This window comes from Mus musculus, chromosome 6, assembly GCF_000001635.26.
Source record: "Mus musculus strain C57BL/6J chromosome 6, GRCm38.p6 C57BL/6J".
NCBI lineage: Eukaryota > Metazoa > Chordata > Mammalia > Rodentia > Muridae > Mus > Mus musculus.
Genome location: NC_000072.6, coordinates 121622059 through 121694147, shown reverse-complemented (window position 1 = coordinate 121694147; position 72089 = coordinate 121622059). Strand labels below are relative to the sequence as shown.

General features: G+C 40.9%; 1 protein-coding gene and 1 pseudogene across 2 annotated transcripts; both read right to left on the bottom strand.

Moving 5' to 3' along the window:
• Window positions 1-14909: 14909 nt before the first annotated feature.
• A2m (alpha-2-macroglobulin) lies at window positions 14910-57983 on the bottom strand. Of its 2 annotated transcripts, NM_175628.3 has the most exons (36): window positions 57753-57975; window positions 55689-55872; window positions 54786-54942; window positions 54581-54633; window positions 53143-53163; window positions 52708-52876; window positions 52075-52159; window positions 49913-50033; window positions 49140-49254; window positions 48887-48996; window positions 47188-47349; window positions 45972-46199; window positions 45480-45543; window positions 44239-44381; window positions 39534-39683; window positions 36601-36768; window positions 36140-36215; window positions 34735-34861; window positions 34000-34228; window positions 33179-33305; window positions 32600-32721; window positions 31704-31755; window positions 26950-27033; window positions 25926-26102; window positions 25532-25619; window positions 24480-24636; window positions 24138-24212; window positions 23066-23246; window positions 20458-20681; window positions 19199-19417; window positions 18902-19029; window positions 18007-18097; window positions 17176-17244; window positions 16064-16166; window positions 15588-15629; window positions 14910-15056 (listed from the first exon to the last, which is right to left on the bottom strand). In NM_175628.3, the coding sequence occupies exons 1-36, from the start codon at window positions 57857-57859 to the stop codon at window positions 15040-15042; spliced, it is 4425 nt and encodes a 1474-aa protein (NP_783327.2). In that variant the 5' UTR covers window positions 57860-57975; the 3' UTR covers window positions 14910-15039. The 2 variants fall into 2 exon arrangements, with proteins under 2 accessions (NP_783327.2, XP_011239624.1); XM_011241322.2 differs by lacking the exons at window positions 14910-15056; window positions 15588-15629; window positions 16064-16166; ... (9 more) ...; window positions 25926-26102; window positions 26950-27033 and adding an exon at window positions 29450-31020 and having other exon boundaries at window positions 57753-57983.
• Window positions 57984-67672: 9689 nt separating this feature from the next.
• On the bottom strand, window positions 67673-68552 carry Gm43945 (annotated as a pseudogene).
• Window positions 68553-72089: the final 3537 nt, after the last annotated feature.

Here is a 72089-nt window from a genome sequence, read left to right as displayed (position 1 = left end):
GCACCAAATGCAAGGGCAGCCACATTCATTAGAGACACTTTAGTAAAGCTCAAAGCATACATTGCACCTCACACAATAATAGTGGGAGACTTCAACACACCACTTTCTTCAAAGGACAGATCGTGGAAACAGAAACTAAACAGGGACACAGTGAAACTAACAGAAGTTATGAAACAAATGGACCTGACAGATATCTACAGAACATTTTATCCTAAAACAAAAGGATATACCTTCTTCTCAGCACCTCACGGGACCTTCTCCAAAATTGACCATATAATTGGCCACAAAACAGGCCTCAATAGATACAAAAATATTGAAATTGTCCCATGTATCCTATCAGACCACCATGGCCTAAGACTGATCTTCAATAACAACATAAATAATGGAAAGCCAACATTCACGTGGAAACTGAATAACACTCTTCTCAATGATAGCTTGGTCAAGGAAGGAATAAAGAAAGAAATTAAAGACTTTTTAGAGTTTAATGAAAATGAAGCCACAACGTACCCAAACCTATGGGACACAATGAAAGCATTTCTAAGAGGGAAACTCATAGCGCTGAGTGCCTCCAAGAAGAAACGGGAGACAGCACATACTAGCAGCTTGACAACACATCTAAAAGCCCTAGAAAAAAAGGAAGCAAATTCATCCAAGAGGAGTAGACGGCAGGAAATAATCAAACTCAGGGGTGAAATCAACCAAGTGGAAACAAGAAGAACTATTCAAAGAATTAACCAAACGAGGAGTTGGTTCTTTGAGAAAATCAACACGATTGCTAGCAATCTTAGCTAGACTCACTAAAGGGCACAGGGACAAAATCCTAATTAACAAAATCAGAAATGAAAAGGGAGACATAACAACAGATCCTGAAGAAATCCAAAACACCATCAGATCCTTCTACAAAAGGCTATACTCAACAAAACTGGAAAACCTGGACGAAATGGACAAATTTCTGGACAGATACCAGGTACCAAAGTTGAATCAGGATCAAGTTGATCATCTAAACTGTCCCATATCACCTAAAGAAATAGAAGCAGTTATCAATAGTCTCCCAGCCAAAAAAAGCCCAGGACCAGACGGGTTTAGTGCAGAGTTCTATCAGACCTTCAAAGAAGATCTAATTCCAGTTCTGCACAAACTATTTCACAAAATAGAAGTAGAAGGTACTCTACCCAACTCATTTTATGAAGCCACTATTACTCTGATACCTAAACCACAGAAAGATCCAACAAAGATAGAGAACTTCAGACCAATTTCTCTTATGAATATCGATGCAAAAATCCTCAATAAAATTCTCGCTAACCGAATCCAAGAACACATTAAAGCAATCATCCATCCTGACCAAGTAGGTTTTATTCCAGGGATGCAGGGATGGTTTAATATACGAAAATCCATCAATGTAATCCATTATATAAACAAACTCAAAGACAAAAACCACATGATCATCTCGTTAGATGCAGAAAAAGCATTTGACAAGATCCAACACCCATTCATGATAAAAGTTTTGGAAAGATCAGGAATTCAAGGCCCATACCTAAACATGATAAAAGCAATCTACAGCAAACCAGTAGCCAACATCAAAGTAAATGGAGAGAAGCTGGAAGCAATCCCACTAAAATCAGGGACTAGACAAGGCTGCCCACTTTCTCCCTACCTTTTCAACATAGTACTTGAAGTATTAGCCAGAGCAATTCGACAACAAAAGGAGATCAAGGGGATACAAATTGGAAAAGAGGAAGTCAAAATATCACTTTTTGCAGATGATATGATAGTATATATAAGTGACCCTAAAAATTCTACCAGAGAACTCCTAAACCTGATAAACAGCTTCGGTGAAGTAGCTGGATATAAAATAAACTCAAACAAGTCAATGGCCTTTCTCTATACAAAGAATAAACAGGCTGAGAAAGAAATTAGGGAAACAACACCCTTCTCAATAGTCACAAATAATATAAAATATCTTGGCGTGACTCTAACTAAGGAGGTGAAAGATCTGTATGATAAAAACTTCAAATCTCTGAAGAAAGAAATTAAAGAAGATCTCAGAAGATGGAAAGATCTCCCATGCTCATGGATTGGCAGGATCAACATTGTAAAAATGGCTATCTTGCCAAAAGCAATCTACAGATTCAATGCAATCCCCATCAAAATTCCAACTCAATTCTTCAACGAATTGGAAGGAGCAATTTGCAAATTTGTCTGGAATAACAAAAAACCTAGGATAGCAAAAAGTCTTCTCAAGGATAAAAGAACTTCTGGCGGAATCACCATGCCAGACCTAAAGCTTTACTACAGAGCAATTGTAATAAAAACTGCATGGTACTGGTATAGAGACAGACAAGTAGACCAATGGAATAGAATTGAAGATCCAGAAATGAACCCACACACCTATGGTCACTTGATCTTCGACAAGGGAGCTAAAACCATCCAGTGGAAGAAAGACAGCATTTTCAACAATTGGTGCTGGCACAACTGGTTGTTATCGTGTAGAAGAATGCGAATCGATCCATACTTATCTCCTTGTACTAAGGTCAAATCTAAGTGGATCAAGGAACTTCACATAAAACCAGAGACACTGAAACTTATAGAGGAGAAAGTGGGGAAAAGCCTTGAAGATATGGGCACAGGGGAAAAATTCCTGAACAGAACAGCAATGGCTTGTGCTGTAAGATCGAGAATCGACAAATGGGACCTAATGAAACTCCAAAGTTTCTGCAAGGCAAAAGACACCGTCAATAAGACAAAAAGACCACCAACAGATTGGGAAAGGATCTTTACCTATCCTAAATCAGATAGGGGACTAATATCCAACATATATAAAGAACTCAAGAAGGTGGACTTCAGAAAATCAAATAACCCCATTAAAAAATGGGGCTCAGAACTGAACAAAGAATTCTCACCTGAGGAATACCGAATGGCAGAGAAGCACTTGAAAAAATGTTCAACATCCTTAATCATCAGGGAAATGCAAATCAAAACAACCCTGAGATTCCACCTCACACCAGTCAGAATGGCTAAGATCAAAAATTCAGGTGACAGCAGATGCTGGCGAGGATGTGGAGAAAGAGGAACACTCCTCCATTGTTGGTGGGAGTGCAGGCTTGTACAACCACTCTGGAAATCAGTCTGGCGGTTCCTCAGAAAACTGGACATAGTACTACCGGAGGATCCAGCAATACCTCTCCTGGGCATATATCCAGAAGATGCCCCAACAGGTAAGAAGGACACATGCTCCACTATGTTCATAGCAGCCTTATTTATAATAGCCAGAAGCTGGAAAGAACCTAGATGCCCCTCAACAGAGGAATGGATACAGAAAATGTGGTACATCTACACAATGGAGTACTACTCAGCTATTAAAAAGAATGAATTTATGAAATTCCTAGCCAAATGGATGGACCTGGAGGGCATCATCCTGAGTGAGGTAACACATTCACAAAGAAACTCACACAATATGTATTCACTGATAAGTGGATATTAGCCCCAAACCTAGGATACCCAAGATATAAGATATAATTTGCTAAACACATGAAACTCAAGGAGAATGAAGACTGAAGTGTGGACACTATGCCCCTCCTTAGATTTGGGAACAAAACACCCATGGAAGGAGTTACAGAGACGGAGTTTGGAGCTGAGATGAAAGGATGGACCATGTAGAGACTGCCATAGCCAGGGATCCACCCCATAATCAGCATCCAAACGCTGGCACCATTGCATACACTAGCAAGATTTTATTGAAAGGACGCAGATGTAGCTGTCTCTTGTGAGACTATGCCGGGGCCCAGCAAACACAGAAGTGGATGCTCACAGTCAGCTAATGGATGGATCATAGGGCTCCCAATGGAGGAGCTAGAGAAAGTAGCCAAGGAGCTAAAGGGATCTGCAACCCTATAGGTGGAACAACATTATGAGCTAACCAGTACCCCGGAGCTCTTGACTCTAGCTGCATATATATCAAAAGATGGCCTAGTCGGCCATCACTGGAAAGAGAGGCCCATTGGACTTGCAAACTTTATATGCCCCAGTACAGGGGAATTCCAGGGCCAAAAAGGGGGAGTGGGTGGGCAGGGGAGTGGGGGTGGGTGGATATGGGGGACTTTTGGTATAGCATTGGAAATGTAAATGAGTTAAATACCTAATAAAAAATGGAAAAAAAAATAAAAGAGGCAGCCTTCGTTAAAAGCTTAAAGATAGCTCTCATGGAAGGAAGAGTTAGAGTTAAAATTTGATAAACTTTTTTATTTTCATAGACCAGGCATGACCAAGGTTTATTATAGATGGAGCAGAGATACACTGTAAAAAATGGTAAAAGGTAGATAGAGATTTAAATGACAAACTAGCTAATGAGGGTCCCAATGCAGTCCCTGAAACCATCTTTTCTTATTGAGGAGTAACTATCAGAAGCTGCCACTGTGACTCCTCTCCCTTCTCTGGCAGAATTACCAGAAGAAGGAGATAAAGAAATATAGTCTGAACATGAGAGAGAGAAAATAAGTTTCAGAAAAGCAGTTATCCTCTGTTTGGGACCTTTTAGCAAAAAAGAGGGAAAATGAAAATAAGCTATTTCAGAGCTCTCTTAGGGACAGAAAGAAAATGGGAGATGTCCTGCTTCCTCTCTGACTCCTATGGAGATATTCTTAGTTCCGGTTAGGATATCTGGGTCCCTTTGAGACATTAAGTTCTATTCCCTCTCTGTCTATTGTCTCTCCTTGGTGCACCATTTGTCCATATGTCTGTCTATTTATGTTTCCTTTTGTTTTGTTGTTTGAATGATTGTTGTTCTGTGTTTCATGTGGAAAAAAATGGTTAAAGCTTTATCTGCTGGCTGTTCGTCCTTTGATTTAGTTTAACTTGTTTAAAAAGCAGTCTCTTTTTTTTAGAGCTTGTAATATGTATTCAATTTATTTAAATGTATACATTGTACACTTATATACTATACATATATGTATAAATATTTTAAAACTAATAGTAGGTCACTGGTATATAATTTATAATTGCACATTTTTAGCCTTATATTTTCTTTTTTTTAATTAGGTATTTTCCTCGTTTACATTTTCAATGCTATCCCAAAGGTCCCCCATACCCACCCCCCCCCGTCCCCTACCCACCCACTCCCCCTTTTTGGCCCTGGCGTTCCCCTGTACTGGAGCATATAAAGTTTGCAAGTCCAATGGGCCTCTCTTTGCAGTGATGGCCAACTAGGCCATCTTTTGATACATATGCAGCTAAAGACAAGAGCTCCCGGGTACTGGTTAGTTCATATTGTTGTTCCACCTATAGGGTTGCAGTTCCCTTTAGCTCCTTGGGTAATTTCTCTAGCTCCTCCATTGGGGGCCGTGTGACCCATCCAATAGCTGACTGTGATCATCCACTTCTGTGTTTGCTAGGCCCCGGCATAGTCTCACAAGAGAGAGCTATATCTGGGTCCTTTCAGCAAAATCTTGCTAGTGTATGCAATGGTGTCAGCATTTGGAAGCTGATTATGGGATGGATCCCTGCATATGGCAATCACTAGATGGCCCATCCTTTTGTCACAGCTCCAAATTTTGTCTCTGTAACTCCTTCCATGGGTGTTTTGTTCCCATTTCTTAAAAAGCAGTCTCAATTTGCACAGCAGAAACTGATAAGTTATACTGCACTGTGGCTGGGAGTCAAATACAGCTGGAAAAGCCCTGCTGAGAGCCAATTGCAAACGGAGTTCTTAAAGGGGCAGGCAGCCTTTTGCTTGTAACAGAAAATTAGCTTAAAATTGGGAACTCAGGTTTGGAATCATTCTAAACAACATTAACAAACCCAGGAAAACAGGTCTTTAAGGATACTTCATAATAGGGATAATCTCTGGGCCAGGACTCTGGCAGAGTACTCAGATTGAGAAAAGTTTGCTTTTGGGTTGAGGCTGAGCTCAGAGGGGAGGAGCCTCAGCAAGGCTTGTGTGGCACTACTTTTGTTTTGCAAAGGGTGACTAGGGAAATTCCTGGGACTTCAGCTCTCCCTCCCTTCCTTTTAGCTAAAAGAGCCTTGTTGCAGACCTAGCCAGATGTTGTTCTAAATAAAGTTTAAATTCAAAGTTTATAAAAGGTCAATCAGGCTGTGGAATTTATCAAGACATTGCAATGTGACTTGCCTACTTTATATAAAGTTATAGTGTACAGAGTTTGCTTATATTTATATTGTTTCCTATGTGAAAAGTATTTTAGTTACTAATGCTTTTAAGGGGACATTAACTTTAAATCCTTGCTCTCACACAATGAGCTTTTAAGTTCTGGGGAGTATCTATAGCTCCAGATAAGATTCAGAGGCAATATCTTTTAATACTTAGGGGTTTTAGCTATATTAGAAAATCGTGGTACAGAAAATCTAAGAAGGAAAATTTGATTTGCTTCAAAATTTTATTTTCAAAAGCTTCCAGGAGATGGTAATGGGCTAAGACCTCACCTTGAGGCCTTAAAGCGACTTAAACCTTTGTTAGGTGTTATCTAGTGAGATTCAAAATTACTGGTGAGAAACAAAAAGTTTTCACAGAAAGCAGAGGGAACTTCTGTGATCAATTGTTATCAGTTATAATCAATGGTAATTAAATATTACCTGCTCACTTTATTTATGTGCCCACAACAAACCTTTGGCAAGAGAAAATGTTGTTGTAAAATCATTCTTCTTCACCTCAAAGTAAAGTATTAACACCCTATAAAGCCATGGTGGTGCTAATAAAGAATTGTAAGATAAATTCATATATTTTTTAAAAACTATAACAAAAATTGGGTCTTAAAAGCCTGACTAAATGTCTGTTCCTTGTTCCAAACAGCTATTGATTTGGTTATTACAGAATATTAATGTTTGATCTATTGCATACCATCATTTTAAATAAAATTGATCATCCTTATCCTAAAATAGTTAAAAATTGTTTTTATGAATGCTTCTATATCTTCTATAAATTCATGCATGCATGCATGCATCCCATTTCTGTGTTTAAAAACAGCCTTTCTATGGGAGAAAAGTATATGTGAATTGGGTCACACACCTATTCTTTTGAGTTTTCTCCTGTTTCAGCACAGATAATTAAATTGTGTGCTGTAGATGGTGTTTTAAAATTTTGAGCAATCAAACTTTAAGTTGTATATTAAGTCAATATTATATCTCAGAGCTTATGATTGCTTAAAATTGTTCATCCCTCAAATGCTATTAATTCTCAAGCTTGCAATTGCTTATGCAACTTATAAGAAAAAAATGCTGTTCCTTTAAGAAGACTGTTTTTGGACAGTTAAGAAATTGTCCTGGTTTGCCTGGAAAAGACCCCCAGGATTTGCTTTTGTGTTATAGAGGTTTACATAAAACTTTAACTGGTAAGGATTACAGATAGCTCCTGAAAGGATACAAACTCAGGATCCTTATAATTATTTGGGTTTTAGACTTACTAAATCAAGCTGTTCTTCCCTAGAAGATAGTTATTTGCAGAGACAACTTAAGGACTTTGAATGATTTTCAAAAATTGTTACATGATATTAATTGGTTTTGCCCCTATTTAAAGTGTACTACAAGGGAGTTAAAACCTTTGTTTGATAGTCTTAAAGGGAGTTCTGATCCAACCTCCCCTAGATCTTTAACCTCAGAAGGATTGCTGACCTTACAACAAGTGGAAAAAAGCTATTGAAGAACAATTTGTCACTTACATAGATTACTCTTTACATAGATTTACATCTGCTAATTTTTAGTACGATTCATATGTCTATAGGATTGTTATGGCAAAAGTCTCCTCTAATGTGGATAAATTCTAGGATTTCTCCTAAACATAATATCTTGCCATATTATGAAGCAGTAGCTCAGACGGTTATCCTTGGAAAGAAGCAGGCACTAACTTATTTTGGCAGAGCCAGATATTGTAAAACAATGTCCTAAATGTATTACATTATCTCCAGTGCCACATTTAGGAGTTAATCCATGAGGGCTTATGCCTAATCATATTTGGCAAATGGATGTAACTCATTATGCAGAGTCTGGAAAATTAGAGTATATACATGTTTGTATTGACACGTGTTCAGGATTTCCTTTTGCTTCTCTGCATACAGGAGAGGCCTCTAAAAATGTAACTGATCATTGCCTACAAGTCTTTAGTGCCATGGGATTGCCTAAACTTATTAAGACAGATAACGGGGCATCCTATTCTAGCAAGAATTTTACTTCATTTTGTAAAGAATTTAGCATCAGTTATAAAACTGGAATTCCTTATAATACCATGGGACAAGAAATAGTTGAACGTGTTCATCATACTTTAAAAAATTAGCTATATAGTCTCGTTCTTTTTATATTCAAATAGTAATAGTTTAAGATAATATTTTGGTATTTTTAGAGAATGTGCATGTCAAATTGTAAATATATATATTTGCACTGGTGTCCTCAGTTCCTACCTGTTTCCACATAATGGTATTAATTCTTGAGAACCTATACTTAATCAATTGCTGCAAATGAATGCTCTTATTTCTGATTAATAAATAAATAAATTATACACATGACTATAATAACTTTTCAAGCATTCTAGTTACAACCACTCTTCAAGAGAAACAATTGAAAGTGTAATTAGTCACTGCCCATGTTATATTAAAACTGACTATAACAGTCAAGTATTTGAGATGTTTTGTCAACAATTTAATAATTCTCAAAGACAAGGTATTGTGGAACTTTAAAAACTCTATCTTTTTAAAAACAAAAAGGGAGAAATTATACCCCCCTGTGCACATTATTTAAATCATACTTTTATTTTTAAGAATTTTGAAATTTGGATGTCAAAGAATTTAATAAATGCCTTATAGTATCTTACAACTAGACATAATCATGTCTAGGTGAGATGAAAATGATCCACTTATTGACACATGGCATGATCCTGAACAGAAAGTTAATATGGGGAAAAGGGGGCAGTGTTTCTGTTTTTTCCACAGAATGCTATAGAAGCATGCTAGCTTCCAGAATGATTCGTGTGACAGACAGATCTGTGAGTTCATGAGTGCCCTGGCAGTGATGACAAGAAAACTGTGTTGAGTGCACAGAGAAAGAGGAATCAGGGAGAGCAGCCACTTGCAAACGAGATGAAGAAACTTCCTATCTCTGCCATGGGCAAGTAGAGCCGACCTGGTGTCAATTTGAGGACAACTATAAATGATGACCCATGAGGCAGATGGACTGCTACAGTGTATTTAACAAGATTTCATCAGAGACACTGTTTTTGGACATTCAGGCCAACTCCACTATAGCTGTGAAAGCTTTTATACCTTACCTATAAGCTATATTGTTAGATAATTTTAAGAGTTAAGATCACCAATCTTGACAAGTCTTTTCATATTCATTGTAATTGTTGTCAATTAACTAATTGTATAGATCCTAATTTAGATAAGGAATTTGCTGTTATGATTTTGTTAAAGAGACCTACTTATGTTTTGCTGCCTGATAGAGTTAGGAAATGATCCTTGGTTTAAAAATCTGGGAATGCAAACTTGGAAAAAGTCAAATGAGCAATTTTAAGACTTACTGCTTTAATTACAATTTTAACTTCAATATCAACCACAGCTTTAGATCAACAGCTGCATACTGCTCATTTTGTTAATGATATGCATAAGAATATTAGCAACTTATTGTAGATAAAAAATTGGAGGCAAAGGTTAATGTCTTAGAAGTAATAGTCTCAACAATAAGGCAGAATATAACAAATATTAAGGCTACAAAGACAGAAATTTCAGATATTAGAAGAATGTTGTTTCTATTCTGATAAGACTGGCTTAGTTCAAGATAGCATAGACAAAGATAGAACTAGTTTAGAAGAGAGAAAACACAACAGAGAGAAACAAGAATATTGGTATAAAAATTGGTTTTCTACTTCTCCTTGGCTCACTACCCTACTTCCCAGCCTTTTGGGACCTTTCGTGGGTATTTTACTGCTTTTTTTTCCCCTCACACCCACGAGTAACTGAGTCCTGCTGGACAGGACAGATCAGATTCTTTCTAGCCTTGTGGGACAGGGTAATTGTTAGTTCCAAATAAGTGACTCGAGGGGTGGAAGTTGAACTTTCGAAGGTGAGACCTTGTAGCCTCGACTGGAGAGGAAATTTAGAAGAGCAGGCAGAGGTGTCAGCTTGGCTAATTTCTAGAGAGTGGCTTCAGAGAAGGACATCATCTACATATAGTATGATATTAGATTTAGGGAGAGGCAGAATTAATAAGTCAGAAGCCAGGGTCTGACCAAAAGGTGTGGGCTGTCCCAGAATCCCTGAAGTAGAAAAGTCTAGGTTAGTTGGGTAAAAAAGTGGGTATCAGGATCTTTCCAGGTAAAGGCAAATATGTTCTGTGTCTGGGCATCTAGAAGGATAGAGAAAAATGCATCCTTGAGATCTAGAACTGAGAAATGTGAAGTCCCCAAGGGGATAGTGGAAAGAAGTGTGTAAGGGTTAGCCACAAAAGGATGGAGAGGTACCACTGCAGAATTAATGTGCCTGAGATCTTGAACTAAGAGACAGATACCATTAGGTTTCTTAATTGCTAGTATGGGGTGTTAAAGAGGGAAGAGGTAGGGCAAAGAATTTTTTCCCAAGGGGTCAGAAATGATAGGCTTAAGTTCCCTGAGGCTCTGGAGAGAGAGAGGGTATTGAACTTGGGTTATGTACCTGGTAGAGTGCTGTGGACTGGCTCCAGTCGGCTTCCCTCAATCCATGGAAGAAATTAGGGTTCTGGACAGGCGGGCAAGGAGTTGGCACGTATGACAAACAAATATGGACACAAGGGAGTGTGGTATCTGAATGTATTTTTGTCAAAGTGAGCAACAGTCTTTTATATTATAGGAAACAAAGAAATTAAGTGATACATTAAGGCCATTCAAGGTACGTTGAAGTTATCTGATGCAAAATTACTTTTACAACAAAGCAGGAATGTGTACTTAAAAGCTAATAAGAACCAACTGGGATAAAATCAATGTTAACAATTGGGATCAAAAGCAGCCCCACCTAAGGTCAACTTAATCTTGCTCTTGCCACAGTTCCAATTCTAGTCTATTGTATAGTCTACCTTCCCCCTAGGCCATTGTAAGTTCCTGTGTATAGATGTAACTCAGCTATCTATAGGTTTTTGGGTTTTTTTGTTTGTTTTGTTTTGTTTTGTTTTGTTTTGTTTTGTTTTGTTTTGTTTTTCGAGACAGGGATTCTCTGTGTAGCTTTGGCTGTCCTGGAACTCACTTTGTAGACCAGGCTGGCCTCAAACTCAGAAATACGCCTGCCTCTGTCTCCCAGGTGCTGGGATTAAAGGCGTGCACCACCACACCCAGCATTATCTATACTTCTAAGTATCTACTCTGGTTCCTCCTTAGACCACAACTGCTACATCCACTCCAGTATTGACCCACGTGACAGGCCTAGAAACCTGGACACAGTCCTGAGGCAAAAAGTTCACTTATAAGACTAGTGCTCACTTTGAGACAAATTACATTCAGATACCACACTCCCTTGTGTCCATATTTGTTTGTCATCTATGCCAACTTCTTGCCCACCTGTCTGGAATCCTAATTTCTTCTGAGGATTGAGGGAGGCTGGCTGGGGCCAGTCTGCAGCAGTAGAGTCCAGTAATTGGATGATAACAGGAGAATGGTGTTTAGCAACAGAGGGGTTCTAGCCGTCCCAAACTCGGTGATCTACCTAAGAAGCTGGTAAAGGAAATAACATGGTAGTGTTAGTAGGTTGGCTGGCTAGAAGAAAGAGCAAAGGAAACGCTGCCAAACTTGGGTTTAGGTGAATGGTGGGAGCAAAGGAAATGGAGGCTCCCAGCCTAGCTAGAAGATCCTGACCCAATAATGGGACAGGACATGTTGGCACTACCAAAAAGGAATGGGTGAAAGGTACACCCCTAAAAATGCAACTAAGTGGTTGGGTCGGTCTGGTGAGAGAAGTAAGCCTGTCCTCCTACCCTGACACAATAGGAAGTGGGTCCCCAAAACTCGGTCAGTACCGAGTAAGTGGCTCCAGTGTTCAAAAGGAAGGAGATGGGCTGCCCACATACCACAATATATACCCAGGGTTCCCTCCTAGTGATGGCAGTGGTTGGGTCGGGAGCTCAGGCCTCGTCAATTGGCCATAGCAAAGCCTAGGAGATCAGTTAGAGGGTTGTCTGGGGGTGATGTCCCTCTGTTCTATATAACATGAGGGCAATCGACAGCCCAATGTCCCTCATGATGACACCTAGGTTATGCCCCCCTTGGTTTGCAGGGGTTAGGGCAGGCTTTTGCCTAGTGACCTTGCTGGCCACATTTGTAGCAGGTACCTGGTGGTCTCTGAGTCTGTGGTAGCGGCTGTGGCTGGTCCGACAGCCTTCGCCAGCATATGGTATTTTGGTTTGCAGACTTTCTCATCTCTCCCATGGTATACTTTGAAGGCCAGCGCTAAGACTTCTGCCTGTGGAGTTAGGGGTCCTCTCTCCAGTTTTTTAAGTTTTTGGCCCATATGTAGGGGTAGCTCTGGGAAAAGAAGTAGTTCATCAGACGTTGCTTACCTTCTGGGTTTCAGGGTCCAGATTGGTATGCTGCAATAAAGCCTTTGTGAGGCATTCTAAAAATGGAGATGGATTTTCCTGCTTATCCTCGACAACCTCTTGGAGTTTTTAAAAATTACCAACTTTAAGGCTGCCTTTCTTAGGCCCACCAAAAGGCATGTAATAAACCTGTCTCTGGCTAAAATACCACCTGGGGAATTACAATCTCATTAAGCATTCTGGTCAGTCACTGTCTCTGATCCAATTGGATAAGTTCTGTTTGATGAATTTTGTTTGCATTAGCTCTTGCTTGCTCCCAAACTCACCCACATTCCTCAGGAAGTAAGTTATTGTTAAGTATCATATGTACATCGTGGAAAGTTAAGGTGTAAGACTGAGTAATATATTGAAACTCTTTAATAAAGGTGGAGTTAGAGGTTTAAGAACCCAGCCTCTTTTCTATCTGAAAAAGTTCACTCGGTGAGAAAGGAACATGTACTCTGACAAGGCTGTCTATCCCAGCAACTTCTCTTAGAGGAAGAACCATTGCTGGGTCAGGTATCCTTGGGGGGAAAGGACTTGGGGGTTTGCCTGTGGCCTTAGAGCGAGTGATAGGTGGGGTGAAGGTAGGTGCCAATGTAAAATGTTTGGAGGAACCTGTGGCTGCCACAGAAGAAGGGGAGTTAGGGGTAGCAGGCTTTGGGGTATCTCAGTGAGGAGAAACTAAGGCAGCAGTTTGAGTTTTCAGCAGTGCAGAAACAGGTCTGTGGCTGAAAGGAGGTGGTTCGTTTGCCGGATCTAACATTGTGGTGTCATCTGGCAGAGGTTGTGTAGGTTTCATGGCTAAGAGAAGCTGGGTTGGAGAACAAGGAGACCACATTGAGCGAAGATAGATGAAGGCTTTAGTATAGATAACCTCTTCTATTTACTAGTTTGCTGACAGTATGTATTAATATCCCTTAAAATAATTGGATCTAGGGTACCATTAAGTGGCCATTTGGAACCATTATCTAGCAGTATTGGATACAGACCTTATTGCAGAGGTATATTAATTTGCATGCCTTCAAGGGAGGCGTTAGCTTCAAATATTTGAGATTTTCCAGGAGACACCCCAGTAGGGTGCCTGGGAGTATGTTTGAAGACATCATATTACCCATTTGGGGGGGTTACTGGATTATTCCTACCAGAGTCCCGAGAACAATCCAGAAACTAAAAAAGAAATCAGCCAGGCTAGATGCCCAAGTCCTCATGAGGGCTTCTAGTGGCCACCCAGTAAGCCCCGGGCTTACTGTGGAAAGTGCTCTACTCTGGATCCAGGGATTTCAGGTGGCTACAAGAGCCTGGGGGCAGAGGTGGGGGGGGAGGGATGAGAGCAACTTTCGGGGGGGCACCCAAACAGTCGATGTCTTAACTTGTATGTCTGCTGGAGGCATGACTGTAAAATGCCAACCCCTTAGAACCCAGAAAAGGCTGGCCAGGCCCTATCTGGGAAATTAGAGGCTCTCTAGCTGACTGACCCTACCAATTAATATGCTGGTGTCTGTGCGAAAATTTTAGTGAACTGGTAAATAGAAGCGTGGAAGCCAGACCTGAAGCATGGAAGCCAAGCCTGTAAGATGAACCAGGATAGCACAGCTCACATGGTTGAAGTTCATATGTCCTGCAGCTGTGGCAGCAGCAGATCAAGTGGTAGAAGTGGCAGCATTGGCAGTGTTCAGCTGGGCAGCGAGAGTTCTGGCTCAATCCGTTGACAGTGGTCGCAGCTGCTCCCAGAGACAAGGCTCTTACAAGCAGTCATAGCCACAGGCCGCTGTCCCATGTGGCCGCGGTCCCACGCCTCCTCCAGGGTCCTCTTGCTGTGATGCTCTGCAGTGGCTGTTGGCATTTCCACTGAGTTTTCCCAGGTTTTGGCACAAAAAGATGTGTTAGAATGGCTGGTCACCACTCAACAGAACACTAGGCCAACACAGTTCCACGTGGAAGAGGTTTTATTGGAAGGGAGAGACAAGGTGGTGGCAGAGAGAAAAGAGGGAGAGAGAGAGGGAGGAAGGGGTGTTCTCCTTGTTTATATGGAAAGTGACATGACACAAGTAAAGGTGGGAGGTGAGCCAAGTGAATGCTGGGAATATGGTGCCTGTTGTCTTGGCAACCAGTCTGCAGGTTGCAGGCTGTGCTGTCACTTATGTAATATCAGAGGTTTGGAATGTCCTGGTGCCAACAGCATCTCTACAACCAAATATGCTTTACACTCTCTCAGCTATGATCCAATACATTTTGCCCCATCCCATAAATCCCCTTCAAACTAATTTAAACTAATATCACTGTATCCTTCCATTCCTAATTTTTATCAGTTTGTATTGGGTATACTCGATGTGGAAGCATGAAAATGTAGATAAAAATGACAACTCAGTTAATGAAGGAATGGTGATGGATAGATATGAAAGAATGCTTTATTTATCAAATCTCTGGAAATACAAAAACCACTTTTTCTTGAGAAGTCCTAAGAACAGGGCTCTGGTGAAACACTTCTTATTCACAGTGTCTTCAGGCATTTCCATAACCTGTGGTAGTGGAAAGAAGAGAAAATTAAGATAGGCTTGGGTTTCCATGAGCAAACGATATATATTCCTCTAAGTTTGAACAGCATGGTATCCAAGACAACCCAATGGATGCAGGAGGAGCTGAGACCCACTGCAGCTAATGACCCAATAAGCTGTGCAGCAAACTCGCTGAGGGTTCAAGAGGCATCACACCTCTCCAAAGCATACACTCTTCTATAATAACACACAGTCCAAGCAAAATGATTCCTAAGAAGATCTACCTAGAATTTTATGGAGGAGGAAATCTGGGACACAAGCTAGAGGAATTCTGGTTACCCTTTAAAAGAATGTGAGCTACTGCCGGGCAGTGGTGGTACACGCCTTTAATCCCAGCACTAGGGAGGCAGAGGTAGGTGGATTTCTGAGTTCAAGATCAGCCTCATCTACAAAGTGAGTTCCAGGATAGCCAGGGCTACACAGAGAAACCCTGTCTCAAAAAACAAAAACAGAAACGAAACAAAACAAAACAAAACAAGAATGTGAACTGCTTACCTGCACTGCAGGGAGCACTGTATTTTGCAACTGCAAACTCATCTGAGTAAATGAGAAAACAGAAACAAATGCATCAAGTGATGTCACCATGGGCTTCTGCATTTGCATCAGAAATGCCCACATCATTTCTCTAATCCACTGCTTGTTGCCTTGGACAACCTTCCAGCAATGGTGAGCCACATTTCACCCCAGACTCCTGACAGTCGGTTGTTGTACATTCTTAAATCTCATTCCTGTCCTATGACTGGCTTATCTGACAAAAAATTTAACTCTGCAACTACTTTGTTTTTCTGGTTGATGGGTTTAAAATGTGCTTTCTTCCACAGAAGCAAGGAGATAAAGGGGGCAGGTGTCAAACCTGAAGGAGACAAGAGGAAGTGGTGAGGAGCCAGTGTCACTTGGCAGCCTGGCACGTTCCTAGGTCTGAGTTCCTGCACGGGGAACTGAATGCCCATGTTCAGGATGCTCTTGCTCACCTTTCTCGTAGTAATCATAGACTTTCACTATGGCTGGCTTCAGGTCTCTCACTGGAATATCTTGCTGCACCATGAAGAACAAGGTCAGCATCTGATTTGACACCTGGAAATCAAAAGGAGCTAAATGACTTCCTGGGACATTTTTTTTTACATTGAAATCAATTGTGGTTTTACAAGGTTGGGATTTTATTTGCTGACAGCATAGTATAGAAAACCCCCAGAGTAAGTGGGAAATTGCCTAAAATTACCTCTTCAATGATTAACATGACTTGGTAAGTCCATATGCCTTAATCGAGGGTTAGAAAACTTCTTAATGCTTTGACCCAGTAATATAGTTCCTTGTTATTTTATTGCTACTTAACTGTAATTTTGTTACTGTTATGATTGTAATATAAATATCTGATATCCAGGATAACTGATATGGATCCCCCACACACAAAGGGAACACAGGTTGGGAACTATTGCCTTAATCAACGGCAGCTCATGGCTATGTTCAAGGGGAGGAATATATACACAGTTTCAGTTTTACTATGATATCTTCTTTTAAATTTCAGAGGTTTAGTACAGTTTTGCGTTTTCGTCTTGTAAAAATACTGATACAGACCCAAAGAATTCTATAAAAGGGGAACCACTGCTGCATTGTCAACAGAGATCATTCAATAGATTCCTATCAATAGATGTTTGAATAAATCTGCTACTGTACCCATCTTTTCACTTATTGGTCCATGGCTGGACTGCTGTTTTACTATCACATGGCCCAAGTGCCAGCTGAGATTCATGGTATTTTCCCCTCTTATACAGTTGTTGAAGACGATGATATAATGACTGATTAATCATAGTCATCACTTCCCTGCATTATTTAGCATCTCTAAGCTAACTGGTTGATATAATGAAAACCATTATGGAGACTATCTTCCAAGCCCCTGGAAGCATTCATATCCCAGGTGTGTAGTGGGGCATGTCTAGTCACAGGCTCAGGTGATGTATTTCCAAAGAGAGGACAGCCACTGTGATATTAGATTCTCATGACTCTAGCACGGAGGTGAGAACTCTCAAACACAGACAGGTGCTTCCCAGTTAGTTCCTAGAGGATGATTACATAGGAGTCTCACCTTATCCAAGTAAATCAAGACATGGTTATTGCTGACTTCCGTCCGGCTCACATGCACAGATCTTTCAAGCTGAAGAAAATGGAGGCATCACAAATGTTAATGAATGGATGAAGCTCCTGGAGAAGCCAGGAAAAATGAGATTATTTTATTATCAAAATATTCTGAAGGTCGAATTTCTTCAAAAGTCCCTTATAAATAAAAAAAAGTAAAAGTAAAAATGAAAGGTAATTTGGATGACTGGTATACTATTAGTATGGCATATGAACACACATGTAAAGTTGACTTACCTGAAGAAAGGGGTACCCATCACTGAATGGTCAACTCTGAATCATATACATACAAGCAATATGAAATGGACTTAGCAAGTTGTATTTTATATTTATGTGTTTGCATATATATATATATATATATATATATATATGTAATGATAATTAAGAAAAAGAAGCTATAAATTTGAGAGTGAGTAAGAAGGGAACATGGGAGAGTTGGAGGAAAGAAAGGAATGGGGAAAATGATGTAACTATAGTTTAGTTAACTTAAAAGAAAAGAAAACTGTTTACAAGTTTCTCCAGTAGCCATGATGTCTAAAGAATGATACACACACAAGCACGATCACACTTTATTTTGACAGGGCATAACCTTGAAGATTTATTGAAATAGTATTTTAATAAATAAGATATAAAATGAAATGGACTATCCTGGGCTTTCAGTGAACATATCATATTAATGTGCCATCCTGGGTTTATAGTGAATATACCAACTTAATGTGGTATCCTGGGCTTAGTGAACATACCATATTACTGTGCCATCCTGAGCTTATACTGAACATACCATTTTCACTGTTGGTTTCAAGGGGATGAAGCCAGACACCATCTTCACATCAGCAATTGCCATGTTGGAGTCAGAACGGCTTCCAATGTAACTGAAGGTTCAGGAAAGGAAGAGTTAGGCTTTCCCAAATTAGTAAATAGTCTTTTTCTATGTCTGTATATTGTATACTCTATAGCTCTATGAAGTATGCATAAGACTTTCCAAGGATCCTGAAAAAATTGGTGTGTATTAGACTTTGTATAGAACTGAGTAAATCCACAGAAACTGGATCTAGAAGCAGAATTCAAGCCTGTGGTCTCAGGTCTGTGTCTTAAGGATGCTTGGTGGGTGACATGTCCTCGAGGACTCTAACCTGTTCTGAGTTTCCTGTGACTCTCACTTGATCACCACAATTTCCTAGGTAGAGCAGCAAGCTAAGTCACAAAGGCCTTCTGAGTACGTTTGTGAGTTCTGTAGCCACTTGACTCCCTCAATGTACATGCGTGCTGTTTTCCAGAAGTAGTATACCATACAGGACTAGACTTACTTATCGGCAGCAGAATTATAGTGGAAAAGCAACTACTTCCTTTTATTTAAGCCTTCCAAGATTTTTTTTTCTATAAAGATCAAGATTACTAAAGGATTTCATTACATAGGAGGAATTCAAGTAGTAGACAAAGAATGGTATTGCTAGTTTATTTACTATCAGGAGTAAGTAATTATTCAAGGGAATTAATTTCTGAAGGTAGAGGGCAGGCAACATAGCTCCATCGCAGAGAAACACGATTTTACCAACTTAAAACAATACCTTATTTTTAAAACAGATCTAAATATTTGCTACCCAACAGCTTTGTTTAGTGATAAGCCCCAGATAAAAAGACTAGTTGTTTACCCAGATGGTGAAAATTGGTCTTACCTGATATTGAGTGAGATCTGGAAGGTGGTGTGAGCTTTGAGATCCTCACAAGTCCCAGGCAGAGTCTGCACCACCAAAGCAAATGGAAACTCCTTCTCCCTCGGGAGAACACTATATTTCAAGGATGTCTGGTGGCACATTAAAGACAGGCGTCTGTTTTACTCTTTTCGTGGTGATTCCCCTCAACTCCCTCATCTCTTTCTCTGGAACTTGTCCATTGGCTTGCCTGAGTTCTGACTTTTTATAGGGAGGATGATCCCTGCCCTCCCACCACCACCTCCTCTGCCCAAGTCTTACCTGGAGGTAGACACACCCTTCTCCAGCTACCTTTGCGGTGTAATCCCCAGGCACAGTTGGCAATGTGACTCTCTGTAATAATAACTGGTTGTCGTTGTTCACTTGGAATTTTGTATAAAATGCGCCAGAAGACTGGATGGTCACATGTGCAGCTTTCTTCGCTCTTGTGAAAGTAGCTGCTCCGTATTTGGACAAAGCATGGAGAGCCACTACCGTGTCCTGAAAGAGGAATGGGGTAACTCACCCAGGGATCACAACGTGATCAGTTGCCCAGAAGTCTGGAGCTTAGGCCCTATGGAGGTGCTTTTGGGTGGAGAATCAAAGCTAGTAGGAGCCAGAGCTTGGTCTGGTCCCCTTTCCAAATCAAACTCGTCTCTGCTGACTAGAAGCCAAGGTCTTTTATAACTGTGCTCAGAGTCAGGCTTTCTCCAAAGGAAGCAAAGGGGCTCATTATAAACATCCCCCTGATATACGGCTATTCTGACTGGCCTCTCCTGGTTCATCAAAATACCACCAGTGCTCACCTCCCCATCACTATGCATATTCTCAAAACCACTGACACTGAGCTGCAAGACAATATTTAAATAATAGATTTCTAAGAAATCTTTTTATAATCTTATAAAAATATAAATAATAATATTTTTAACACAATAGACATAGACAAGGTTGTATTTCTTTATACCCTCGTCCCACTTACAGAAGACATATGCTTATATCTACTGTCTCTCAAAATAAAGACTCTTCCTGGGCACATACTGATGAATTGTTTAGGCATATAACTATAGAGTTGATCTTGAGAGATTGGTTGAGGAAAGACATCCCATTATGTTGCGGATAAACATATTTTTGTGTAGTAAGAGGCGTCTGGAGACCATCAAAAGCATCTAGTTACCACATAGGCCTACAAATGGACACATCTGTAAGCAGAGAATGTTGAGTTAGGGTCCCTATTGACAGCTCAAAAAGAGTCTTCGCCTTCAAGAAGAACAGTAGGTAATTTTTTCTTCCTCCTTCTGGTGCCCTAGTATTACTGTGGGCACATAGATTTGTTGTTGAAACGAGGAGACCACAATAATGCAGGGCTGAGGTGGGGTGCCACAATTTAAGATTTCTGTTTAGCGGTCTTTCAATTTCCTCTTATTATCTCTGTATATTAATAATCTTCCAAGTCACCTTCATTGTTTTTTTTTTCTCATGTGTGTTTTTAGTCAGCAGCCCTTTCACTAACTAAAGATAAAATGTTTTAACCAATCACTGACCTGGGTGGAGGAGAAGCCACCGTGGGAATTCTGCTGCTTTGTGAGCCACTTCACAATGAGCATTGCAGCAGTCAGGTCCTCTCGGGTTGGAACCAGCTCAGTGGTAAGATAAGCCAGGAGCACATAAGCGGTCATCTCTACCTCAGCCGAGGGAGCCTGGGGTTGGTACCAGAGATCTGCTGGCACTCTGGGTTTCTGAGCTCTGGTCCAGTGGACAGAATTGTCTGGAGGTAGAAAAGGGATGCTTATGCAGAGACAAAGTTTGGAGCTGAGACAGAAGAAAGGACCATCCAGAGACTGGCCCACCCAGGGATCCATCCCACATACAACCACCAAACCCAGACACTATTACATATGCCAGCAAGATTTTGCTGACAGGACCCTGATATAGCTGTCTCTTGTGAGGCTATGCCAGTGCCTGGAAAATACAGAAGTGGATGCTCACAGTCATCTATTGGATGGAACACAGGACCCCTAAAGAAGGAGCTAGAGAAAGTAATCAAGGAGCTAAAGGGGTTGGCAACCCTATAGAAGGAACAACAATATGAACTAACCACTACCCCACAAAACTGTTTCTCTAGTTGCATATGTAGCAGAGGATGGCCTAGTTGTTCATCAATGGGAGGAGAGGCCCTTGGTCTTGCGAAGATCATATGCCCTAGTACAGGGGAATGCCAGGGCCAGGAAACAGGAGTGGGTGGATTGGGGAGCAGGGCAGGGGGAGGGTATAGGGGACTTTCGGGATAACATTTGAAATGTAAATGAAGAAAATATCTAATTTTAAAAAAGAATGCTTATGAGTGATGAAATATTTGCACTTCGTTGTTTGAAAGCATCCAAGGCAGAGCTAAAGTAAGAACTGCTCTTCAAAGGTCATTCTTCAAACCTTAAAGAGATAACAGTCCTTTTGGTGTAAATGTGAATTCGACATTTCAATCCAGGCATGGCAGGGTAGTGCTGGTAGAGTGACAGGCTCCTTAACCACTTATGACTGAAGACAGTTACTACAGTTGTGTAGTGGGAGAAAGTTCTCTCATAGGCTGTGGGTATTCTGTGCTTCAGATGTGATCTAGAGCTTAACCAGAATGTATTAGATATCTTGTAAAACCCTTCCCTAGAAGGTTCATGTGAATATCACCAAGCACATGATATGATAAAAAGTTTATAGTCATTAGATTGTAAAAAATAAAAAAATACTGTTGTCTTTAAAGTAGCTGGCATGGCTGTTAAGTACTGAAACTGACAAAGATTATCATGGAAAGCTAGTTTTTCTTTGAGAGCAATTTGGCAATATTCAGGAAAAAAAGAGTCTGGTCTACAGTGAATCCTTAAACTTCTAGAAGTCTAACTTGGATAAGCTGGTACATGCACAGAGGGACCAGAGGGACAGGTATCTGTGCATCCACTGTGGACCTGCTATGTCAACAATCAAGAAGTCTAACACAGTGCCACATAGCTGCAAACCCAGTACTTGGGATTGTACTGAGGTGGGAGAATTGTGACTTTGAGGCTAGCTTAGGCTACATAGCAAGAATTTGTCTAACAAATAGAAAACGAAGAATGAAAATCAGTGCACTACTGCTAGGGAGGCTTATTTGCCTAATCTTACACCTAAAAATCAAAAGGAAAACAAGCTACTGAAATATTAATGGATATGATACTGCACATGTAAAGCTGTACACTTTACAAAATTAAAAATATCATTTATGGATACATATGCAAGAAATACATAGGTATATATTGCATATATACATATAAGTAGAAATTGTGATAATGTATTTAAAATAATGTTCATCTCTAGAGGGGTAAATGAAACATGTTTTTTTTTTAATGCATTGGGTATACTTATTTTCTTCCACTGGGAATGAGTGACTCAGGAATTTCCTAATTATTCCTTAGGCTTATTACATTCTCTGAAATATTTCTCAGTGCATTAAGAACATTTAATGGCACTATCAAAGAAGAAAGACAAGTTCAATTTCATTGGATATGCGCATTGTATTTTCTGTCTCTTTAACTTGTCATATAAACCGTGATATATGAAAAAATATTACCTGAAAATAAAAAGATTGATCAACATGATTGACTTGTGTAATGAGGTAAAACATCAGAAGTTTCTCATGAAGTCACCAAGTAAGGGTCAAGTGGAGATTAGGAAGCGACATATAAGTAGTAGGTCTAACAGCTAGTGCTCTTATAACATTCATCATGTGCCACAGACTTCACTAAGTCTTCACATTTACTATTCACTCAATGGACAACCCTATGGGGCAAACAGTGTCCCTGTTTCCTGATGAAAGAACAGAACCATCAGTAACTGGATAGCTTGCCTGGCTTCACACAAATAGTTCATTGTGGAGCAAATCTTCAAGGCTGAGCTTCTTGCTGCTAAACCCGATGCTGCTTCTTTTTTTTTTTTTTTTCCTTAATGTGTGATTTCACTTTTAAAGTCCTAGATTTTAAAAATAAATTCTATATGGAATAGATAGATATAACTAGATGATGGATAGTGGGTAGCATATAGGACAGATCACAAAAGGCAGAGCAGAAAAATTCTGCAGTATAGCCCACAGGCTGTTGGCAGTAGAATGACCTCAAATGCTCTTACCTTCTTTTACCGCCTCCTCATCGAGTGATTTCAGTATCTCCTTCTTCGTGTCCTGGTTACCAGCAAGGGCAAATGCATAGGCCAACAGTGCCTTAGTGTAGACATGGTTGCCGCTGGCTCCTCTCCTCGCTGACTTCCAGGCTGTGTCCAGGCAAAAGAGGGCATTTCGGACAACAGGATGCTATGAACAGGAAGCAGAAAGGAAACAGCTATGTGAAGAAAGGGGCTGACATTCCCAGGTGAGCAGATAGAGGACATGGAGATAAGAGGGTTTTCCAATTCATTCTTATACTTAGAAGAAGAAGCATCTAACCAAGGCCCAGGAAATATCACAGAAGAGGCAGAAAGAATGTAAGAGCCACAGGATGGGTAGGAGCCTTGTGAAATGCTCTCTTCTGAATATAGCATGGCTACCACATTCATGAGCTTACAGTAGCTGGGGCTACCTGCAGAAGGCACATGATCAAGCCAGCCAAAATTCTAGCATAGATGGGGTAGGTGCTTTTCAGATCCCACCCCATATTTTGGCTCTCATGGCATTTGGTAGTTTCTGGAGGAGGAGAGAATTATTATTTTTCAAGAGTGCAGCCTCTGGTCAGAGCCTCATGGGTGGCTCCACACACAGGAACATATTAGCAGCACTAACTGGACTTTGTGGTTATATTTTTTCATAAGAAGGCATGAAGTTGGGAAGGGATGAGTTGAAAAGGACATGGGGAGGAGTTGGAGGGAGGAAATAGAAAGGAGTAGATACGACTATATGTGATTATATACATTTATGAAATTCTCAAAAGTAGAAATATAATGTACTACTAACTGCTAATTTGACATTAGCCATGTCTTTAGGATCCTTGAGAGACTGGAGATGTTTATAGGAGAGAAACAGCATAGATGCCTCCCTCGGAAAATGCAAACCTTTCCTCTTTGCTGGAGCAAATGGATTTGAGAAGCATTTGCACTGCATAAAAGGAAAGCAGACACATGCTGTTTAGGAAGCTCAAGTCTCAGGCAACAAGCCAGAGTTTTGTTGCACCCAGAATCATCTTTTGGTAGGGAAGGAGGTGGTACCTACAGTGACAGGAAGAGACATCTCCAGGAGAGCAATGGTGATGTAGGCAGACAAAGTGACTTCATCTTCTACTCCTCCCTGTGAATGGGCAAGAGGAAGCAATCTCAGTAGTTCTAAGAGTTCTATTAACTAGCTATTTGTATTCTGCTGTGTTGTGGAACTTCTCATTTCTAAATATCCACTCCCGAGCAATGCATCACAATTAATATGAACTCTATCTTCTCTTTCTTGGTGATGTCTAGGTCTTATTGTTCTTTAGTAGCTCTGTCAATAATTTCTACCCTGTAATCTCTGTACTCACAGATCTCATAATGGATAAGCCAAAACTAGCTCTGGAATACTCACCTTCATGGCATTGTTGAGCAGTGACCCGGAGCTCCTGAAGCAGCCATTGTCCTTCTGCTGCTGGGAGAGCCAGGTGAGGGCTTGGGTGATGTGTGATTCATCGATGAAGATATATCTTCGAGCCTGAGCAAAACTCTTCAGTACAAAGGCTGTGAGCCTGAGTGACGTGGGAATAATCGTATATTTGCTGTTACAATGATTTTAGAGCCTCTTCACAAGAAAATGCTTCCAGAGTCCCTGCCTGACACTGGAGAAGTATCTAACTGGAATTGGTGCACTGGAGATACCCTCTAGGTCTACCCTGGTCTACAGGAGAAGGATGCTAGAACTAGAATTTGCTTTAGCCATAATAAAGAAGCTACAGGTTTCTGACACACTTCTTTTTTCTTGGCTCATTGAGAAGATAAAGCAGCATGGGATGGTTCTTCACCCTCCTCTTGGAAGGTTTTTTGCTATGTATAGATGACAGTATCCTCACATGTCCATTTCTTCTATGCAGTAACCTTACATTCACTTTGACTTAGGAATGTAAATATAAGATTTTGCATCATTCTATCCTTAATTCTTTCCCCTCTAAATGAATTCATCCTCTCTCAAGATAAGTATGATCCAAGAAAGATAAGAAAAACTGAAGCTGTTACGGCTTATCTAGAAGTCATGTGATATGCTCACTATCAGTTTAAAACTCTTGGCTAGGGGAACTGTTTTTAGAAAAGAAAGTGTTGCTATAATATGCCCAGGATGACTTAGGAACACGTTTAACAAACATATTTCTGAATATCAAATTGTCTGCTTGTTAATTCTCCAATGTTGGTACATTCATTTAATATAATTCATTCTAATTCCAATAACATATATCTTGACATAGTTGTTATTGACATAACTAGGGTACTGCATGTAAAGAATTCAAGCCTCGAGAGGCAGAGGCAGGTCGATTTCTGGGTTCCAGGCCAGCCTGGTCTACAAAGTGAATTCCAGGACATCCAGGGCTATACAGAGAAACAAACAAACAAACAAACAAACAAGAGTTCAAGCCATTTGCTTCCCCTTACCAGGTATTGGCATGACTCCTACCAGGTTTATCCCCAAAAGTACTGTAGGAGCCATCCCGGTGCTTGTAGTTTAATTGTCTTTGGTAACCTGTGAGGGGAAGTTAGAGAAACAATATGGCAGGTTGAGTACCCATGGCAACCAGAAAGATTATTAAAATGCTTGACATCTCTTGTAACTGCTGAAAACTGTTCTGTCCACATCTAAAATATGTTCTCGCTTCATAATGTGTTCTTGGAAGTTGGAGAGGAGATAGTTTCTATGAAGTAACCCATACTAGTGTTTTCTATTATGGTCTTGAGATAATAGGCAATAGTAATGATAAATAACTCAGCCTCATTGAACAAGCCAACTGAAACAGTACTGTCAACCTTCAGCCCCTTGATCAGTACTCACCCGTATTGAGATAGGTAATGGCCTTGGTCTTGATCTCCTGTGTCAGCTGCTCTGTTTCATTCAGATAGTCCAGGACATAGATATTAGGAGCAAACAGAACCATGTTCTGTTCTCCACAGCCATAGGGCATCTTAAGGAGATCCTGTGTGTTCTGCATAGCAGAACCCAATATATCTCCTAGAAAATGGGAGAGATGGGAAATAATGACATTTAAGATTATATCCAAAATAAATAATTAGCCATGTTAAGAAATGAGTACTTTTGCAAAGGGTACAGACAGGACACTGGAATTTTTGGAATTTGAAAATTGTTGGAAACAATAATTCAAAGAAAAGAAGTTAAAATTATAATTTGATGAATTTGTGTATATATTCAAGACAAGGTTTTGCTCTGCGACCTAGGCTGGCCACAAACTATGTATCCTCCTGCATCAGGCATTCAATGTTGGGATTGTAGGTGTGTACTACCACATTTTGTTGTTGTTGTTGCCTTTTGTTTGGAATAAATATTTATAGAAAGGTGAACAATATGAAAGAGGAAGTTACATTCCTATATATTTAAGAATGTGTCTGCACTTGTTTGTCTACTGATTTGACTCCTTGAATCCAGAATGTAAGGGTGCTTCATAATAAATGATGCAGATTTCATGGAGTTTCTTTCTTATAGTATTGGTTGTATGACAAGTAAGCTCATGAAAGTGAAACTGTAAATAAATTTTAATCTAAGATTTTACACCATAAAAAAAGAATGTGTCTATAATGTCAAAACAATTTTTTAAAAAGAGGTAATAATTTAAAGGAATGTGCAAGGGGACACATAGGAGGGGTTAGAGGGAAGAAAGGGAAAGAGGAAATGATGTAATTATATTTTAATTAAGAAAATTAAAAATTATAAAATAAAAAGTTCGCTGTATAAATACAAACTACATATAAATGTGTGTATGTATGCATACACACACACACATATATGAACAAAAAAAATACATCAAAAATTAACATCCAAATTCTCTAGGGAATGAACTCACCCAAAACTGTGACAGAAGCTCGGGCAGATTCCTCTACCACATCTGATGGCAGTTTCAGAGATATCTGTTCCGATACCTCAGCACCTAGGGCAAGAAGCACATCAGCCACAGGAAAGGCCACTCTGCACTGGATCTTTAGAGATGTTCATGGCCCAGAAACTAGAATTGTCCCTTAAGCAGAAGCTACTTCTGAAAAGCTGTTCCTTTAAAAAAAATTAAACATTCATTTCTTTTCTTTCTGATCTTAGGAGTTACTGAGACTTGAAGGTTTTCATAATTTCATCCCAGACCTCCTTGATATGAAGTAGAATTTCCAAGTCAGCAAGAGTCCAGAGCTGGTGAGGGGAGGGGGGGTCTGTGGCAGTCACACCATGGTCTACACTGTGTGTGCAGGACAAGATGAGCCAATTTAGCTTTCCCACTCACAGCTTCTCTCTCAAAAGCCATGAAAGAGGAAAATTCAACCAGGATTCATTTGTATAAATAAACAGAGAAAACCTCCCTCAAAAGTCCTAATTCTACAACAATATCATATAATTTGTTTCAGATATGAATATGCTGTATCTTAATTGGAGACCTCTAAAATAGGAATGAGCAAATGAATAGTACCTGACTCACTAAAAAGAAAATAATTACTATATAAAAAGATAAAATAGGAAAGTATAATAGTTACTTTCCTTTCATAAAGTTATCCATATATGGCCTTTCACAAAGTTAATATCAATCATTTTGCAAGAAAAATGTTCTAAGCAAAGATAAAATAAAAATAAACAGGTGGAAGAAAATATTTTGGCTTGCATAAAATAAAGTAATAACAATTGCTGAATCAATACATGTGCCATTTTAATCCTGGTAGAATATATAAAGAGGAAAATGAAGGAATTGTGGTATTTATCATCTTATCCTCATAAAATTAATATTGAGTTATGTAAGAAGTCAGATACCATAGGTCGGGGTGAAAGAAAACACAATGTGCTCATTAAATAACCAATACCATTCAACTCAGGTCAAAAGAGACAAAATAGTCCAACATCTATGGTCAAATGACATGACAGCATTTCATAGTAATGCCTCAAACAAACACACAATAGCAAAGTTCAACTCCTCTTGTGATGAATCAAGACAGGATCACAATACTTTCAATCAAAAATCTTGACAACATTTGTAAGCAATGGAGGTAGATAAAGATGCTGAGCATACTTTCTGGAAATACATACTTATGGAAGCATAAACACAGGAGGTGCTTGGTCTACTAAAACCAAGACTAGGAAGGATGTGATGAGATGGGAACTATTAAGCCCCAGAATATCCCATGCAAGGCTCAGCCAGCACCTCTTCAGGGACTAGAACATCTTTGGAAATTCATTACACAGAAACAAGTCTTAAAGGGATAGCCCACAACTGGAGAGAACCCAAACCAGAAGAGTTAAAGATGGTGCCATTTTAACCACTTCATGTCTGCTTTCCCCAGTTAGCACAACACTTGACAGAGATCTCCCCAAGTCCAGTTTGAACAGGAGAAAAAGAGTCATCCTCCCCAGATGGCATTCTGAGTTGCTTCCCAGGGAGCCTACTGTAGTCCAACTCACAGAAAACCCAAGGGCAATGTCACAGATTACACATATTCAGACAAAGATGGCTCAAGACAAGTTGCTATAAGAAAGATCCTATATATAAACATTATGGTAACTAGAGAGAAAGTCTGGTGAGTAGAAACACAAATCAAATCTAAAAAGGATTAAAAACAACATTACAGAAAAACATCAGTCCACAAAAGGAGACACAGAGAATGGAAGAAATGGATCATCTACACAACCAGGAATGGTTAACATGTGGAGAAGGCCTTGCCTGTCAATAACCACCTCAGATGTGAAAGGATAAGAGTCTCCAATATAAGGACTGAGAATGAATAAATGAATAAAAACGAGACCTAACTATGTGGCACTGCAACAGAATCACCTTCTCAGGGAACAAAACGTGGAGATAATGGCACTTCTATCATGTAAAATAAAAATATGTGAAAATTTAGAGACATTTATAGAGACTCATTCTCTAGGAGAAAAAAATAACAGTTTTGAAAATGCATGTACCTCCAAATCAGAGTGCATAGACAAAGCAAATATTCAAGGATACAAAGTGATATAAACTGTAATGCAATAATGGAGGGGAACCTCAATACCGCACTTCAAAGTATAGACAGATCATCCAGGGAGAAAATGAATAAAACACTCACTTGGCCTAACAGATGATTGCAGAACACTCCATAGAGGACAACAGAACACCATTCTTCTTTATGAGGTGGAAGCAATGCTTATAAATTATATTTGTGTGGCCAAGAGATGAAGGCTATGATTAACAAGTGGAATATTTTTCTCAGATTTTCTTGGCTAAACTTTTCTTTATTCCTTATTGTCCTCCATCTTCCTGGCTCAAATTCCCCCCATATAACAACAACAACAACCACATTGCTAACATTTGCTACCTTTTTAAAAATTAGTTCTTTACATACATGAGTTTCATACATGTTTTAATCACATTCACATACCCTTAAGTCTCCCCAAATCCATCTTCCTAATGCCTAATGATGTTTTTTTATTCTCCCTTCAATACCAACTTGTTCTGTCCAAATATTCTTGGATGTGAGCTCTTCCACTAGAGTGTGGTTGATGTTCCAGGGGTTACATTGTTAAGGAAAACGGTCTTTCCCTCTCCCAAAGGCTAAAATCTGCCATTTGTACAACAACTAGGTGTTGGGGTTCTATACCAGCACCCTTTTCCATGCTGGAATTTGGTCTGGCATGGACTACAGAGTTTGTGTACACTGTTGCAATTGCTGTGAGCTCATGCATACAGTGGCCCTGCTTTGCTCTGCTATGACACTGTTTCCCTGTAGTCATTCACCACCCCTGGCACTTATACTTTCTGTCCACTCTTGCACAATGATGGCATTTTGGGGGGTAGGTACAAAATGTATGTTCCCTTTAGGGCTGAGCATTCTATCTTCTCTGGTTCTCTGTACTTGGGGCAGTTTGGGTCTCTGTACCAAACACCATCTATTGCAAATAGAAACTTCTCTGATGGGGATTGAGAGATGCATTGATCTATGGTTACAACAGGAAGTCTACATTGAGATGTCATCTTACCTCACTCTGAATGCTTAAAGTACACAAATAATTACAAATGCTGAGATCCATTGGAGAAGGGATAATACTTATTCCTTCCTTGCAGAAACACAAATTGGTTCAACCACTATAGAAATCACTGTGGAAGTTCCTCAAAAAATGTAAAAATAGATCTTCCACAGGATCCAGCTGTACCACTCGGGTATATACATAAATGACTCCACAGAGTCCTACTGTAGAGATACTTGCTCAACCAGGTTGATTGCTGCCCTAGTCACAATACCCAGGAAATGGAATAGCATGGATATCCATCAACTAATGAAGGGGTAATGAAATGTACGTTTACACATGGAATATTATTGAACTATTTAAAATGAAATGATGACATTCTGAGGTAAAATGCATGGATTTGGAAATAATCACTCTGAGCGAGGTCATTCAGATTCAGAAAGACAAATGTCACATGTTTTCTCTCACCTGTGGGTGGGAGCTTTGAATCTCCATAATGTATGTTTCATTTGGAATAGCTACAACTACCAGGAAATGACTAAGGGGCCGTGAGGAGGGACTTTCAAGGGAGGAGAGATAGGCTGCACTAGCATAAAAGGTACTGGCAATAATAGAATAGGAAGGGTTAAACTGGGTGGAGAATGGAGTGTAGGGTACAGTAGGGAGTAAGGAGAAGGATAAATAACACTAAAGACCTCTTGGAAAAGCCCACTCCCAGGGCTCACCTCAGTAAGCATCAGGCAGGGAAAGCTGGCCACCTTCAGGAGCCTAGGTAGCTGGAGGAAGAAGACTCTAGGGCTCTGTTCTGGGTGACTCAACCCACCTCCTCCTGGTCACCCATTCTTCCACAGTACACAGAATGCCAGGGAAAGACTGATTGAAGGTAAAGGACCATGTAGCTGGGAAACATCAGCCTAAGAGGGTCAGAATAGCTCAGCACCTGCCTAGCATAGTGCCAGCAGCTCATTAATAAAAATACCAGGTCTCTACATCAGTTATTCAGGAGCTAGAATAGGCTAGAGCTGGCATAGAAATGCTCTGTAGTTATTTGGGAGCAAAGGAGGCAAAGAGTCCCCAAAATACTACTACAAAATTGGGAACAAAAAAATAACAAAGGTAATCAAAAGCAAAAAGATCAGAACTGAAGGTGTTACATTGTATCTAAGTATGTTGCAAAACAGACATAATTAAAATCACATGATATTTACATTAAAACATATACAGAGAGACCACGATAAAAGTATAGAGACCATAGAAATGAACCCACACAGATACAGATGATTAATTTTCAATGAAGAATAAAATATACAGTGAACAAAGAAGAGTCTCTTCAAAAATTGCTGCTGAGAGAATTAGGAGTTAGAGCCTTGTCTTTAGGAAGAAACATCATTTTGTTGTGATATGTTGCTTCTTTGTTTCTTTGATTCCCCCTGCATCAGCATTCCAAGTGCAGGAAGTATAGGTATTCACTACCATACTCTGGCCTCCTTAGGAACTACTTTCTAACTCTGTTGTATTGATGACACTCCAGGTTTCATCCCACAGGAACATACAAATAATCTTTGAACTTTAAATGGTATAAAGCCTTAGTTGGAGAGTTTAATTATAATGGTTGAGGCTTACCTGTTGGACAAAGCAAACTGTTGAATGTCACTTCATTCTCTAGACCTTCAGGCTTTAGGGAAGAAAAAAGAAGTTAAGATGAACTGCACTGACCTTCAGGATATGGGAGTTGTTGATTCGGGGACCACAGAGTCCCACACAGTGAAAAAAAGGATTTGTTGCACTATCTAAATAAATTCTATTCATTGCAAGTATATGAAAAAGATGGATTGATAGAAAAGAAAATGAGTGAAGATTAATGAAGATAATTAGCAAGAGTGGACAGAGATAGAGAAGTATGGGGAGCAATAGATAAGTAGATAGATAGATAGATAGATAGATAGATAGATAGATAGATAGATAGATAGATAGATAGATATAGATAGGTAGATAGATAGATAGAAGATAGATGGTAGATAGATAATAGAGATAGATGAGAGATGTAGATAAATGACAGATGATAGATACATAGATGATAGATAAATAATAGAGATGATAGATAATAGGTAATTGAAGATAGATAATAGATGAGATAGATAGATAGATAGATAGATAGATAGATAGATAGATAGATAGATAGATAGAAGATAGATGGTAGATAGATAATAGAGATAGATGAGAGATGTAGATAAATGACAGATGATAGATACATAGATGATAGATAGATAATAGAGATGATAGATAATAGGTAATAGAAGATAATAGATGAGATAGATAGATAGATAGATAGATAGATAGATAGATAGATAGATAGATAGATAGATAAATGATAGACGACAGAGAGATGTTACTGTGAATCTTATATGGGCTGTACATTATTCAACATTGAAGAGTTGAAATTGTAAAAATAATTAGCCCCTTAACTGAGCTTGCTCTTGTGCCTCAGTGTTTCCTATCAGGTAGGCAGATTTACTTACTTCAACCAGCAGGGACTTGATGATCGTGTCTTTCTTTCCACGTTCAGGAACCACTGGCACCTCATTCCTACACAGCTCCTTAGAGTCCAGTGCCTCTGCACTCACTGTGAAATTCACATTTCCTAGGAGAAAAAGAAAAGCCAGGTAGAAGAGATGTATACATTCCCTCTTCCCGCAAGCTTGCAAACTTGGAATTTACAAGGCTATAGATTCATAAAAACACCGGAGCAGAAATGGAAGCCACATCCACTAGAGATCTGTGTCACTAGAAGTGGAGGTAAGGAAGTGAGGCTTCCTTGAGCCCTCAACTTACAAGAAAGGGTTTCTTTTTGATGTGGCTGGTGTTTTGTTTTATTTGGGATGCAGCTTTGATTATGTGGGCAAGGCCTTGAACTCTTGAGTGACCTTGTCTCAGCCTTCTAACTACTGAACTGCAGGTGTGCACCAGTAAACCTGGTAGTGCTTGCCATTCTGGAATGGAAGTCAAAGAAAAGTGATCCTACCACCTGGGGGTCCTTACCTGGGAGAAGAAGCCCTGCTTATAAGGGCCCGACTGAGCCTCTGGACTCTGCTGCTCACCTAATGACTTGGGGATCACCGCCCAGGACATGGTATGCCGCTCGTTCATACAGATGCAGTGAGACTTTTGTTCCTTCTCCTCTGGGGTAGCTAGGAAATCAGGAGAGGCCTCCAGCTGTACACCAACCTGTAACCACACAAGAAGCAGGATTAAAGATAGGAGGAGACCAGGTTTCAGTGGAAGCCTACTTGGAGATCAGATTTTCTGTTACCTAACATCAACAAGACAAATAAGACCCCAGTGCAATGCTCCATTCATTAGCACCTCACAGGTAAACCTCAGCACTTGAAGGGGTGCTTGGCCTTTCAAGGGCTGGAACCAGAAGAAAGACAATGGAGTGTTGCCTGGGTAAGCAGCTCTTCTGGGACCCAGAAGAGTTATCACCCCCTGGCTCAGTTACTACACAAGGTCTATAAACAGTTATGGTTTTGACCGAGGAGGGATGCACACAAGCAACATTTTAAATGAAGCGACGTATAATGAATGCAGTGTGAAAAAATAAATATGCAGGAATGTAGAAGTTGGATCTACAAACTGTAAAACATGGGACGGGCAAGGTGATGCTCACTTGTGTAAGAAATCTGTCTATTGCACAGGTGACTTAACTTTAGAGGATTACGATCAATGTTAGAAACTCATCTTTGTAGGTTGATTCTTAGAGATATCCACTTTCCTAACATATAAATCTATGTATGATAGCTTCTTCCTTTGTAGTAGACAAGAAGTGGGTTTACTTATTCTTTTTTAAATTTCCTTCTTGGTATTTCTACGACTGTAAGTTTTAATTGGTGTGTGCTGAATTAAGGAAATAAGTCTCTACCCGGATGCATGTCTGGAGGTAGTTCAGCACAGTGGCCTTGAGCGTGAAGGCCTCTCCACGGATCACGGAGTAGGGCATTGTGAGATCCACGAAGAAGGGCTGGAAGGCTTGGAAATCGATCACAGGAGAGAGGCCCAACCCAGTGTCATTGGACAGGCAGAAGGCCCCAGCCTTCCATTCAGTGATGGTGTCAGGGACTGTCACTTCCATTTCAGCCACTCCTGTTGAGCTGCAGGGGGTGTGATGTAAAGTAAAGGAAGTGAGCAGCTAAACCAATCTCCTTTAGGAGAAAGCCCTGTAAAAATAATTAAACTAGAAAAAGAAGTCAAGAGTATCCAAATTAGAAACGACTAAGATGATCCCTGTTTACAGATTATCTGATCCCAAATGAAGTAAATCTCATAAGTTACTCTAAAGAACTGTTAGAACTAATAAATGAACTCAGTGATGCTGTTGGATGCAAAAATGAAAGTATGTTTGCATTTTTTATACTAGTAGCATGCTATCTGGAAAAGCAATAAAGACAACAATCCCATTCATAATAGAATAAGTACTTAGAAGTCAATTTAACCTAGGGGGCTTCTACGTTGCTCAACCTTAGTAATGCTTTCCCAGTGACAGTGAAATGCTGCGCTCAGCAATTCTAAATATATACACTAAAAAGGGGACACTCGTGGATGTTCAAACTGTGATACATCTATATCTCTGCATCTTATATAAAAATAAGTAACTTACTCCACGATCACCAAGTCCCAGATCCACGTCTCAGGGAAGTAGCTTCGTGTAGTCTCTGTGGGAGACTCTGAAGACTCTAGAAAAGCATCCATGTGGCCTTGGCTTACAAGGTGGTATGCAGCTGGTACTATAGCAGGTGAGAGAAGACAGGCAATGACTACAAAGATAAAGCTCATGAACCATTGTTTTACCAAAGAACAACCTCAGAAAGATCGAGAAGTTAAGATGGGAGCCAGAAAAGGACACACAGGCAACAAGGAAGGCTTCTCTGAGGAAGTGACATTTCAACTGAATTCTGAGGTATTAGAACGAACTGAGCCAGGGGAAATAAATGCCAAGCACAGACTGGAAGGAGCATGGCAGAAAGCCTTGGGCTGTATGCAGGAGAGATGGCTTTGTGGAATCCCTTGAAACTACTGCCCATTGTGCCCAATGGAGAGACCTAGGGTGTTGGGTGGGGAGGAGGGCAGTAGGCTAGCCTACCAATGACATGCTCATCTATGGTAGCATAGAAAAAAAAATGGTAGTGGTTTTGAGAAACAGTTTATAGCAACGGAGGAATCAAGGATAGAAAAGCTATGTATTCCATATTGAGTGAGAACATCAGTTGGCTGTCCCATACTGTCACTTTCTATGAGTAAAGTGCTGGTAAACTTTTGATAGCCACCTACTTTAGGGAAATGTACAGCAACAGACACATGGACAGGCAGGAGCTACATGGGCAGATGATAAACAACTTTCCTATAGATCCTGGTAACAAAGGATTAAATTCTGTAATTCATAAATAAAAATATCTGATTCTCTGTAGTAAATTTCACATAGAATATGGATTCTCACAGAAGATTTTCCTAGATTTTTCCTTTCCCCCCACATTTGACACATCCAAACATTAATTAACACTATAATAATAAACCCAGGCTGCCTACTATGACTTGGCAAAGAATAGCTTAGATCACTGAAAATAGTGAAGCATGTTTACTGCTGTTCAGGGCCACGGAGGGAGATCTTTCCCCGCCTGAGAGAATGCAGCCCTGCCTCGTGAGCACTTCTAACTCTGTTTTCACAGTTAGACTCCTGGGAACCTTCCTTTCCTCCCAGACCCTTGTGTCTATCGGCAGATATACGTTCTTGGTGGCTGAATTTCTGACTGACTGCTCAGAGTCCATCCGTTCTTTACACTGTGTCTGTGCTGGATCTGCACGTCTCCTAGGACACTGTTCACAACCCTCTTCTGTGCTCTGCAGACGTATACTTGGTGGAGGGGTGCCAGTATCAGATTTGAGCCTTGATTGTTAAGAACTTATTGTCACAGCCCTATTATAGCTGAGTCAAGGTTTGGGTTGATTTTGATCACATTTTATCTTTAAAATCCTGCCTCACTCAGTTCAGTGTTTTAGGCACTCACTTTTATTGACTCCAAGGCGTTCACAGACTTTGGGTTTACGGATGTTCAAGTTGGTGAATACCTTTAAGCCCATATCCTACAAAGGAAATGACCACCTGATTAGTGCACCCCACACACACCTCCTTTCATCTGAATTAATCTTTCCATGTTTGCATATGAAACAGGGACATTATGCCACATTGTCCCTAAGCTCACCGGACAGTGATAATTTTATACGCAGTGCGTATAAATATCACAAAGCAATGACTTTCAATAAAAAGAAAACTTTGTTAACCATTAAAACTTATGGACCTGATTCTGCTGCGTTAGGCAGATCTCTTTCTGCTGGTGACCTCAAGAAGCCACTTGGTCCTTTTATTTTGTTAGTTTCAATCGTGATAAGAAAGCATTTGAAACAAATAACTTTTCTACACAGGGTACTTTAAGAACTTTTAGACCTGTCTCTGAGATAAGAGGTCTACCTTTAGGAAGCCATACATGTCCTCTTCATTTGTATTCTGTACTGGGGAGTACAGGATTCCATTAATGTAAGTGTCATTTTGCTTAAGGCAGCCATTAGTGTCTTCTTCCTGTTGATTCACACCCTTAGGGAAGCCAGTGAGGTCTTTCACTGGTAGCAGATCATAAACCTACGGGAACATAAAGCATATAAGAGCCAACTTCTCTGTGGCTTTTTATTAAGTAACAAGGAGAAAAAAAACCCAAGAACAGCAACACCAAAACCTAATTTGCTTCTCACTTAACTAACTGAGGGTCTTGACACTGGTTTGTATCATTTGGAAGCAGACACTATCTACTCAACACTAACGTGAAATAAGACCCTAATAATTGAGAAATGGAGCTGTGCTGTGGATGATTTGACGTTTGGGGGAAGAAGGAATAAAGGGATAAATAGTTCTGTCACCACCTTGGACTTGGTCACCAATTCTGCATAGAATAAAGGACACGTGTCCCAGAGAGAAGTACTGTGAACACCCTCCACATGCGAGGAAACAGTACTTCTAAGGTTTTAGAGATGATGCTTTCAAACCCAACTAGGGGAGAGAAGTAAAACAGACACGTGCCAACTGATGCACAGATGAGCATTCACAGGAAAGTGACTATGGCCTGAAAAGACAGGGCCTGGCGTCTGTGGTGATCCACACACGAGACCCCTCATTAGCTCCTCCCGGACAACCTTCCTCCCCTGCTTTGTCTTTCTCTAAAACATAAGTTATCCATTTCAATTACACACAGTTACCCGACTTTCCATAGCTCATAACTAGCGCTTAGTACAGCCCCGAGAACACAGTGGGTGTTAAGTTCATGTTCTGTGAATCACTCACTCACACTGCCAGGCGAAGTGGCTTTATTAGTAACAGACTGACAAACGTTGGAGAGGGACTCATGTCCTGTTACAGATGCCTGAAGGCTCCTCCTTCACCACTACAAAATTACCAGACTGTCTACTTCAGGACCATTAGAGTTGGCATCAATTTAAAGTTCTGACAAATATAAATCACATTATACATACAAAAAATGCTATTTTTCTCCTTATTGAAGTTTTTCTCCTTATTATGCTATTATAAATGTACTTAATATGTCCTTTAAATATATATATTTTTTAACATTTCTATTAAAATACCACTTGAAGAGCAAGCACTGTAGATGGAGGAGGCGGTTCAGCCAGGTATGTTTGCCATACAAGCCTGACAACCTGAGTTCGATCCCCAAGCCTACTGTGCAAGGAGTGAGTTGACACTTGAAAGTTATTCTCTAACGTCTACATGCACTCTATACTGTAGTACATGCATATCCATGCACAGCATAAATATACACACAATAATATAAAATAAAAATTTATAGACCAAGAAGTTATATTTTCTTAAACTTCTATTCCCTTTTTTAACCTTGTTTATTTGTTTGCTTGTTTGGGACAGGGTCTCTCTATGTAGTCCTGGCTGTCCAGAATTTGTTCTATAGATCAGGCTGGCCTCAAACTCAGAGATCTTCCTTCCTCTGCCTCCTGAGAGCTGTGATTAATTAAATATGTGTGCCATCACACTGCCCATTTAAGAATCAATCTGTCTCTGTCTCTCTGTCTCTGTCTCTGTCTCTCTGTCTCTCTCTCTGTCTCTCTCTCTGTCTCTCTCTCTCTCTCTCTCTCTCTCTCTCTCTCTCTCTCTCTCTCTCTGTGTGTGTGTGTGTGTGTGTGTGTGTGTGTGTGTGTGTGTGTGTGTGTGTGTTGTACTATGTGTGGAAGTCAGAAGTCAGCCTATTGGAGTAATTCTGTTCTTTCACCTTGTTGGCTCTGGGGATTGAACTCAAATTATCGGATTGACTGCAAGCTCCTTTTTTCAGTGAGTCTTTTTTGCCAGCCCTATACTTACATTTTTTTTATAAAAGTAAAAATATATTATTTCTTTTTGTAAGCTTCCATAAATTCTGTAGCAAAAACATATTCTAGTTGTTCGTATGTTTTATGAAAATGTGAATGAATCTTTGGCAAAATACAATCGGAATGTACTTGTAAGTAGTTATGGGCAATGGTGTAAGTTTTCATTATGTCATTCAAGTATTTTATTTCTCAATGTCCCTTGTACAATGGTTTATTTTTTCAGTAATAATGTTCACTTTGTGATGTTCCTTATTTTAGTTGGCACCATTCTTATGAAAGCAGACATCTGAAACACTATTGGGTCTGTGTAGTCTCACAGCAGGCAAACAGGCCACCCAGACCTACCTCATGAAGTGCATCACTTCCCAACATGTTAAAACTAGCTTGAAAACAATTATGATTGCATTTACAGAGTTACGGGTTTCAGCCACCCTGCCCTCTTTTATTTAAGCATATTGATCATGATCTCTCTGGTTCTACAATCAGAAACAATCCTGTTTACTTGGCAGAACCACACCCCTCTTGCATCCCTATTTACAGCCTGCCTCATGCTCCCCCAGCACTGCTAAGCTGAGCGGTTCAGCACAGCCATCTGATCTGGGACGAGATATTGATGCTTGCATCCTAAGTCTCTCTGGTTAATTTGCACTGGGTTTTTACCTTTTCAGACTATTGATTTTCTGGTTGGTTCCAAGCAAACATGTGCATAATTCTTTCACCTGCCATAGCTAGCAGTGTGAGATGAAAGGAGGGATGCAGGAGACCATGGGCAAGCATCTTCTTCTCACTAAGCAAAGTGTCTGTCAGAGTTCAAAACTATTCACCTACAGGAGACTATAGTCGCTTTTTTTCATGCTTTTATCTCTGCCTTGAGAATTTCATGTAATATATTTTATTCATTCTCCTTCCCCTTCCTCAATGTCACTGAAGTTTCAACAGGTCTTGCATTACTCAAGCAATTCTCCTTGCTTCAAGTCCCTCACGTGCTTGTCATCTCCAAGGCTGACAGGGACTTACCAGGGATGCAGAGAGTTCGGCCTCAGGCTTTGTGAGCAGTACGCTTTGGTCCACAGCTCGCAGGCCACAGAGAGACTGAGGAGAAGCCATGACACTGAGGAAGGCACGTGTGGCCGGAAGACCGATATTTGGGTGGAAGACCAAATCCACCTGACAGATAGGAGAGAAAGGCCAGAAAAATCAACATCTGAATCCCCGCCATGTGTCTCTTACTCACCTTTGATGCAGAACAATTTTGCTAGATCTTACAGTGGTTGGTGTTGTGCTACCTGAGTGAGGCCTTTTCCCCTCTTGAACTTTGCCTTGACTCTCAAGATTCTGTCAGACAACTGTCATGGTCTCTAAAGATGCTTCCCAAACTGGCCATTTGGAAGTTTCAGTCTTTTACCTCTGATGTACAATGTGCTCATTAACTCTGGATTTATGGAGTGCAAACAAAGGTCTAGGCCCTTTTGTTCGGGCTTCTTGTGGCCTTTAAACTTGCTGTGTACCTTCAAACACTCCATCATACAGAGAGGGAAAGGCATTGGGAGATGTGAAGAGTCAATGGTACAGAGAGGGAAAGGCATTGGGAGATGTGAAGAGTCAATGGTACAGAGAGGGAAAGGCATTGGGAGATGTGAAGAGTCAATGGTACAGAGAGGGAAAGGCATTGGGAGATGTGAAGAGTCAATGGTACAGAGAGGGAAAGGCATTGGGAGATGTGAAGAGTCAATGGTACAGAGAGGGAAAGGCATTGGGAGATGTGAAGAGTCAATGGTACAGAGAGGGAAAGGCATTGGGAGATGTGAAGAGTCAATGGTACAGAGAGGGAAAGGCATTGGGAGATGTGAAGAGTCAATGGTACAGAGAGGGAAAGGCATTGGGAGATGTGAAGAGTCAATGGTACAGAGAGGGAAAGGCATTGGGAGATGTGAAGAGTCAATGGTACAGAGAGGGAAAGGCATTGGGAGATGTGAAGAGTCAATGGTACAGAGAGGGAAAGGCATTGGGAGATGTGAAGAGTCAATGGTACAGAGAGGGAAAGGCATTGGGAGATGTGAAGAGTCAATGGTACAGAGAGGGAAAGGCATTGGGAGATGTGAAGAGTCAATGGTACAGAGAGGGAAAGGCATTGGGAGATGTGAAGAGTCAATGGTACAGAGAGGGAAAGGCATTGGGAGATGTGAAGAGTCAATGGTACAGAGAGGGAAAGGCATTGGGAGATGTGAAGAGTCAATGGTACAGAGAGGGAAAGGCATTGGGAGATGTGAAGAGTCAATGGTACAGAGAGGGAAAGGCATTGGGAGATGTGAAGAGTCAATGGTACAGAGAGGGAAAGGCATTGGGAGATGTGAAGAGTCAATGGTACAGAGAGGGAAAGGCATTGGGAGATGTGAAGAGTCAATGGTACAGAGAGGGAAAGGCATTGGGAGATGTGAAGAGTCAATGGTACAGAGAGGGAAAGGCATTGGGAGATGTGAAGAGTCAATGGTACAGAGAGGGAAAGGCATTGGGAGATGTGAAGAGTCAATGGTACAGAGAGGGAAAGGCATTGGGAGATGTGAAGAGTCAATGGTACAGAGAGGGAAAGGCATTGGGAGATGTGAAGAGTCAATGGTACAGAGAGGGAAAGGCATTGGGAGATGTGAAGAGTCAATGGTACAGAGAGGGAAAGGCATTGGGAGATGTGAAGAGTCAATGGTACAGAGAGGGAAAGGCATTGGGAGATGTGAAGAGTCAATGGTACAGAGAGGGAAAGGCATTGGGAGATGTGAAGAGTCAATGGTACAGAGAGGGAAAGGCATTGGGAGATGTGAAGAGTCAATGGTACAGAGAGGGAAAGGCATTGGGAGATGTGAAGAGTCAATCGTACAGAGAGGGAAAGGCATTGGGAGATGTGAAGAGTCAATGGTACAGAGAGGGAAAGGCATTGGGAGATGTGAAGAGTCAAAGGTACAGAGAGGGAAAGGCATTGGGAGATGTGAAGAGTCAATGGTACAGAGAGGGAAAGGCATTGGGAGATGTGAAGAGTCAATCGTACAGAGAGGGAAAGGCATTGGGAGATGTGAAGAGTCAATGGTACAGAGAGGGAAAGGCATTGGGAGATGTGAAGAGTCAATGGTACAGAGAGGGAAAGGCATTGGGAGATGTGAAGAGTCAATGGTACAGAGAGGGAAAGGCATTGGGAGATGTGAAGAGTCAATGGTACAGAGAGGGAAAGGCATTGGGAGATGTGAAGAGTCAATCATACAGAGAGGGAAAGGCATTGGGAGATGTGAAGAGTCAATGGTACAGAGAGGGAAAGGCATTGGGAGATGTGAAGAGTCAATGGTACAGAGAGGGAAAGGCATTGGGAGATGTGAAGAGTCAATCATACAGAGAGGGAAAGGCATTGGGAGATGTGAAGAGTCAATGGTACAGAGAGGGAAAGGCATTGGGAGATGTGAAGAGTCAATCATACAGAGAGGGAAAGGCATTGGGAAATGTGAAGAGTCAATCATACAGAGAGGGAAAGGCATTGGGAGATGTGAAGAGTCAATCATACAGAGAGGGAAAGGCATTGGGAGATGTGAAGAGTCAATCATACAGAGAGGGAAAGGCATTGGGAGATGTGAAGAGTCAATCATACAGAGAGGGAAAGGCATTGGGAGATGTGAAGAGTCAATGGTACAGAGAGGGAAAGGCATTGGGAGATGTGAAGAGTCAATGGTACAGAGAGGGAAAGGCATTGGGAGATGTGAAGAGTCAATGGTACAGAGAGGGAAAGGCATTGGGAGATGTGAAGAGTCAATGGTACAGAGAGGGAAAGGCATTGGGAGATGTGAAGAGTCAATGGTACAGAGAGGGAAAGGCATTGGGAGATGTGAAGAGTCAATGGTACAGAGAGGGAAAGGCATTGGGAGATGTGAAGAGTCAATGGTACAGAGAGGGAAAGGCATTGGGAGATGTGAAGAGTCAATGGTACAGAGAGGGAAAGGCATTGGGAGATGTGAAGAGTCAATGGTACAGAGAGGGAAAGGCATTGGGAGATGTGAAGAGTCAATGGTACAGAGAGGGAAAGGCATTGGGAGATGTGAAGAGTCAATGGTACAGAGAGGGAAAGGCATTGGGAGATGTGAAGAGTCAATGGTACAGAGAGGGAAAGGCATTGGGAGATGTGAAGAGTCAATGGTACAGAGAGGGAAAGGCATTGGGAGATGTGAAGAGTCAATGGTACAGAGAGGGAAAGGCATTGGGAGATGTGAAGAGTCAATGGTACAGAGAGGGAAAGGCATTGGGAGATGTGAAGAGTCAATGGTACAGAGAGGGAAAGGCATTGGGAGATGTGAAGAGTCAATGGTACAGAGAGGGAAAGGCATTGGGAGATGTGAAGAGTCAATGGTACAGAGAGGGAAAGGCATTGGGAGATGTGAAGAGTCAATGGTACAGAGAGGGAAAGGCATTGGGAGATGTGAAGAGTCAATGGTACAGAGAGGGAAAGGCATTGGGAGATGTGAAGAGTCAATGGTACAGAGAGGGAAAGGCATTGGGAGATGTGAAGAGTCAATGGTACAGAGAGGGAAAGGCATTGGGAGATGTGAAGAGTCAATCGTACAGAGAGGGAAAGGCATTGGGAGATGTGAAGAGTCAATGGTACAGAGAGGGAAAGGCATTGGGAGATGTGAAGAGTCAATGGTACAGAGAGGGAAAGGCATTGGGAGATGTGAAGAGTCAATGGTACAGAGAGGGAAAGGCATTGGGAGATGTGAAGAGTCAATGGTACAGAGAGGGAAAGGCATTGGGAGATGTGAAGAGTCAATGGTACAGAGAGGGAAAGGCATTGGGAGATGTGAAGAGTCAATGGTACAGAGAGGGAAAGGCATTGGGAGATGTGAAGAGTCAATCATACAGAGAGGGAAAGGCATTGGGAGATGTGAAGAGTCAATGGTACAGAGAGGGAAAGGCATTGGGAGATGTGAAGAGTCAATGGTACAGAGAGGGAAAGGCATTGGGAGATGTGAAGAGTCAATGGTACAGAGAGGGAAAGGCATTGGGAGATGTGAAGAGTCAATGGTACAGAGAGGGAAAGGCATTGGGAGATGTGAAGAGTCAATGGTACAGAGAGGGAAAGGCATTGGGAGATGTGAAGAGTCAATGGTACAGAGAGGGAAAGGCATTGGGAGATGTGAAGAGTCAATGGTACAGAGAGGGAAAGGCATTGGGAGATGTGAAGAGTCAATGGTACAGAGAGGGAAAGGCATTGGGAGATGTGAAGAGTCAATGGTACAGAGAGGGAAAGGCATTGGGAGATGTGAAGAGTCAATGGTACAGAGAGGGAAAGGCATTGGGAGATGTGAGAGTCAATGGTACAGAGAGGGAAAGGCATTGGGAGATGTGAAGAGTCAATGGTACAGAGAGGGAAAGGCATTGGGAGATGTGAAGAGTCAATCATACAGAGAGGGAAAGGCATTGGGAGATGTGAAGAGTCAATGGTACAGAGAGGGAAAGGCATTGGGAGATGTGAAGAGTCAATCATACAGAGAGGGAAAGGCATTGGGAGATGTGAAGAGTCAATGGTACAGAGAGGACTTTGGAACTGAGGCAATAACTCTGTCATGTGAGTCTGCAGTGACCTTGCGGAACTTTCCCACTTAACCCTTCAGTCCACACACATATCAGAGAATAGGTGATAGCAGGGACTACTCGTTATAAGTGCTAGATTTTTACTCTATGAAAGACCCACCTTGTTGGCCAGGCACTTTTCAATCTCATATTTAACAGTATCTCCAACCACTTCTCCATTGGGCAGAATGGTATAAAGGACCAGTCGAGCTACAGGAGCCAGGTCTGTCTCCATCGAGATGAGGATGGAGAAATGGCCTTTCTCTGGAGCAGGGAGGATGAGAGGAGGCAACCACGGGTTAGACACATTCTTGAAAACAAGAGGTACTTTATTACACAGGCTAGGTGTTTGGGCACCTAGCCTGGCCAATCACTGCTGCTGTTAGTGAACATAATGCACACAACAGATGCTTCACTATCTTGCAGAATTCTGACTCTGGGGAAGACAATTATACAAAATCCCTCTCCTATATAAATCGTATATATGTTGCCTCATCCCTTTTGAGCTTTTGCTGGCTGACACTAGCTTCAAATGCTATCTAAGGGAGTGGAGGTGTCGACTTCACCATCAATCACTCCTAATCCTCACATTAGGGGAGGGGGAGGAGGCTGTGAGGCCTGACAGTAAGAGGTTAATATACTGCATTTACACTTGTGTCCTGTTTACCCTCCCTGAAACATGGCTCTATCCTTTTCTCTGGAAGAGGAGACTTACACTCCCGTGGAAGCCCACCTTGATGCCTGTGGACACTGTAGTGTTTGCTTTAAACATTCTTAAGTCTGCTGCACCAAGAGATAAAGAAGTGCCCATTCATAGCTTTCTTAGTAAGTTGGTTTTTAGAACCCGTCAGAAGGGGGGAAACCTTTAAATGTCTATTATCCTGTTATTCAAGGGCAGAGTCCCATTCCATGGTAGAAATAACCAGTAGAACCTTTGTAAATTGTCATTAACTTAAAAAGAGAAACACACAAACACACACACACAGAGAGAGAGAGAGAGAGAGAGAGACTTTATCACAGAACCTGGTAAGTAGAAAGCACCCCAAGGTCTTCCTCCTCTCCATTTACACAATTCTAAAATGTCTTTCATGTTGAGAAGAGAGTGCACAAATATTTCTGGCTGGAAAACGTGAAATAGCTACCGTATCATTGTGGCCCTATCAATGTTTGAAGTAACCCAAGTAAAATATAATAGAACAAAAGAAACCATTTGATAAAGGATGACAAAGGAAGCCTGCATCCCTCCCGGCTTCCTCTTCACTCTGAGTAGATGCAGAAAGAGCCCCTCTGGAAGCATCCCGATGTGGCCTGAGGTCAGGCGGTCAGCACGGAGCAGAGCTGTGGAGATAATGCCGTACTCACTGTGTCCCTGCGTCACAGGCAGAACGTGAGTCCCTGCCCGAACAATGCCTCCCTTTGCCATCATCTGCAAAACAGGAAATTAAAAAAATTCCAACAGACATCTTCTACTGTCTTCCGTTCTGTTCTGCGTGCTTGGCTTATTGAGCCACTGCTGGAAATGATTGGCCTCAGGAGAAGTCAAACTCTAAAAACAAACAAGAGAGTGAAGCCTGGGGCTGGAGGGACGGACGGCTCAGCAGTTAAGAGCAGTTCTGCTCCTCTAAAAGACCAAATTCGACATCCAGCACCCACGCTGGGCAGCTCACAGTCATCTGGAACTCCAGCTCTAGCGGGGTCAGATGTTCACACACATGGCAAACATTCACAGATACACACATACATAAGAAGAATAAGTTTGAAAGGACGTCAAAGTGGTGATGTGCATAGTTTCTTCACCCCTTACCCCCAGAGAGCTTTATGTGTAGGCAGTACTGGGGTGACCTCCCTTCTCACCAGATAATAGAAGACCAACTCCTTCCGCTCCAGCACAGCCTCGTCATTTAGAATATAATGAGCCTGGACCGCCAGGGTTTGCTCACAGCGCAGTTTATAGGGCAGGGATTCCAGGTGCACGAAGCTTCTGCTCGGTGAGAAGACAGCGTTGGCAGTGTGCCAAGCCTCTACGTTCTCTTCTGTCAACCATCTAAATCCATAGCAGACATTGCTATCTTTGTATTTGGCCTAAGGAATTAGAAAAACAGCGTTACTTTGCTAGATCATGTGTGAGGATCCCCTGTCCTCACAATGTTCTATGGATTTATACCTCCTCCTTCACTAGCAGCTACAAGTCTTTTCCTCTATAGTACAAGTAAGAGAGGCACATATTCTATTTCTTTATCTTAAATATAGGCATGGTTTGTGGCTTTTCCCCACCTAACATCCTGAGTTTGGTATTTGTAAATCAGAAGAGAATAACTTGGGCCATGTGTCTTGCTGGCTACGTGGTTTGAAGATGCCTCTGCTGCTTTGCCAGTGCAGAAAGATGTTGGAGCTATGGAACCTCAGCAAGGAGAGAAAACATAGTAACTGCTTCACAAGGCAGTCGAGTCTTTGGTGATTAGTTTCCACTGGCTTTGATGAATAAATGAAACAGTATAGCCTCATGTGTAGCCTAGAGAAAATGGTTGCAAAAAAGCACTGGCTAGAGCCAAGTGGGAGAACTACCTGATGTCCTTGCCAGGCCTCTCTTAGGTGTGTGAGTGAATGTGTTCTGTAATTCTGAATTTCATAATATTTTAATCAGACTAAGCATCCTATTTGATAACATTATTTTTATGGTAACAACATTTAAAATACTTTTTTCTAGCTTTTTTGAAATATACAGTACATTATCATTAGCTATGATCTTGTAACTGGACAGTAGAGTGAACAATAATATTTACATATGAGTAAGGCTGCTAAATTTTATATAAACATTCGTTGTTTTTATTTTTTTTTGAGAAACTGGTACAATATTTTCCACAGTGCATTACCATTTTATATAATAGAGCACCCATATTTAGTCACAATATTACTTTCTTACTAAAACTATTAGAAGTTGACCTTAAATTATCTCTAAGTTATGGGGCTGTTTTCTCTCCATACAAGACAATTTGGAGATTTCATCTCTTTAGGTGCCAATTTAGTTTCCAAGACTTGTTCATCCACTATAACCTCTCTCTACACTCACCCTGACAGTTAGGGACGTGCCCATGATGTCATCAGTGTTGATGGAGAACCGTGCCAGGCCATTCTTATCAGTGGTAGTATTTATGTTCTGGTTTGCTTCATCAGCTCCAATGAAGATCATTTCATATGGAATAGGGGTGCCTCTCCCATCCACCAGGAGCACCTGAAGATTAAAAGCAAAGGTCTATCCCTAGGCATTGCATGCCACAGTCCCAGGCACTGTGGATATCATCAGAAGTCTACAGTGTGGTAAAAGGGCACAGATGCTAAATAAACATATATTAACTCTAGGAAGGTTAAAGAAGGGTGTAAAGAGATATAAAGCAACAAAAATACATAGGAGTGACACCACAGAAGCCTTGTGACATCTAGTTTGCAAAGACTCACAGAGTTGTATAAGAATTATATAGTGAGGGAAAATTTAATTCAGTAGTCAAATTTATTTGAGATGCAGACATTTATCTCATGGTAGACAAGATAATTTCCTTTGGCCTAATATTATGGCATAGCATTCTGTATGCAAGCAGAGTTCTGACATGGGTGCCATTTGCTTCACTGATTGACTTGTAAATGTTGTTTCTCATCCTAGATGGTCAGCCTTCTGGAGAGTAGTCAGACTTATAATGTGCCTCCCATATGACAAGGTAAACCTGAGGAGGCACAGCCAGCATTATATCAGGTTTTAAACCAACCTGTTGATAATACTGAACTCAGCCAAACAAACAAATACATGAAACAACCCAGTCCATATTATGAAGTTGGTGACTTTTTTTTTTACTATATGCTACTTTGAATTTTTTATTGTAATTGACACATAATACATATTTATAAAGTTGGATGTGCAATTTCAATCATATGCACATGGTGTATAATGATGAGATGAATCCTCTCATTTATTTAGTAGCAGAAAAGAAAACCCAGGCTGATATGGATGAGCAGTCTTAAATATCAATGAAATCTATCATGAAGATGTCAGCTGCACATACAAACCCAAGAATGGGTACACAAATTCATTCTTTTGTCTTCTGCTGAGACAGTCTTGGAGTAGATAGTGAAGTTATTTCCCAGTGTTAAGTTGGAAAAACTTCTGGGAATTTTTAAATGGATGACACTTTGATTTTAGGAAATTTTAGGATTTTAGTTTCTGGATATGTTCTGCCATTTAACTGAGCCTTCTACAATGTACTCTTATTTTATTTAAGTCTAGGCCTGTCTTCTACAGCCTCCACAGTGAAGCAACCTTTACATTAGAAACCGTAATACACAGCAGTTACACACTGGCATAGATACAGTCCTCACTTCTGACTTGTAGAGTCACAAAGTTCATTCAAACATCTACTAACAGAAAAACAACAACAACAACAACAACAACAACAACAACAACACCACAATGGAAAGTTGTCACAGGTCTTCAAGAAAGGTCATTAGGTCATTGCAAAGGCAACTTGATAATCTTTCAGGTGATTTTATAGACTTCATATACAATTTTAAGACAAATACATTCATTTTTTGTTAACTTTAACTTTTGGTTAGATCATAGACATTTGGTTATGGCATGTGTGTGTGTGTGTGTGTGTGTGTGTGTGTGTGTGTGTACAATACTTTTTTCCTTTGGCTAACCAGGTATAATTTTAGCAGACTTTATACCTATGATGTGAGTTTTGATAGCACATGGCCTAATGAATTGAAAGATACTCCACCTGCCCAACGAAAGGAATTCCTTGTCTGAAATGTGTATCCACGTTCACAAATGATAGTTTTGTTATAGTTCTTGTGATCTTAGTGAGCCCTTTACCGGTTTCTTCCACACCTGAAACAGAAGAAAAGGTTTTCTTTTGTTGAAGGCTGATGTCGGCGAATTTCTTATACCATTTTCTCCTTCCTTACAGTTCATAATTTGGGCCAAGCAACAATCTATGTCATATACTGCCCCCACACCCCTCAACACACAACCTGTTCCTTCTTCTTGGATCTTGGCATTCACATCAAGCTGCATCTCATACTCTTGCCTCTTTAGCTGGAAAGACTTGGTTTTCACTAGCTGTGAGAAGCAGCCACGGCCATCTAGCTAATAAAGGAGAAAATAACGGTGCATATCAAACTCTATAGATCAGGAGTTGGTTAATCTGGTAGAATTTAGGGGGAATGATAAAATAATCTGGCATTTTCTATTATATTAGGGCATAATATGCACTGCCTAGGGACTAACTACCGATAATTTTGCAACAGTATCTTGTGTATAATGGACAGTTTCAATTTCTCACTGCCTGACACTGTTTGATTCAGAAATATACTAATGGTTCTGGGAAATCTCACTGCAACTGAGACCTAGCATTTCACCAAATGCTGGGTCACCTCTCATAGCAGACACTGGTGATTGGTCACCTATCTGATGGCCCTTCCTGGGTCATTGCCCTGGCATCTAGATGGGGCATTGTAATCGGTTCTTGCTTCTAGAAGGAGACTAGAGCTGACACTCTTCACGGTCAAGGTGATTTGAAAGATCACCTTTTTTTTTTTTTTTTTGCCTTATCTCCTTTTACAGATACCTGGGAAATCTTTGCATGGCTCAATTTCTGTTATTCTAGAACACATACATTGGGCGATTGCAAAAGACAAGCAATGATTTTTTTTTTTAGCTAAGTCATTTATTTATTTTTTATTTCTTAGAGATATTATAAAATTCTCCTCCTGCCTTAGCACCACGTTGCTGTCAATAAGCCTACCTGTTGACTGAATTTCTCACAGAAAGCCAGCGATTCTTCACCAAAGCAGCTAGAAGGATTACTGTACTTTCTGCAAATGTTCACAGTCACGTGTCCTGGAACAGGCTTCCCATAGGTGTATCTGTTATTAGAATATTGCCAAATGACTCAAAGCAAGCACTGGACACCCCTGTTTCTCCCTTCTGTAAGTCCTCTTCAGCTACAGCACATCCATTCTCAGGGTTCCATTCTGCCCTGTGCGGGGGGCCACTTATTACCCACCAGAGGCAGATGAACTCTGACTCAGAAAACCTCCACTCCACATGCTGGAGCTTGCTGCACTTTCCTTTTGTCTGGTATTTTTAATTTTTTTAAATTTATAATTGAATTTATTTTGAGATAGTTCTATAGCCTAGAGGAGCCTTGAACTGATCCTCCTCCTACCCCAGCTTCCGTTGTGTTGAGATTGCAGCCATATACCACCATAACCAGTTCTTGAATTTAAATTTTCAGTATAATCTAAATAATGGTGTTTTTGTAACAAAGGTTATATAATTTTTTATTTAAAAATTTTAAATTATGACACACATTCAGTGTCATCAAATTTTAGAACATCATCTTTGGATTCTCCCCCCCCCCCCCAACTCCTCACCGTTCCCTTTCTCCCCTGTATCACCTCCCCTTACAGTCCTCTTCCACTTTCTTGACACACGTGTTCTCTTTCCTTTCCTTTCTCATGTGACCTGAGCCTCACAGCATATGTGCATGCTCTCCCCCCTCTTAATATGCACTCATGAGCATGCCTCACTACAGGGGAACACCAGGGCCAAAAGGTGGGAGTGGGTGAGTAGGGGAGTGGGAGGGAGGGTATGGGGAACTTTTGGAAATGTAAATGAGGAAAAAACCTAATTAAAAAAAAAAGAAAAGAAAAGGAAAGGAAAGGGAAGGGAAGGGAAGGGAAGGGAAGGGAAGGGAAGGGAAGGGAAGGAAAGGAAAGGAAAGGAAAGGAAAGGAAAGGAAAGGAAAGGAAAGGAAAGGAAAGGAAAGGAAAGGAAAGGAAAGGAAAGAAAAGAAAAGAAAAGAAAAGAAAAGAAAAGAAAAGACCTAGTATCCACACGTGAGAGACAATGCATGATTTCACACTCTTAAGAGAAAAGTAATGGCAACATACACACGAAAAGAAACAATAGAAACTACAGATGTTTTCAAAACTACTTAAAAATTCAAACTATTACTTGAGGCATCCTCAGTAGAAATCTTTATATATATGTTTGTAACTTTTTATGAAGAGAACAGTGTTGTGGGGTAAATGTTATGTGTGACCATTTTGTTTTCAACAGCCTTTGCTTTCCTCCCTATTTGAAGTATCTTCTGTATCAGTTTGCAAGGACACTGATTGGCCATTGCAGGGGACTTGGTGGCCATGACTCTGAGCAGCTGATAGCAGGTGTGTCACATGCATGATGTGCAGGCATCACTAGTCTTTCTGGGTCCTGTCCTGTTACTGCCACTACAGGTCTCTAAGAATGGGAGCCTAAGATCCTAAGAGCATCTTCAGTCTCTCGGTGAAAATGGTGTGCAGAGAGGGAGGTGACAGGCCTGCAGCTGCCGATGACATAAGCATAATTTAGACTCCAAATCTGCTCTTTTTACCCTCGGTCTGCAAGGTCAAGGCTGTTACTGACTGATATTCCTCTATTATCATGTATTACTTACCTCCCTTCTTAGAGTATTACTATCACTTATGGCTAAGGGAAAGCCAGCATCCTTCAGTACACTTGTGTGAATGTGTGTACATGTACATGTGTATTTGTGCATGTGTGTACATGTATGCATGTGTGCAAGTCTCTCTGTGTATACATGTGTGTATGCACACATGTGTGTGCACATGTATATACGTGTGCATGCATGTGCCTGTATGTGTAGCTTTCTTACTTGTTACAAGTCAATCCAAGCCACTTAGCTTCTCTATAAATGGTCCCCACTTCACTGACAGTTATAGAAATGTTGATAAGGATATAAATGAAAAGAAGAAGGAAACCCAACAAAGGAACAGGAGAAGAATGGCCTATAGTTGGGAACACTCAAAATTTTCCGTGTGGCCCCTGCTCCTGGGAAATCATTCAAACTATCTCAAACGGTGAATCTGCTCCAAAGAGTTGCTTTCGCTCTTGTCAACTCACATGCCACACACGGACACATTCATCTCTTCCTCCAGGATGGTGATTGTCTCTGGTACTGCAACTTTGACTTCAAACTTGGGAAGCACTGTGGGCCACACACAGTAAAGGAGGTTAGTGGCTGCTCTTCAGATCTGAAGGCTTTAGTGTTTCCTAGTTCTTCACAACAGCTCTCTAATGATATTCTGATATTTTGTAAAGGTAACTCCACTCTGCAACTTATCCACACTCACTTCATTCTCAAGTAAATATTTTGATTGAGGAACTATGACAGTTCATTATAACCTTAAAGAGTCTCTCTCTCTCTCTCTCTCTCTCTCCCCTTCCCTCCCCCTCTCCCCTTCCCTCCCCCTCTCTCCTTCCCAACCCCACTTCCTTTTTCTTCCCTTTCCCCTTCCCACTCTCACTACTGAAACAGTATGAAACAGTATTTTATTTTGGTCATTCAGCATTGCTACAAACAACCTAACTATATGAAATCAATTCACAAATCACTCATGCCCCACTGGACTTTTATGTAATTAGTTCTACTCTGAGCTTGAAACCATCCACAGGAAACCGAACGAATCTAAGTAAGTGCTGACTCTGAGCTCTAGAGGTCTCAGCTATGAAAAACAATGTTCACACAATCCGTACCAAATTCCTTCACAGAGAAGGGGTGCTCGACGGTCCTGCCTGATTCTGTACGTATCACCACCTTGTAGGAGCCCTGAGTGGGCTCTGAGGAGAGGGGGAAGGACAGCTGTTTGAGGCCACCCTCTAAGCGGAAATTCTGCCACTGTGCAATGCGATTTTTTTTTGAATCCTGTAATAAATAGCCATAATATTCATAAAAGTGCAAAGAACATCAGAGATTATGAAAAAAATCTATGGAAACTTCCATGTTACCCATAAAGAGAGCAAATGAGAAGGGTTCAGAGGGCAGGTGAGTTCCAGCCATCCATTCCTGGGTAGGCTGGGAGCTCCCCCCTTCCCCAAAGTCTCCTCTGGCATGTTGTAAGTAGTCCACAAAGAAGGTTTCCTCTGAAATAGATGCTTTTTCTCTAACTGTAGAATATTGGTGTTACTCACCTGAATGTACAGTAGAGGAATCTGAAAGAAAAGAAAGTATTCTCAATTCTAGTTTACATGGGCTAATTCAACACATATAGAATATGTATCTCTGTCTCTCTCTGTCTCTCTCTCTCTCTCTCGATATATATATATACATATACATACATATGTGTGTATATATATATACATATGTGTGTATATATATGTATATATATATATACATATGTGTATGTATATATACATATGTGTGTGTAAATGTATTCTACAAATAAAATTTTTTAAAACTTGTTTTAATTAACTCACTTCAAGCAATTAATAGGTAGTAATAAGAACTTAGTAGGCCATGGGTAATAGATACTTATTGTGTACTATTGTTAGGAGTAGAGTTTGCTAATATTGTCCAAGGACTTGTGGCATCCCAGCCAAGCACATCCTCTTGCTATGCAACTTCACAGACTGAAAAGTAAACACACGGAGCTGCAAGTAACTAGCCCTGAACTCACTTGTTTATATGCATTACTGGATGCTTCTAAGAGTGAGAAGGAATGGGAATAGCATCTCTACTGCCAAAGTTTATCCATTTACAAATATAATATTGACTACATATCTAGCTGTATGTTGTGTGCCATTCTAGATGCTGAGAACAGAGCAGTACAGAAAAGAACAATGTGTCTGTCTGTCCTCATTCTAAAAAGGTGGACAAAAAAAGAAAAAATACCTATATATGATATGTTTGGCATCATATATAGGGTTTGGTGTGTGTGTGTGTGTGTGAGAGAGAGAGAGAGAGAGAGAGAGAGAGAGAGAGAGAGAGAGAGAGAGAGAGAGAGAAACATCAAGTTTACTTCCATGGTCTTGTTTACACATGTTGGGCAAGTAGTAACAATTTGGGTAGTAAGAAATGGTATTTTTCCAAGCCAACAGCTAACATGAATTTGTGTGAGTTGATGTGTGAGTGAGAGACAGAGAAGCCAAGGGCACAGCATTTTCCTCTTGCCTTTGGGGTTAAAAGAGTCTTTGTAAGATGGGGAGATGTGGTGCTGAGAATGGAGAGTTGGTCTGTCACCCACATGGTGGCAGGAAGATTTGTGAATCCTCACAAAGGAATAAACTGAGCACCCCAACTTCTTTCATAGCAACATTCACATCTCTAAGCCAAAACAAACTTAGATCCTCAGACCACTCTCCGCTGTTTATTTTCTTATTTTTCCTAGTTGGAAACCGGAGAGTACGTTTAAATGTAGGATAAACAGCTGAGTGCCAGATCACAGCAGATCGTGTTCCCTACCGATTGACCTGGGAGAATGTTTTGAGTGAAGACCCTGGGCTATTGCAATGTGTGAGGAGTGAGAAATCACTCCTTCACTCTCCAACTCCTCCTTCCTGTACAATCCAAACCGGTTCCAGCTAGTTTGTACAAATAACAATAATTTTATGTAAATAATAGAACACTTACCAATTCATTAAGGGGGTGGAAATTTTCGTCCAATGAGACAACACGAAATCTCACTGAAATAGAAATATTTTTGATGAGCCCTAGCTCTTGACCAATCCTATCGGCGGGCAATAAAAACTATTAAAGATCACAGGGGCTGTGGGAGACAGGCAGGGAGAGAGGAGTTTCCTTTTTGATGCTCTCCTGATTGTGAATCTCATCATACCCATCTGTCCTGGTTTGTAGATGGGCTTGTCAGTCTGAGCAAAGACCAGGCTCTCTTTAGTCTTGATCAGCACCGTGCTCCTCCTCCTGAACTCATGAGTTGGTCCTTTTACTTGGACAGTGAGAAACATCACCTCATTGGATGAAGACTGTGGGACCTAAATTACAGAAGAGAGTCTGAAAACCCGGAGAGTCTCTGCAGCCTCTTTCTCCTCTCCCTGGTCTGCATCTCTATGGAGATCTCATTCTTTTTCTTGGTTTCATCGCTCCCTTCATTCTCTTCTGGGAAGTTGGCAAGGATTCTTATATTTTACAAATTGGAAGACCCAAGTATAAGATACATTAATAAGAAGAGCTGTGACTAAACATCTCATCTTGATTTATATAGAAAACACAGTGCAGTCTTGACTCGTTTACACACTGTATTTGACCAGGTAATTATACACTAACAGGGCACTGTGTTATCAGGGCTACAGGGTCTTAACGCTATGGAAAAAGAAAGCATTTTGGTAGTACTAGATTACAAGGATTCCCATGCATCCAGCTCTAAAGATAGATTGGACTCCCGCTCAGGGCAATTTCTACAGTTGTTACTCTTAAAAGACTTTGAGGTATGCCTGTTTACCACCAGTGGTGACTCACGGTTAACCTTGAACTAGTTTTCTCTATGAACTTTAAAAAGGAATTTTAACGTTAAAAGTCACATTTCTCCCTTTCTCTACTGTGTGCTGGTTTTGTTGTTGTTGTTTTGACAAATAGAATTTTTCTTTGGTCATTGGATTTATTCTCAATATGCTTATAATATGTACTTGGAAACAGATGAGTTGATCCGTAATCCCTGTGCTTGGTTGCCATTGTTACATTCTTCACTGACACCCCTCCCACCCCCGACCCCTTGACTCACGATGAAGGAGGCACAGTGGAATAAGTCCTTGTCAACAACAAGGTCAGTGAAGAGGCTTTGGTTCCCACGGACAGACTCCATGGATACTTTCACTGTTACTGTCTCGTTTAGGTGGTTGAACAGGAGGCAGCCCTTCTCAGGGGTGCCAGCGTGGAGCAGGGAGGGAACCATCACCATGTAGATTCTGAGGAAGGAGGAAGGCAGTTAGAGGAGCGGGAAGGGGTTGTTGCTATGAGCATCTCTATGTGCCATCACAGTGCCACCATCATCCTCCTTAGTTATTCGGGAGGAGAAGGCAGAGGATGAACTAAGAATCCCCTACCACACCACCTACCAGTGATCATCTTTGTTGAGGGGGCAGTGGGGGAAGAAAACATGCACATGTATTCAGCAAGCTTGCAAAACTTCCACATCAAGAATGTGATTCTATTTGACAAATAAGAAAGCTGAACCTCACAAAAAGAGTCACTAGTTGAGAGTCTCGGTTGCGGTTGCTGACGACTAAGTCTTTGTGGGTTACCCAACCTGGATGTTTCTATCATATGAGTTTGCCTTCCCAAATGTAGAGAAAAGCTCCATTTCAATGTAATCCAGCCTCTGGAAACTCAGGAACAGAGCAGACCATTTATCAATCATGTATGACTAAAGACCAACCCTCCAGTTTCAAACAGCAACTCTCAAGAATGTCTTTAGATGCCACCCAACTCTTCTGTACTCTCAAGTTAACTTCTACTTTTATTACAATTTTAAACAGTAAACTCTCTTGATAGCCTAAAATAAGGCTTAATTTCACTTACGTTGGATTTTAGCTAGTCCATAGAATTTTAAATATTATAGGTAGTATCACCTACTTAACAATAGATATTGAGAGATGTGGCTCATGACTTGGGAGGCCGAGACGGGGATGCTGTCAGACATAATTAACATAAATCCTGTCTCAAAACAAACAACCACAAAACAAATGGACAACCACAATAAAATAATAAATAAATAAATAAATAAATAAATAAATAAAATGTGTAGGTTCTTTTTGTAATGCTCAAAAATTCTAATTTCTGTGCCACTTACTATCCAGAAGTTTATACTATGATTTCCTTATGCTTAAAAATATCTCATGATCAACTATCATTTTTATTAACATATATGTGTTATATATATATGTTAATATTAATATAAATATGAAATATTACCTGTGGGTATATAAATTTAACAGTAACTCTTCCTTTATATGTGTGACCATAAATTTGTAAGTGTTAAATGTTTTCTTATGATTGGATTATTTTCAGAAGTCCTAGTACATAACTTACTAAAAAATATATTCATGATTCATACATTTATATTGAGAATTGTGTGCTCTCTTCTTCCACCGTGGTGCTCTCACCTTTAGCTGGATATTCCCCATTAAACAAGTAACATTTGTCTTATGTGTAAATAGAAGCCCTAAGAAAAAGTTCCCAATAACTATGTCTTTGTCACTGTTTCTTGTACATCTTCTTGTATGACCTGCTCTGTCTGTCTATCTGTCTCTCTACATTCCTTGGTTCGTTTCTTTGGAGCACAGATTTCATCGCTAGCTGATTTGCACAATAGTTTTTTTGGTTTTGGGGTTGTTGTTGTTGTTGGGGGTTTTTTTGTTTTGTTTTGTTTTGTTTTGTTTTGTTTTTTCCTGTAACAAAAGTCGTTTACATTTTCAGCATCAACATCAACCTTTGAAATCATTCCTAGAGATTTTGAAAAGAAAAAAATCTTTGTTTTATCAAACGCCCTGAGGAATGTAAAGGAAAAAGCAAGGGCAAAGTCTCAGCAGAGCCACAGGAGGTCCTGAAGACAAGAGTACCTACAAAGGTTCTGTGTGTCACCGGGGAGTTTGGATATTCCGAAATCCAGAGAGCTAAAGAGAAATGATTAAAACTGAGATGAGGAGGAATAATGAGTGAGGAGGATTTGTACAAATCTCGGCGCTCTAAGGAACCTAGGAGATGAGAAAGAAGGTCACGGTTTTGTAAGAAAGAAACGAGTAAACAGAAGCCTTAAATTCAAGTTTCTGGCGTTCGGTGGACTCACGGTTTCTGTGGTGCTGAGGCATTTGTGGGCAGCAGCAGCAACAGCAGCAGCAGCAGCGGTGGCGGCAGCGGCAGCAGGGCCAGGCTTGGGAGCCAGCGCTTCCCCATGCTGCAGAGAGGACTGGAGACCTGGCTGCCTTGCACCCTGCTCCCCGCCAGAGATCTGGTCCTGAACGTGCTGAGGAGCAGCTAGGCTTTATGCAAACAGCGGGTTCCACCCACACGAGTTCTCTGAACAAAGCTGAGGTTTTTTGAACATTCTCTGAAGGGGTCATTGATGGCCTAGTTACTGCCAAGGTTAATTCCTGACCCGTTAGCCGGAATTCCCAGAAGGATTAAGCACTTTCCTGTTACTGCTCACTTTTTCTCCGTTGTACAATAAAGTTGATAATCGCCTTCTCCTCCCCCACAGCCACTTATTGATGCTCTGGGCTCCTGTCTGGAGAGTTGGCAAGCAGGCTGCAGCTTAAGCAGTACTGGAGAGGTTTGAATAATTCAAGTGTGCCAGCAAGTTCTGAGCCACAGAAGGTCTGTCTGTCTTTCACGCAAAGCCCATGTTTAGCTCCCTTCCATGAAAGGAATTTTGAACCAAACTAGGAAGTAGGTATTGACTTTAGAGGTATTGTTATACATTAGATTGACTGAAAATGAAGTATCAGGGCCAGGAGAAATGACTGTTTTGTAAGTTTCCTAATGCTTACCTATAATCCAGGTGCTGGAGAACAGGAGATAGGAGGGTCCTGGGCTTGCTGTCTACCCTAAACAGTGAATTTCTAAATCCCAGGATATCACCGCATGGGCCTTAACCTTCACATACACTCATTCCAGTTTAAGGTGAAAAGTAACCAGTATCAGAAACCCCACTTTACTGTGCCTAACAAAGATCCCAGCTGCCTTTGCCATCCACTCAACAAATGCTTTTGTGCAACACTCCCCTCTCTAGTCTCTGGAATTGTCCTGGAGGCAATTTCATTGATTCATGCATCCATCTACTTGTTCTTGCAGCTTCTTGGTTATTTATAACCATTTATTGATCCTCCTTGGCTAGAACCTAGCGATAGAATGTCAGATAAGTAGAAGTAAGAATCCGTAAAAGTTCTATGACGTAGGGCAGGTGATAGGACGGCTTTTAAAAGCGAGTACAGTAACCAACCATTATCATTAGAGAAGTTGAAGTCTCCTCGAAGGCAGGTGCGAGGGACACATAGCCTGTTATGGGCTCCTGGAAACAACTCGGAAGGAAGCAGAAATCTAAAGTAAGCTGTGAGTTCTGAGTGGTGGTTAGACAGAGAAGGAGATGAGCAAGGGGCATTCTAATCCTTAAAATGACACACATATTCAGTAGTAATGAAGCTCTTAAGGAAATGAGATTTCTTTGTCCTGAAGGAAAAGCTTAACTATTTAGGAGGGTGGTCAAGGGAGTTGGCTTTAAATCAGAGAAGATCTTTGGCAAAATACTTAAGCTCACATCTGATCCTTGAAGAGATCAATCTTACTGAAATATAGAGAGGTGACAAAGGAAATAATCCAGAAGACGGGAGAATGGGTGGGTGACAAGCGGGTGATACCCGGACATTCACCGTGGACGTGGAAGGGGGCTACAGAGTGGCAGCGTCTTTGAGAGAGAAGATTATAGGGAATAAAAACGTGTTTGTTTTAATTTCCCAGCTGGTCAGTAACTGAGTAAGACGAGAAACAGACAGGCAGGAGCAGAGGCAAGGACAGAGGGCTGGGCCGAGAGAACGCACAGTTTTAGACCGTGCTTGTGACCTATCCATGTACGCTGTTCCTGGTAAGTGTGTTCTAGGAGTGAAGTCTGCACCCTGACTTTGTGTGTCACTGCTCCTGTGAATCATGGCCACATTCAGCTATCGATGTCCTGGGTCGTAACTCAAAATTGGGATTATGTTGTTTCTTTGTGGACAGAATCTTGAAAACAGGCAGGATTTCTTGTAGGTTAAAGTTAAGTTGCCTGAATATGTGAAGTGCTTAGATTCACCTGCTTGCACAGGCTGTAGGAAAGAATAGTGGTACTCAGAAGATGCTACCACAAGATGCTGAGGGAAAAAAAAACAAACACTCAGGGCAAGGGCATGAGGAACATCTGTTAAGTGATAGGAAGAGGCAGTCAGATAGAGCAAAAGTTAGGATGGAGGGAGCTCAGGGGTCTCTGAGTCCCAAGAAAAGGATCATTCCAACAAGAAATTCATGTTACTAGATCAGTGTGATTGTGAACTCACACCAAGACATCAGTAACAATAGCATTAAAAATGAAAAAAAAAAAACAAAGGACTTACTTTATAACATCTTCGTTCAAACTGTAGCAGCATTTTTAGTTATTTTTTACATGCTAAAAGCAAGCACTTTCCAGGGACGATTTCTTAAACAGGATGGATAAAGGTTAGTAAAATTTACTTGATCCCTCATCATAAATTGTGAAGATTAACAGTGAAGGCCATCACTGCCAAACGTCTGGCTGTTTGTGTCCAATGCCACTGTGAAATTAAATTATAGAATGGCAACTATTCGTCTAGAATAGGGATCTGAGCACTGAGTGGAACAAAAGCTTCATCCCGGCACAAGGGAACATGAACAACTTGAGACAATTTTGTAGTTGATCTGAAAAGGAGAAAATGGGAGTGTATATCTGCCAAAGATGCAGAATAAAAGGAAGTTTTCTAAAGAGCAAGAGAGTCTAGAACACGTGTAAATAAAATATTCAGCCTATAAACACTGAGTGGGAGCAGCCAATGAAAGGGGAAGGAGCAGCCAATGTAAGGGGAGGAGCAGCTAATGTAAGGGGAAGGAGCAGCCAATGTAAGGGGAAGGAGCAGCCAATGTAAGGGGAGGAGCAGCCAATGTAAGGGGAGGAGCAGCCAATGTAAGGGGAGGAGCAGCCAATGTAAGGGGGGAGAAACACCCACTATAAGGGGGAAGGAGCAGCCAATGTAAGAGGTCAGGAGCAGCCAATGTAAAGGGGCAGGCAATGTAAGAGGAAATGCTGACCTGCCATGATGTCAACAGTGAGTTGTCAACTTGGCAGAATCTAGACTAACCTAGGAGATGGGGCCTCTGGACATCGCTGTGGGTGTCTTGGCTACCATAGCTGTGGTTCTGATGTTGGAAGGCCCACCTGTCTCAAGCGGCACCATTCCTTACACAGTGTGAAAATGCAGGAAGTAACCTGAACACTGGCCTGCATGCTTAGTTCACACTCACAGTCTGTTGCAACTGTGGGTGTGATATGTCCATGTGCTTCACGGTCCTGTGGCTTTGACTTTCCCAACATGATGTACCCTAAACCTCGAACCTCGACATTGCTCTCAGAAGGATGTTATCACAGCCACAGATAAGAATTTAAACTGTGTGTGTGGGGGTGGGGGGGGGAATCACTTCAGAGAGAGACTCTGAGGACATTGTGAGCAGATGTGTTAAGATGTGTATCTCAATGGGGCATTATTCAGTTGCATCCTGTCATATGCAATGAGTGACAAAACTGCAGAATACTGTGTTAAGTGAAACAAGCCAGACACAGAAAGGCAACTACTTCAGCTTTTGTTTCATGGGAGGAAAGTAATACAAGTCAGTTGGAAGTATAAACATGATTAGTTGAGCTTGGGAAACTGGAAAAGAAAAAAGGAAAGTTGGAATTGATCTGCACACACTGTGCATGAGTGGAAATGATGATGATGATGATGGTGGTGGTGGTGGTGGTGGTGGTGGTGGTGATGTGTATAAAGCAACTTATTAATGTCCCCTGGTGGAGGGACATTCTCTACTCACATATCCCATTCCCCACATATTCATAAGGAAGAAAAGTTTTTCAAAACCTATTTCACTTGGGATGGGGGAATTTGAGAAGAAACAGTGGATAAATGGGCATGGCAGTCCATTGCTGGGTCACCAGAGCCTCAGTTCTGACTGAGCCATGTGGTCCTGGCCAGCCAAGTTATCTGCTCCGGGCCTCAGCTGTCCTGACAGAAGTCTGAAGTCTGACATCTGTGCTATCAGCTTCACAGGGTTGACATGGACCAGGTGCCGCAGCAGTGACCTTTAACCTTCAAGCCTTATCACAATAAAGAAAATTAATCTTCATATTTAACATCAATGGTTGAAAAGAGACTATTTGTATCCCCTGTGGGTTTTGCCAAAGGAACCGTGTCCAAAACTACTTCCAGGAAAACAAAATGAGTTTCCTTACCTGAATAGAGCATCCCTCACAGGAAAGGGAACACATGATGTGGATGGGTTTTGTACGGCTTTGAAGAACTTAGCAAGTGTTTACAGTTAAAGCAAGCCTCACAGGGTGATGGTAATGCATCAGGAAAAGTTAGCGAGCCGGGCATGGTGGTGCTCGCCTTTAATCCCAGCACTCGGGAGGCAGAGGCAGGCAGATCTCTGAGTTCGAGGCCAACCTGGTCTACAAAGTGAGTTCCAGGACAGCCAGAGCTATACAGACAGTGTGTGCAGGTGCAGAAGACAGAAGAGGCACATGGCAATGACAATATAGCGGGGATATTTGCAAATTGAGAGAAAAAAAGATTAGGAGACAGATAAGCAGGCCCTAATCAAAATTAGTAAGAAGAAAACACTTCCCCCTCACATTGCAAAAGTACTTACAGGAAATAGAAAGTTCTGTGATTGTCCTTGGTATGTACTAGCTCACGTTGCCTAAGCCAAGAGAACATGAGAAACACATCTTCTGTCCCTCGTAATGGTGAGGACAGTTCAGCTGTTTACACATTAACCACCTTCAAAATGAGAAAGGTAAGTTGTTGACATAGGCACGCTCACCAAGTCAGAGAGCTGCAGGCCTGGAGCCAGAAATAAGGGGCAGATCGTGTGCACAGTGGGGCTCTTGGTACTACAGGAACAAGGGACAACACATGTGCACTACAGTGAGGGTCTTAGGGCTAACCACAGCTTGTTAGTGAGGGGAGCGCATGCGCACAGTGAGGCTCTTGGGACTACAGGAACGAGGGGCAGCCCATGTGCACTACAGTGAGACTCTCAGGACTAACCACATCTTGTTACTGCAATCACATCATCTCCCCTAACTTCCAGTGAAGACTCAGCAGTGAAGATAAAAGCAGACTGACTCCCAAGTGTTCTCTGTTTTAACAATGTCCTTGTCATAGACTCCCCAAGTTATCAGACGTTTAACAAGTTTTGTCTTCTCATTTAAGTTCCATTTGCTCCCTTAAGTTTCTAAAGACAACAGACACACACACTACCCATGGTGGTAGACCCTACATTGAGATATGGAGGAATTAGTGCCTAGAATAAACCAATTTACTACAACCAATAAAATTCCAACTCGGTCTCCACACACTACACATTCTTTGAAGTCTTACAAATTTGTTTTGTTTTGGTTTGGTTGGGTTTGGTTTGGTTTGTTTTAGACTTATTTATTTTAGTATTGTTTTATGTGGACGCATGTTGAGCCTGCATGTGTTTCTCTGCACCACATGCATCCCCAGTACCTGCAAAGGTCAAAGGAGAGCATCAGATCCCCTGGAACATGGCTGTGAGTTGTTACATAGGAGCTGGAAATCAAACTCAGGCCCTTTGGAAGAGGTGTGATGCTCTCAACCACAGAACCATCTCTCTAGCCCCTGAAGACACCCTTTAATTGATGTGTCTATATGATGTTTTTTCAAAGTTCAGTCTTGTAAAATATCTTAAACACACTTTCATGTCATCTATTCAGAAATATAATCTCTTGCCAGCACTATGAAAGACAAGACCATGTCCCCATAAGTCAACTTTTAAATTGTCACCAGTTTATGGAGGGGACACAGCACATACTCTTCACTTTTGAAATCTGTAGTCTCTGAGCTGCTTGGCATCATTGACACTTCTAGGTGTCATGTCTGTCACTCATGGCTTACCTTGGCTTAGCACAGTGGTTCTCAGCCTATGGGTCACAATCCCTTTGGGGGTCGCATGTAAGATATCCTGCATATCATATATTTACATCGCAATTCATAACAGCAAAAATACAGTTATGAACTAGCAACAAAATAGTTTTGGTTGGGAATCACCACAACATAAGAAACTGTATTAAAGGGGCGTAGCATTAAGAAGGTTGAGGACCTCTGGCTTAGAAGTTTTATTTTCTGATTAGGAGGTCTTTCTGTATGCCAAAGTATAAAAGTATTCTCCTGTCTCTTCAATAGTTGTGTTGAAATCTTTATCTGTAATGTCTGCCACTTGTTTCTGAAAATGAAACCATGTGACAGACATCTTTGGGGGTTAATTTTCTTTTGTCAAACAAGAACAAAATGCATGTGCACATGTGTGCATCCATGGACACCTGTGTGTGCATGTGCTGTTTACAGGCTGCTGCATGGCTCAGTTACACGCAGACAGTTTGTTCCCAGCAGCTCTGATGCTCATGGTGTCAGGAGTGTGTTTAACTGGGAGCCCAAGACAGTAGTGAGGTTTTAAGAGAGAAGGAAGAGGAGAAGAAGGATGTGTTAAGATGAGGCTGTCAGTAATAAATGGCATAGTCCCATATAATTCATGTGTTTTCAGGGAAAGTTAGAATTAAGTGTGCTCATAAAACCTGAAACAACTTGATGCCATTTGGAGGCAAATTACAAGTAATTTATAAAGTGTAGGAACTGGAGGCATATAACATGTATCATACTCTGAATATTTTGACTGCAAGAACCATTCTATTAGTTGGTTAAGCATTACAGTGTCTTTTTCTCAGATTAATGTATTTTCATTTTTGTTACAAAGCAAACATGTTCATTTTCCTCTGGGAAAATAATTTAAATATTTCTTGTTGGCATACGCTTTTTAAACTCCCCCATGTAGCCTGGTATAGCATTTTTCTTCCATAAAGCTTATGCTCAATACAGTGACATTTTCTAGATCTTGAGTTTTTCTTGTTTATGAACAATGGAGTGAAGATGCTTCATAGATATTTTACACTTAAAATATGTAACGATTTCTTCTAGGTGTAATTCAATGGCATCTTTTTTTTTAAAGAACTGCAAGATGGACCTCACACTCTACCAAATAAAAGAATATTGCTAAAGAACAAATAATTGGTACTGCTAAGGGATGGTGCCAAAAAAAAAAAAAAAAAAAAAAAAAAAAAAAGCTTCTAAGGATGCTGCTGGAGGATACTTCTAAAGGATGCTGTGAATGGAATGCTTCAAAAGGATGATGCTAGAGGGTGCTCTGAAAGGATGCTGCTAAAGGATGCTGCTGGAGGATCCTGCTAAAAGATGCTGCTAAAGGATGCTGCCAATGTTGCTAGGATTGTGTCACTATGACAGCACTGGCAGCCTTGAAGGTTTACATCAGGCAAAGACGGAATTCTGAAAACATAACAATGAGAAGAAATGCAATGCACTTTGATGCATTCCGCAAGTTTAAACCCATGAAACCCTAACTACTAAGCCATCTCTCTCTCTCCAGACCACCTTAATTTATTTTAACTGGAAATATACCTAATTATTTTTAACTGACATTTTATGTTCACACACACATATGTCTAAAACATCACTCAAAAATGTGTATACAGTGTAAAATGGCTTCAACATGACATTTTCACTCTGTGTGTGTGTGTGTGTGTGTGTGTGTGTGTGTGTGCTCATGCGCACACTTGCATGTGTGTATGCATGTGATATGCCAGTGCATGTGTAGAGGTCAAGAGACAAGTTGTAGCCATCAGTTCTCTTCTACCACCATGTGGGTGCCAGGATCAGGTGCAGTGGAAGTGCCTTTACTCTCTGAGCCTTTTCACTGGCCCTGGCCCCAGTAGTATTTTCAGGGTCAACTTTTCTATTGAGTCTAAGACTTTTGACTTCATTTTTATATAAAGATACAGATCACCTTTTTCATGTTTATATTTTATCAGTTCACTCACTACTAACATAGGTGGAAGTTATAATGATACGGTTGGCATGAGAATTAGGAACAAGCACAATAATTTAGAGGGAGGCTGGGCTTTTAGTGTAAGTAAGTATTCAAGAATGGAGACTATTCTCTTACTTTATGAGTACTTTGAGTTCAGACTACTTAAGTGCTTACTATACTTTATTTAAGTGTTTTGCAAACTATGATGTTTTCCTGAGGCTTTACTTGGGGGCAGTAACAACTTTAGATTTGACATTTAAGAGGATGTAACCTGTGAAGCAACCCCATGGGACAGGACATTCTGAGAAGGATGTTTGAGTCTCTCTTCCAGTTCCTCTATGGCTCCTACTTTTTAAGTCGAGTGGTAGTCCTGGTACAGGCTACTTCATTTTTGCAGACAAATGTGTAACTTACCAGTAGCCATCTGACTTCCAAGCACGGATTTATCCCACACAGCATTTCAGATCCCTCAAGGGAGCTCCCACATAAAGCCTCATTAAAAGGAATGGTGACTGTTAAAGTGCCCAGTGCCTCAAATGTGGGATTCCTGTCAGTACCAGCACCCTCCACCTTCATGTCTCCAACATAGAATGCAATGCATCCCTGTACTTTGTCTATCAACTGGTAGATCCTTGAAACCTGTCTGCATGGATGTTTTGACTTCTGCTCCAAGGTGGAGCTAATTTGCTCTGCTCATTTGCACAGTCATTCCCAGCCATCCACATGTCATGCTGGACAAAGGCATCAGGTGTTTGAAAGATCAGAGTAAGTCATTTGAGAAAACGACCAGTGCAAGTAGAGCAGCAGGCTCTGGAGTAAAAACAGTGTCCATGGATGGTAGCGCTGGGGCACTGTCAAGAGCCAGTGTGGGCACAGAAAGCTCTGGGCACTGTCAGGAAGCCACTGTGGGCACAGTAAGCACTGGGGAACTGTCAGGAGCCAGTGTGGGCACAGAAAGCTCTGGGCACTGCCAGGAAACCACTGTGGGCACAGTAAGCTCTGGGGCACTGTCAGGAAACCACTGTGGGCACAATAAGATCTAGGCATTTTCTGGAAGCCAGTGTTGGCACAGTAAGCTCTGGGGCACTGTCAGGAAGCCAGTGTGGATATAGTAAGTACCGGGCAGTGTTAGGAGGACACTGTGGGCACTCTAAACTCCTGCCCTCAACCCTTTCTTCTCATCTCCCTTTTTCTTCATAGAATATGCTACTCATTTTCATCTATGCCGTCTTTGCAAAAAATGTTAGAAAATGTCTGGCTAATTCTGCTAAGAAGAGATGAGAGGAATGTAAACTTTTTAGTTTTCAAATATTTATTAGATTAACAAGCTAAGTCATTCTTAAGCTAATATTCAGAAAATGGTATGATATGAGTTGCCTCAAGTATTGCCTGCCTCTAGATAACACTTGTATATTGTTCATACAGATTTCTCTCTCTTTTTTTTAATTCATATAGATTTTAAGTACAGGGTTCAGTGATGTTGCATATATTTACATTGTTGTGAAACAGATTAAATTCTTTTGTCCCCATGGTTTTTCCAATAATTTTTATAAGCATCCATTTCATTGTTGGTGAGTAGCACATTTAAGAGTTAAATACATTTAAATATGGAGAGGTTGCTGCATAACAGCAGCATAGATAATCAGATAGCCTTCCAAATGTAGAAACCAGCCAACAGGTGACTGTCTAAATATTTAAAATACAGTTCTTCTTTAGTCAACCTTTGATCAACTTCTTGGGGGTAATGGAAATACATTAGGGCCAAATATTATGATAACTGTTCCCAGAAGTTTCTTTCAACTGGATTAAGCCTCCAATTCCAAGGCAAGGTAAAGTTTGTGGCCTCCAGTATTAAAGCTCTCCCTGCCTACCAGCCCTCAGAGTCTGAGTATGGCCTCTGCATCAGCTACTGCTTTCTGACCTGCTTGAGTTCCAGTCCTGACTTCCTTGGTGATGAACAGCAGTATAGAAGTGTAAGATGAGTAAATCCTTTTCTCCCCAACTTGCTTCTTGGTCATGATGTTTGTCCAGGTATAGAAACCCTGACTAAAACAAGCCCACTCCAATTAAACCAGAGTCACTGACTTTCAAATCAGTGGAAGCAGGAGGAGCAAACCAGGTTTCAGCAGCAATGCCAAAACGTGTGCTGTTGGTGACTGATGGTTACTGAAGTGTCAAAGTCTTCACATACTTTAGGATAAATTGACTCCCCAAATTCTGTCTCATTGTTGACATCCACGTGTAACTGGAAGTCCCTAGTCCTGAAGCCTACTGCAAACTTACATCCCATCACCTTTGACTTGGCACTGTCAAAGGTCAACTGATACCTAGCAAAGTGACTTAAACACAGATTGTGGGTCCAGCAAAAATCAAAGTCAACCTCACAGCCTCACAGCCTCACAGCCAAGGTTTGCAGACTTAATTTTTTTTTTTTTTACTACTTTTCTTTCTGTGATTGGTGGAAAAGTCGTACCAACGGTTAATCCCAAACATTGGCAAGTCTGGTCTCACATTGCAGTCTCTGCCCCATGAGTGTTATCAGTGTTCCATATTTCTGTGAGTGTCTGACCATGCTCAGACCATTTGGGTTTGCTCTCCAAGGTTCCAGTAATTTTACCAGCATCTCTATTAGATGAACTCAGTTGTTGAAAATTCCACACCACTCCATGACTGTGACTTTTTCCATATCCAGCTTTGCCAACCCCAAGTCAAATCCTCTGTTGGAAATATTTCAGGAAGCTTGGCTAAGGTCACCATACAGTGGAGGGATACACATTGGCTGTAGACAAGTCCATACACAACAATCTGCCATGGTGAAAGTGTGGTTGGGTTAGGGAGCAGATAGCAGGTAAGGGGAGAAGTGATCTGTGCATGTCAGGAGGTGCTTTGCCTCTGAGGCAGGACTCTTACCTGAAGTCACTGCTGTCTGGAAGTTGCACTGCAGACACTGCAGCTGGAGGGCCCAAATTTAATTCTAGTCACTTCAATTTGAAACTTTATATTCATTAATCAACATTAATTTACTTCCCTTTCCCATAACTTCTAGTAACACCATCTGCCTTCTGCTTCCTTGACTTCTGGTATCAGGTATTATAAATAATCTAACGGTAATTTTTAGTATATAGGGCAGTGTACATAGAATATATACAAACACTACAGCATTATACATACAGGACTCGACCATCCATGGATTTTGATGTCTGACGATGCCCTAAGACCAAGCTGAGGAAGGGCAGTCTACCTCCAAGTAGGAGTGCCGAGGCATGGTATTCCTTTGAATTTTCTGAGGAAACTTCATATTCTCAATAACTGATGTCCACAGCCCCACAAATAGTGCTCATGTGACACAATTTCTCTAAATTTTTGTCCATATTTCTTATTTTCTGTGTCATTTCAAACACTTACTGTCACCAGATACGATGTGATCTCTCACTGTGGTAATGTTTGTACTTCTGCATTGAGTGGTGATGTTAAAACCCCAGTTCACGTGATTACTTACTTACTTGTATCCTGTCTTTGGAGAAATGTCTGTCCAACACGCTTGTCAAGTTATAAACTCAGACTGATTTTTTGGTTGTACTTTCAAAGGAATTCCTTATATATTATGTACACTCGTCTCTTATCAGATACATAATTTTCTAGTATGTTTTTCATATTCCAGACTGCTTTTTTATTTTATGTCTGTGGTGGTTAGAAGTGTCCCTGAATAGGCTCAGGTATCTGAGCAATTGGTTCCTAGTTGATGGTGCTGTCTGTGGGTTATTATAGAATCTTTAAGGGGTGTGGCCTTGCTGAGAAAAGTGTGTCACTGGGGTGGGTTTTCAGAGTTTACAACCTCACCCCAAAGTCTGGCTCATTCTCTGCTTTATTCTTATAGTTGATCATGTGATCTCACTGCTCCAGCCCTGGTCCCTGTCTCCATACCTTTCTGCCTTTGTGGATCATCTCTCTTGGAAACCATAGCCCAAATCAACTCTGTCTTAAGCTACCTTTGGCCATGGTATTTCATCACAGCAATAGAAATGTAAGCAATACAGTGATTTGATAGCATCTCATTTAACGATATAAGTTTTTATTGCCTGGGCTTTTTGTTCACACACTAAGAATTACTGTCAACATCAACACTGTGGGCTTTTCTGCTACTTTCTTCTACAAGCTCTTTACATTTAGGTCTTGTTTTACAAATTTAACTTTTTTATTTAGTTTTGAATTTGGCATAACATGAAGGCCTGCCTCTATTTCTCTGAGTACAGATCCTTGGTTTTTTTCCCATATACCTATTGCTGAAAACTCTGTCCCTATTTAGTAGTCTTGGTATTTTGTTAAATATCATTCAACAATAACAGAACGGTATATATTTGGACTTTATTGAATTCCAGTGCAAGATTTAATCATCTTTATTCCAGTACAAATCTGTCTACATGACTGCATCTATGTAATATGAAGCTAGAAGTGTGGGTCCTGTTTCCAAAGAACTAAGTTACCTATGTACAAAGCTAGTTACATACAAAGCCAGTTACATGCAAAGCCAGCAACGTAGGGTTTCTTTAGATTCCACATGAAACTTTAAACTGATTTTTATTTTCAAGTAAATATTTTCCTGTATAGTTTGCTCTGTTTTTGCTTAAATGTGCTTTGAAGATAGTATCCTATGCAACAAAACTATTGATTTTAAAAGAAAATACTATTGAGTTAGTAAGTCATTTACTGATAATCACTTCTTGTTATTCTATTTATAACTTCAGTGAGAATCCTTTCTTTGAGGAGTAATCTCTAAGTTAAATTACTAGGTGGAAAAATATTGGCCCAAAAACAAATGTGGAAATTAATTGCATACAATGAAGAATTTGGGACATTGTTATGAAATAGTCAATGTTATACGTATGTTATGATGAAATGTAATTGCATATGTGTGTGTGATATATGTATTTCTAAGATATAACTTTTGATATGATACATGAGAGAAAGACATTTTCCAGTTGTTTCCCAACATCCCCCCCCCCCCCGAGTCCTAAGAGATATTGCTCAAAGAACAATATTTTCTCTGGCTACTTTAAAACTGGTAGTGACTGTGTGATCTAGTCTGGCCAGTGAGGTTTGCCTTAAGGCCTCTGTTGCTGTGATAAAGCACCATGACCAAAAGCAACTTGGGGAGGGAAGAATTTACTTCATCTTATAGCTTGTGGTTCATTATCCAGAAACATCAGGTAGGGAACTCTAGGCAGGGACCAGGAGGCAGAATTGAAGCAGAGGCCATGGAGGGGTGCTGTTTACTAACTTACTTGCCCATGGCTTGCTTGGCCTGCTTTCTTATAGGACCCAGAACTTATAGTCCACAATGCACTGAGCACTTCCACAACAATCACTAAGAAAATGTTCCTATAGATCAGCTTTATGGAGGGATTCTCTCTATTCAAAGTCCCTCTTCCCAAATGACTCCCACTTGTGTCTTATTGTCAAGAAACTAGCCAGCACAAGGACCAAGAAGGAAACTGCTGGGTAGGGCTTATGGACAGGGACTTTATGCTTTCTCAACACACAGAACAAGAATTGCAATGTGCACAATGGCTTTCCTTATTTTTCCTCCATGGCATGTCGACGTCTTCTTGATGCTCAGTAACTATCTAGAAAAGTTTGAGCAACAGCATAAGGTCAAAGTTCTGCTTGCTGGGCAGGTGCAAAAGACAGAAAAGGCCTGACTCCTTCCCAGCATGGTTGAGCAATTGCATCAACCTATGGACTTCTCTGCTTGGTTAAGCAACTAGCAGCCACTTTCCTGTTGTTTGTTGCCAGAGGGATTCCTGGTTCACCCACAGACAGATGTGATATAGTCTGCAGATAAGCCAATGAGGTCAAAGACATGGGGTTGTAAAATAACTCGAGGTATTAGACAAACTGCAAATAAAAGAGACTCAGCTTGACTGGGTCCAAGAGATAAAACTAGAGACAATCAGAGCTTGAGTTGCATAAGAAAGGTTTCAGATTTACTTTTGTAGGCAACTGTGTAAACAGCGAGTGGGAGAGGTATTATTACTCTAGTGGACTATGCCATAAACGTGAGTGAAGGGCAATAGAAGAACGTAGTGTATCCGAATGAGAAGAAAATGGAGATCCAAAGCTACACTTACAACATTAGGAAGAGGAGAAAAATATGAACTTTTAATACATTTAATAACATTTTAATAATAATAGTACATTGCAGAAGGAAATTGTCACTCTGTATGTTATCACACTCAAGATACTAGGAATGTAAAGGATAAAGTTATCTAATTACCATTTGAAGAGGCAAATCTCATCTAAACAAAGATGCATATATTGAGGATAAGACACATCCTGACTTCAAAGATGAGCTTTTATTTTAGAATCAGTGAATGCTGGGAGAGCTAGTGTTTCTGAATAAGGTGTCATGGACATTTGTGACTAGTACTTTTCTGGGTCATCTTACTTCATGGAGCCAAAACTT

Excerpts from the sequence above, each read along its gene's own strand:
- A2m (NM_175628.3), bottom strand. The coding sequence starts at position 57,859 with ATGGGGAAGCGCTGGCTCCCAAGCCTGGCCCTGCTGCCGCTGCCGCCA. Across the intron at positions 34,229-34,734 it reads TGGGACTTGGTGATCGTGGA|CTCAACAGGAGTGGCTGAAA; the intron begins GTAAGTTACTTA and ends CACCCCCTGCAG. Across the intron at positions 19,418-20,457 it reads GTGGCTTCTCCTCCACCCAG|GACACGGTAGTGGCTCTCCA; the intron begins GTCAGTGATTGG and ends TTCCTCTTTCAG.